Below are 52,360 nucleotides of genomic sequence, written 5' to 3'. Positions count from 1 at the left end.
GTTTGAAGAGGTTGGTTTGTGGTGTCTTCCGGCGGTTGTTGATGCACTTGTGGTGGGTGGCTCAATTAATGTGATGGTGGGTTCGTTTGGTGTTTGCGGCGATGAAAATGCTTGTGATGTTGTTGCTAATTTGTGGTAGTGCGATTGCGAAGGAGAAGGAGGAGCGACAGCGCTGCAATTTCGGTGGTTTCGGAATCGAGGAGGGAGAGGGAAGGGATGGTCGGAAACGGGGAGGGAGAGGGAGGGGTGGTCGGAATCGGGGAGGGAGGGGGAGGGCTGGTCGGAATCGGGGAGGGAGAGGGGAGGGCTGGTCGGAATCGGGGAGGGCTGGTCGGAATCGGGGAGGGAGAGGGAGGGGTGGACGGAATAGGAGAGCGAGAGGGGAGGGCTGGTCGGAAACGGGGAGGGAGAGGGAGGGGGTGGACGGAATCGGGGAGGGGAAGGGAGATGGTGGCCGGAATTGGGTAGGGGAGGAGGGGCTGCCGGAATGGGGTAGGGGAAGGGAGATGGTGGCTGGAATTGGGTAGGGGAGGTGGGGCTGCCGGAATCTGGTTTTAGTTTTTTTTTTTTTTTTAAAAAAAAACAAAAATTCTGTTTTTTTTTTTTAATTTTATTTTTAATTTTTTGACCAATCGTAGAGTGACACGTGTCTAGTAACTTGTAATAACAAGTTATGTGACCGGTTAGGACCATTTAAAGCGGAAGAGGTATAAAGGTGGGATTATTTAAAAATAATCCAAAGGTCGGATTATTATTAGCGGACGGCCCAAAGGTGGGATTATTGCGGGCAATTTTTCCTTAATAATATTGGTGGCTTCAGGCAATCAAGCCTCACTTTTCCCTTCAAAAAAGAAAAACTCTCACTCTCTCTCCTCTCAAAAATGATGAACCCTAAACCCCTAAATTGATTGCTCGAATCTTCTGCTCGAATCATTTGCTCGAATAATTTGCTCGAATCTTCTGCTAGAATCTTCTGCTCGAATCATTTGCTCGAAAAAATTTGTATGCCCTTTGAAGCTAATAGGGCGATTTGGGAGCGATTTCAAAATTGCCCTTTTTGCCTAATAGGGAGAAATTTGAATCTAAGAGGGCGATTTAAATTGCCCTCTTTGATATAATATCTTGTAGTGGAAGCTCAAAAGAACATGGCCTAAGTGTCTTTGCTTTTATTGTCGCAACCGAGAAACATTAGTGAGTGTCTTTGCTTTTATTGTCGCAACCGAGAAACATTAGTAAGTGTCTTTGCTTTTATTGTTTTTTCTTTGATAATTTCAACCATGCATACAAATCTTCTCATACGGGCATATATACGGCCATATATACTTGCTTGTAATTTTGTAGGTGTCTATGAGTTTGTTAACCTTATGTTGAGCAGAGCTTATTGTATTTATTTACAACTCATATCAGCCTCTATATCTAAACATTAGTCCTAAACCTTTTCTTCCAAAAAAAAAAAATAAATAAAATAATAAATAAAATAATAATAATAATAATAATAATAATAATAATAATAATAATAATAATAATAATGGTGGTGGTGGTATCCGTCCTATTGCTGTGGATACGGTTTGGCGGGGTCTCGTTTCGAAGGTGGGTGCTGTTATGGTTGGTCAGTCTTTAGGGAGTTACTTTGATGGCCTTCAATTTGGTGTTGGGGTTTCTTCAGGTGGTGAGGCAATTATTCATGCGGTGAATCGGTTGATTGAGGACCGTGGTTCTGATGTTGGTCTATCTATGTTGTTGGTGTATTTTCAAAATGCCTTCAATCTGGTTGATCATTCGGTCATGTTACGTGAGGTTCGGTACGTCGTCGTTGTCCGGGCATTTCGCGATTGGTAGAATTCTGCTATTCTAATCCAGCCAAGTTGTACTATGGGGACCAAACCTTATGGTCATCTCAAGGGGTGCAGCAGGGTGATCCCCTTGGTCTTTTGCTTTTTTCTTTGGTTTTACAACCCCTGGTGTGTAAAATCAGAGAGACTTTTGATGTATGTCTTCAGGCTTGGTATTTAGATGACGGCACGATTATTGGTGACACTTTGGTGGTGGGGCAAGTTCTGCAATTGATTATGGAGGAAGGATCTCGTTCTGAGTTATGTCTTAATGTGGAAAAAACTGAAGTTTTCTGGCCTATAGAAGACCCTCGAAGCAGGCTGGTGGGTGTCTTTCCACCTAATATTGCTCGACCTTTGCGTGGTGTTAGGTTGCTTGGAGGTCCCGCTAGTTCCGATTCTGGTTTTAGTGGTGAGCTTGTGTTGCAGAGGGTGACCAAGACCATTGCCCTTATGGATAAAGTCGTTATGCTCGATGATCCTCAGTGTGAGCTGTTGTTACTTAGGGCATGTACTGGAGTTTCAAAACTCTACTTTGCATTGCGTACTTGTCCTCCTAGTACTTTTGAGGTGGCTCAGCGCACTTTTGATGCAGCTCTTCGATCTTCCATGGAGCGTATTGTTACTGCTTCGGGGCCTGGGTTTGGTGATTGGCAGTGGCGACTTGCCACCTTACCATTTGCGTTTGGAGGGCTTGGTGTTTATTCTGCAGGTGATGTTCGTCACTATGCTTTTCTTGCTTCTCGGTTACAGTCTGCTGGGTTGCAGACACAACTTCTTCGGCATGCTGGCATTGTTGGTCTTGGACGAGCCTTTGAGGATGCGTTGAGTCTGTTTAATGGAACAGTGGAGTCTGACATTTTGAGTAATCCTAGTGAGGTCGCTGCCCCTAAACTCATGAAGAAATTGGCAGATATATATTTCACAAAGGTTACCGCTTCTGCAGAATCTGCTTATTCTTTAACTCCTCGACAATCAGCATTGGAAATCACAGCAGGGTGATCACACCTCTGCTTGGCTTCGGGCGGTTCCTTTTCAGGGTTGGGTCAGACGATGAACGCCAAGACTTATCGCTGTGTGTTGTCCTATCGGTTGGGTGTTCCATTGTTCCCTATCTCGATGTTGTGCTCTGCTTGTTCGAGGGTTTTTGCTGGAGATATTTTCGGTGATCACGCGGTGTCTTGTGCTGGTATTGTGGGTATTAAACATCGGCATAATGTTGTTCGGGATACCCTTGTTGATGTTTGCTATCGTTCTGGGATTTCAGCGAGAAAAGAGGTTGACATTGGGTTGGCCGGAGAGAACGACGAGGCCCTCAGACCCGCGGATGTGTTACTTTATTCATGGGATCGTGTTCGCGATGTCTGTGTTGATTTGACAGGGTCTTCTCCTTTGAAACAGTCAGGGCTATCTGACTTCATTCCTGGGCGGGTTGTGGCTGATGCAGCTCATCGGAAGCGGGTTAAGTATGAAGCTCGATGTCAGGCGATTGGATATGGTTTCATTCCCTTCTCCTTTTCTTCGCTTGGGGAATTAGAGAAAGAGGTTGTTGCGTTACTGAAGCGGATTCAGAGGTTCTCGACGACGCAAGACATTGGGGCTCGTGCTGCAGCTCATATCTTCACTAGGGTAAGATTTGCAATAGCTAGAGGAGTGGGGGCCCAGATTGTATCTCGACTTCCCACTAATTTATAATAGGTTGTATGACTTTTGTTTTTGAGATAATAATAATAATAATAATAATAATAATAATAATAATAATAATAATAATAATAATAATAATAATAATTGAAATAAATTAAAATAAAAGTGGCAGACTACTTTTTAAAAAAATTGTCCTATATGACTTGTTCGATTCCATGTGCTAAATTGAGATTGGTATGAAGGCTACATTTAAGACCATAAAATTATATTTATCTGTGACAAATATTTTCAAAAAATAAAATACTTGGCCAACTGAAAAATACTTCACTACTCATATTCATGTGGAAAGGCCCGGCCAAAAAGAGGATATCATATGACAAGCTGGCAATAGTGGTGGAAATTAGGAATATCTTTATACTAGATTAAACTAGTATAAATTAAATAATTTTATTATTATTCATATGAAATAATTTTGTTATCATGCATAAAAAATTAATTTTATCATTTGTGTAAAAATAAGTGGTAATTATTTTTTAATAAAAAATGTATAGTAGATTAAAATAATATTTGTTAAAAAAAATTAAAATAATGATGACAATTAATGACATCATCAACAAGAACAGAGTGGAACTTTTTAATGTGAGAATGACACGTAGGATAATTTAAGAGATGATGATGTCAACAATGTTTTGTTTTAGTCTTAGTCAATAAATTTGCCGATCAAGATTATAATTTCATTTAAATTAAATACCCGTCAAAGAATATATATATATATATATATATATATATATATATATATATATATATATATATATATATATATATATATACTTCGTTTAAGTACGGTAAAATATAGCTTCATTATCGTCTTTTGAATTAATAACCTTGTAATGTAATCTTATGACTTTTGAGTTTAAACTACTACAATTTTTTTTTTAAATGGACGGCTGAGATAGTTTTTTAAAATTTATTTTTAATTAGTAATTTGAATCAAAAATAATTTTTTTAATTATTTTATATATATATATATTTTATGCCTAGAATTTCAAAAATATTAAAAAATAATTTACGTGATGTAAGCTATGTAACAACTAATAACATAAGTTTACGTGATGTGTCAATTTGCTATAATATGTAGTGGCAATCTCAGCCTAGTTGAATTGGAAGTATTATGAGTCTATCACCCTGTCTTCTATCTGCATGTCTTTTTTGCTTGTTCCTTTTTTTTGGCTTAGAAATCATAAACCTGCACTTTAGAGCATATCTGTTCTAAATCTTAAAATAAACTGGTCGCTGAGTCATCATTTTTTTTTTCTAGAATTAACACTTTGGCAGGGTATTATGCATTTGTGCTTATGAAATTTGGTTAATTGGTATTAGCAAGCTATTACAATTTTGGAGCTTCAGTAATTTATAGACACGGAAGTTTAGTGTGTTTTGCTTAGAGTACTAGTGTGGATTGATGTATTTTACACCCCCTTTCTTATTTAGTGGAGGAGTTTCATTTGTGGTATAGTTTATCAGAGTTATAAGTCAAGGTAGCTTATATAGAATCAATTATTTATGAAGTTTGTACGTTTAACATAATGGTAATGGGAGACAAATGGATATATTGTGCTCTTGTTTTTCTAGTTGCTGCACATTGGTTGTTTAGTTGAATTAGATGATTATTATGTCTAATAGTGAATTACTTTACAGATGTCAAATTTGAAAAATGATGAGTGCGAAGATGAAGTTGTTGTTGAGATTGAATCTAATGGAGTAGTTGGAGTATGGAATGAAAATATTGAATCTTACCTTATAAGCTTGATAGAGGAGGAGGTAAAAAAAGGAAATAGACCAACAACCACTCTAACCAAGCAAGCTTGGAGGCTTATCAAGCAAAAACTAAAGGAGAAGACAAAAAAGGATTATAGTCAAGAGCAACTTAAGAACAAATATAATCAACTAAGACAAAGATGGAAGGAATTTAGTAAACTATTACAAGAAACTGGAATGGGATACAATGCTATGACTTTTCAACTTTCTGCTGAGGATGTTGTATGGAAAAAGTTGTATGAGGTAATTGTCAATAAGTTTATTTTGATTCTATTCTTTTATGGATCAAGTAGGGACATTTTTAAACTAATAAGATTTTATTTTTGTGATATTTGATGTGAATGTATGGTTGTTTCAGAAACATAAGTCTGCCAAAACTTTTAGAAAGAAGGGATGTAAGCATTATGATAAATTATGCACAATTTATGGGGATACAACCGCTACTGGTGCTAGTTCACATCCTTCTACTAAAAGCCCTTCTGAGAGTGAGGATGAAGATGACACAGATGGAGAAGGGGGTGACTCAAGAAAACAATGTGAAGAGGGTCCTAAAAATAAAAAAATCAAGCCTAATGTCAATCGTAAGAAACTTAGGGAAAGTGTTAATGTAGCAATGGCGGATGCCTTGGTTACAATGAGTGAAAATTCAAAGAAAAAACTTGAACTTATCGAGAGAAAATTTAATGGCAATGATGAAGGTGGGCATCAATCCAAGGAGGATCATGATTTGCTCATGGAATGTGTAGATGCACTAAGTGCTCTTGAGGGAATTGATGGAGCTGCATTTGCAAAGGCAACTAAACTAATACATGATGATCCATTGTGGAGGAAAATGTTTCTTAGACTTCCAAATGATAGGAAGATAGATTTTGTGCTCAACCTTTAAGCATTATCTCATTAGTACAAATTATTTTTCCCTTCAATAATGCATGTTTGAGTGTTTAAACTCAATTTAGATCTTGTCGTAAGTATGATTTTTTTTTTGGAATTTGTATTTGGGTTTGATTTAATAAGAGTAATAATGGTGATCTTATTCTATCTGCTTGCTCATAACATCTATATGTAAAAAATGCAGACAGTTATGGATTTCGACATTGAAGAAATTTTATCGGATTCCGACGAGGAAGATTTTCAACAAATATTGACAATTTATATTAACTTACAAAATAATGGGTTCCTTAAAAAGAAACCTCGTTTGCAAAGAATTTCAAAGTTAACAGGTCATCAATATGTCCTTGAACTGCTTAACGGTCATCCAATGACATGTTATGATATGCTTCGAATGAATCCTTGAGATCTTTATTAGCTTATGTGAAGAATTGAAAAAAAGGGAAAAGTTGAAAGATTCTAAATTTATATCAATTCAAGAACAGGTTGCAATGTTTCTTCTTATTATTTCTCATAATTCGAGGCACAGACTTATAGCGGATAGATTTCAACATTCCTTAGAATCTACTCACCGCCATTTTCGAAAGGTTTTGTATGGCATCGCATCATTATCGAAGCATTGGATTGTTCCTCCGGCATTTGACGAAACACCTCCAGAAATAAAAAATAACCCAAGATACTATCCGATTTTCAAGGTAATTTTTTGTCACTAATTTTTAATTTTTACATATTATCTATTTATTAATTCATTAAGTATGTATTTTGAATTTAACGATTTATTATAGAATTGCATAGGAGCTATTGATAGAACTCATGTATCAGCACGTGTGCCACAAGATGATCAAATTCCCTATCGTGGAAAAGAAAAAAAGCCTACGATGAATGTAATGTGTGCTTGCTCATTTGACATGAAATTTACATTTGTGATGGCTGGGTGGGAAGGTTCGGCAAATGATTTAAGAATTTTTTGGGAAACAATTACAAATGTAGAAGAGACCAAGTTTCCTATGCCTCCTCCTAGAAAGTATTATCTTGTAGACTCAGGCTATACAAATATGCCAGGATTTCTTTCACCGTATCGTGGAGAACGATATCATTTGCGTGATTATAGAGGAGCAACGAGCCCACAAGGTCCTGAGGAAATATTTAATTATACACATTCTTCATTGCGAAATGTTATTGAAAGATGTTTTGGGGTATTAAAAGCTAGATTTCCCATTCTCAGAGATATGCCTTCATATGACTTAAAACGACAAAAATATATAATTTTGTCGTGCTGTGTTATCCACAATTTCATAAAAATGTGCAAGGATGGAGATCCTTTGTTCATACAGTATGCGGATGAAAATGTCGAACTAGAAGATGATGCAATCAACAACAATGGATCTGAGGACCTAGTGACTCCTTCTGTAAGTCAACAAGAACTTCAAAGAATGGCTCAATTTCGCGATTGTTTGGCAACAAGATTGTGGGAAAGACAAAATTCATAATGAAAGTCTTCAACGAGAAATAAATATTACATTGCATTTGACTATTTTATTGTTACTTTTTTTTTCCTAGTTGCTCCTTTAAATTTTGTTACAACCTTATTCAATCAATAAATTTATATATATATATATTTATTTATTTTTTGACGGGAAGATTAAAGATTTCATATATTGTGAAAATAAATAAGCAGCTATCAAAAAAAAAATATTAATAAATAATTATTGGTAGTATAATAGTTGATTAAAGCTATAAATGATTTAGTGTTTTGAAGTTGATTGTAAACTCAAAACTGAAAAATGAAAACAGTTTTTTAAAAAAAAAGAATCAAAAACTGAAATCAGTTTTCAGTTTTGAAAAAACAAAAAACTGAAAACTGAAAACAGTGCCAAACGAACCCTAAATAATTTCAACTGTCCATTTTAAAAAATTGTGGTTGTCAAAAATCATAAGACTGCATTATAATCATCTCGCCACATCGTATAAGAATTTGTTTCACAATTTAGACTATTGAATAGATTACAAGTGTCCATATATATATGATTGCCTTAAAACGGGGTTGAAACGGTGTTTTATGACCCTCTATAATTTTCGTTTTAAAATTCCTTTACAAATTGCATTTATACAAACACAATTATTTGTTATAGGATTATAATCTAGATTTGAATACCCCTTCGTTTATAGAGGATCAACGTTTGAAATTTTTATACTTTTTTTTTTGTAACTCATATTAAACAATTGAGGCTTTAAAATGTATTTCTTAAAATTAAGATTGTAGGACAATTATGACCTCATGTGCAGGAGATAGAAAACTGATTATAATAAACAAATATAATGTGAGTGGGGTCTATTAATCAAAATAATAGAAGTAGTCTCAAGTGTATGGTGGGTCATTTGAGGCTAAAACTGTACATAAATTCGTCCTTAAATGAATATAAAAAACAAAATAGTAAGGATTATAAGCTTAAACCGAAAGATTGAACAACTATTATGGATTGTAGAAGAACAAACAAAACAAAACAACAAAAAAAAAAAGACAAATTACTTGTTTTTAAGAAATACATTTTAAAGTGTTTCAAAAAAAAAAAAAAAAGAAATACATTTTAAAGAGACTTGTGATAAAAAATTCAACAGTAATGAGCTTGTTTTTCTTTTGCCTTTGTTCAAAATTCAAAAAAAAAAAAAAGAAGAAGAAAAAAGACAGACTAATGAGCTTTATTTAGCTCATGAAATGACATTTCTTTGTTTGCTTAGCTCGTGAATCTTGAATTATGATCACTAACCATTAGTCTTAGCAAAAGCATTACCATTATGATGCTTTTAGTTGGTGAAATCTTATCATGATTAGTGATCTACTTTCTCTACTCACTAATTAATCCTTTATGCTTCTTTTAATCTTATTCAATTCTTATATATTTGAGGAAAAAACTATACATTAGATTTTTAATCATCATCAACTTGAACTTTTATTCTAGTTATCAAATTCATAAGAGTTGGACAAAATTACTATCATGATAAGTACAATAAATCAAAGAAAATTAATATATTTATTTTGTTTTTTAATAAAATATTTTTTTTAATAATAAAATAAAGTTATCCATTTTTCTATTATTATGAGTAAAAAATGTTTTAACAATCAAAAATATATATTCTGAAATGGATACATCACATACTTATTAAAATATTATGAGGCTAATTGCTAAACAAAGATGGTTTATTTATGATGAAACATTCCAACACCTTTATTATTATTCCTTTACTATTTTTTCTTTTGATTCCCTCTTTTTTCTCTTATCCTTATAATTACTGTCTCCATTTCTATTTTCTTAATTTAGTTTTCGTTTTCTCTCTTTATATACCCCCACCAAAATGAACCTTGAATAACACAAACAACACTTTGAACTAAACCAATAAAAAAAAGAGAGTTTTTTTCATCCAAGCAAAGGCTAATTTCGTAAGTTCCTATGTACTCTTTTTTTATTCTTTTTTTCTTTTGGCCTTTGACTGCACTACCCCATATAAATTTATGCTACATTTTATATATGCAAGTTTTTTTAAAAATATTATTTTAAAATTTATTTGTATTCATAATTCATTAATTTACCTTAGAACACTCTTAAGACGCCAAATGTTCCACTCTCATGAGCTAGCTTTGGGATTATGCTTTTAATAAGTGATAGAGAATATACACATAATATTATCCTTTATATGATCCTATGTTTAGGATATATTAGTTGTATTTTACTAGATGATATCTTTATGATACCTGTCTATCTTAGAATATTTAGTGCATATTCTTAATCAAGAAGAAAAATCTCTTTTGATTTTATTAGATCAAAAATCCCTTTTGATTTATTACCTTGCAAAATTGATTTATTAGATAAAAAATCCTTTTTGATTTATTTATTTTGATTAATTAGATTAAAAAAAAAAAAAAAAAAAAAACCTTTTGATTTGTCGGATAAAATTCCCTTATTAATAAGAATCCCTTTTGATCTGTTGGATAAATTTCCCTTATTAGATAAAAATCCCTTTTGATTTATTAGATAAAGAAATATCTCCCTTTAATTATTTGTAATATCAATAAATCCACTGAAATTTTAATTTTTTTTAAAAAAAATAGAAATAATTCTATTAGAGAAAAAAAAAATCAAAAGAGATATTCTTCACATTCACAAAAATTATGTGGGGAAACAAACCGTGTGGGACAGTGATCATTAGGCGAAATGAACGCAATTACATACCTACTTTTTTTATTTATTTTATTTTTTAAAAATATCTAATTATCCTTTTAGATGTACTTAATCCATTATTCCATTATAAATAGAACCTTCTCTAAGACTAATTAAATCATCCATTTCACAAACCACATACATTAATCCTAGTTTTTCTAAATTATTATTATCTCTAAATTCTCTCTTTTTTATTTAAGGAAAAACAAGTATGTCTGGAGAACACCACCACCACCACCTCTTCCACCACAAGAAGGATGATGATGAGAACAACACTCCTGTGGAAGCTGTTGTCTTGACTGACTCCACCACCTATTCCGACACCGCTTACAGCAGTGGATACACCGAGACCACTACCACCGCGGTTGTCGGGTCCGACGATAAGGACTATGAGAAGGAAGAGAAGCACCACAAGCACAAGGAGCATATGGGTGAGCTTGGTGCTGTTGCTGCTGGTGCCTTTGCTTTGGTACGTACTTCTTTTATTTTATTTTCTACGTAACGTGGTGTTTTACGTAATTAATTATCCTTTAGTAATTGGATTGTTCCATCATTCAATGGGGTATAATAATAAAGTTATCACGCATTATTAATTATTATTTGATCGAGCACTAGTGAGAAATTTAATCAGACATTTTATAATTATTAAATTAATATACTTGACTATTGTTATTGAACACAGGTTGAAAGGATCAATCACCACTTGTACTTATTTTTTAAAATTGATCTCGGACGCACTAACATAGCCTCTTATATTCTTACATTTATAATTGGTATTAAAATTTGATACCACAATGTGACAATTATTGCACGATTAATCTGTCCAATTAAATAGAAATTCAATTTTGCCTCACAATTTTTTATAAAATATATTATAACTAAAAATAAAGGTTTAGTTTAAAACATATGGAATTTTTCTTATCATTGACTTTTTATAGTGAAAAAATTATTGACTGTAGTATATTTGTGTGACAATTGTAGCATGAGAAGCATAAGGCGAAGAAAGACCCAGAGCATGCTCACAAGCACAAGATTGAGGAGGAAATCGCGGCGGCTGCTGCAGTCGGGGCTGGTGGCTATGCATTCCATGAGCACCATGAGAAGAAGGAAGCCAAGGATGAGCAGAAAGAGCATGAAGGAAAGCACCACCACCACCTGTTTTAAGTCAATTGAGACTTAATTTAATGAACATTTTATTAAATTTGTTCATTATTAACTATTATATGCTCTACTATTTCTTTGTGTTTTAGCTCTATGATGGCTTTGTGATTGAGATGATTAATTCGGTTTTTATATCCGGTTTCCGTTTCTCATGTAATACATATAATCGTTTATAATAAAATTTACTAATAATAATTTTCATAAATTTGATCAATTTGCTTTAATTTTACTCATTTTCTCTTAGGACTTTTTTTATAATCGACTATATTTTATGATAAGTTTTACTAGTACATGTACATCTCTTCCCTCAAAAAAAAATGTACATCTCCTCCTTGTTGTTTGGTTACACTTTTGTCGGGAATAAATTTGGAATAAAAGACAAGTTACATGGATAAACAATACTTATAAATGACTAATTTCATATCAATAATTAATTACTTCTTGGTGACACTATTAACAATCAATGATCCATTGGTCTATTGGCAAAAAACTAAGAGCTTGTATATTTGTATGGCTAGTGTATATTTGTATGGACCGTCCGAGAAAGTACTAATTTAGTGTTGTTAACTTATTATGCATTTGTAAATGCATAACAGATTCATACATAGTATCACTGAAATATTCAATTATATTATTTGATCACTAAATGATACTATTGATCACTCAATGGTACTACTCTAAAATCAAACTATACATTACGTGCAATTACACTCTTACCCCTCGTTATGCAATACTCCGTATAATGGAACTCCCTTTAAACAAGCTCCATAGGTCCCACTAATTAAGTACGAAAGACAATTTCTTATTGGTCAAAAAGGCAAAGCGAAGAAAGCAACAAAATTAAGTTAATTAACTAACGCCATAATAAACTGTGAGGTCGTGATCATTCAGAAGTTCTCTACTGTACTTTATATTGGAGTACAATTATTTAAGAGTTCATAATTATGAGGAACAGATAGATTGACGCTGTGAGATTGTTTACACTTAATTACTCCGTCCGTTGTCTACTAAATAATGTATGGTTTGGACTTTTACACTACTCACACAAATACACGGTCACATATACTCTCATTTTGCACGATCTTTTGTGATAAAATGTAACAAAAAAAAATACAATTATGTACCGCTCAAGTGGTTAGAGCTTTCCTCCCAATTTCAGGTAATCCTAGGATAGATTCTCATCACCCGTCCTAGTGGCTCTCTAAACACCAAAAACATACACTCTCATTTTTACCATCTTTGGTAATTAAGGCCCTGTTCTTTTGAGCTTCTGGACAGGGCATAGCAGGAGTCAGCTGAGCATAGCAGAACAGAGCCGAGAGCATATTTCATTATTATTATTATTATTATTATTATTATTATTATTATTATTATTATTATTATTATTATTATTACTCTAAAACAAAAAGTCATACAACCTACAATAAATTAGTGGGAAGTCGAGATACAATCTGGGCCCTCACTCCTCTAGCTATAGTAAAGCCTACCCTAGTAAAAATATGAGCTACAACAGGTGCTCCAATGCCTTGCGTCATCGAGAACCTCTGAATTCGCTTAAGCAACGCAACAACCACCTTCTCTAATTCACCAAACGAAGAAAAGGAGTAGGGAATGAACCCATATCCAATCGCCTGACAACGAGCCTCATACTTAACCAGCTTCCGATGAGCTGCATCAGTCACAACCCGTCCAGGAATAAAGTCAAATAGCCCTGATTGTGTTAAAGGAAAAGATCCTGTCAAATCTACTACTACTACCACTATTACTATTATTAATAATATTACTATTACTATTATTATTATCACTATTATTATTGTATTATTATTATAATCATTAAATATTATTATTAAATATTAATTATTTATTATTATTATTAAATTTTAATTATGTTTTATTGTTATTATTATTACTATTATTATTATTAAATATTTAATTATTATTATTATAATTATTAAATATTAATTATTATTATTATTAATTATTATTATTATAATAATTCAATATTAATTATTATTTTTAAGTAGAGCAGATTGAAGCAGAGCAGAGCAACTCTAAAGAATGGGGCCTAAATGTAACAAACAAAGAATAATAATTATGTAAAATCTTGTTAAACTCATTTCATTGTATGGAGTTTATACTTTCAAATATGATTTTAACTAAAAAAAATTAAATATTAGTAGTACAAATTGTTTATTGACAAGTAGTATAAAACTCTTAAACAAGAGCAAAGCAAGTTGTTGATAAATATTTCAAAAAAAAAAAAATTAATAAAAATAAAGGTGTCAAAGTAGAACAGAGTACGTATAATCTCAAAAGTTTAAAATTTGATGATGATTACATGATTAGAATCACAAACAATCTCTCACTGAATACTGATCAACCACTTTGTTAAGAACTTGCGAACCTAACCAATTAAGCTTTAATGAAATTAGAATTTTTGAAATTGACGATTCAATTATACTATTTATAAAACACTGTGTCCAATACATGTCATCCCACCATGTATCACCCCCTCCCTAAAAACGACACAAAATTGCTGATGATATATTCTGTCGCTATGAAATTAAACTTGGACTTCACACATTAGTAGTAAAGGATGTTTAATTTGGAACAATATTCGAACCATTCCCAAAAAAAAAAAAAAAAATGTAATAATATTCAATTCTAAACTATGAACTCTCGTCACAAGGCCAAAGAAAATACAATAATAATGCTTGATACATTTATTATTATTATTATTATTATTATTATTATTATTATTATTATTATTATTATTATTATTATAAAAAACAAATAAATTTCTCTATTGGTCAATAAATGTGTACTTGGTTTATTATTATTTTTTGGAATCATATTTCATTTATCTCAAAATCTATTATAAAATCTACTTAGAACAAAAATATTATTGTTAAAGTGCGTAATAGATGAGAACTCATAATAAATATTTTAAAAAATAAATAAATAAATAACGTATATAGTTTAGTGAGTTGAGGTCTTGAGGACAGTAGTTTTTTTTTTTTTTTTTTTTTTTTGAGGACAGTAGTTACTTGTACAATATCAAACCATATTACTGTGAATATCCCATAAATCTTGAATTGGAATCCACTTATTTTTATACAAAAAAATGAATTACAACATCATCATTATCAACCATTTTCATTGGTTAATCTATGGAGTGAAATTTCTTGGCATTTGAATTATAATAATTTTACTATGTGATGGTTATGGTTGAATTGTTGATTTTAATGGAAAAATCGTCAGTATCTATGTGTTTTGATTAATCAATTTTTTTATTCACTTTTTTTAAACTTAAATAAATCTAAGGCTTTATACAAACAAGGGAATTGCAATTCAACAATCTAGTGGTATATTATTTAATATTAAATATTCTACAAAATATCACAACCTTGTGGCTGTAGTTTAGTGGTAAGAATTCCACGTTGTGGCCGTGGAGACCTGGGCTCGAATCCCAGCAGCCACAAATATTTATTTAATTTTTTTTTTTTTTTAAAAGACTTAATAAATGAAGTTCTTAAATATTGATCTCATAAAAGAATTTGATACTTATTTACAGACAAATGGAGTATTAACTTTTGTTGATTTGCTATAATAGGGAAGGATGAGACGAATAAAGTATTAATTAGTGAAAAAAAAAACATACGAGTCTATGGTTTTCCTAAAAGGCTAGGATAAGGCCGCCATGGCTAGGATAAGACTGCCATGCTGCCATCGACACCATGCCTAGGGAGTTTGACGGATGGGCCGGAATACTTTTGGTCTTTAAACCAAAAATTAGGTAAATCGTGGCTGATTCCGAACACATATGGTGCTCCCACCAGCATAGAGCAATGTACTCTTGACTATTTCACATGCACTACACACACCCAACTTCAAGCCAAAATGTGATGCACAAGCCGCGAAAGTACACGTACTTTCACTCCTCACCATAACAATAATCTCAGGAATACTCTACTCTTGTAATTCAGGGTACACCAATTGAGCCACAATACACCCTCTCTTATGAAAGACTTGTGCACCCTTGTCCATAGTCCATAAAAGGACAGATCGTTTAAAACCCCTCCAAAACCCTCTTCCTCTAACACACCCGAGATAATGTTCCACTGGCTTCTAACATACACAAGAACACAAACTACATAACCCAGCACGCATGACTTTTAGTTAGGGCGAGTGTTGTTTAAAATGTAATCAGAACAAAAAAAAAAGTGCTGCGTTGTGCACCAGTATTAAAGATAAAAACTTGTAAAAATACTGAATGCTACTGTAAGTACAAACCTACTAAAAGCTTGTGCTCTATACAACATGCATGTGATATAGCATCAAGAACTAGACTAGGAGATACAAAGTGGATACATGAACCAGAGGTGCAAATCTTGAGGGACAAGACTCAGTAGTCAGGGATGGCTGCAAAACGGTAGCCAGCAGCACCTCTCCATGAATAATATGCAATCCGGGTCTCGTAGAAGCCTGCACCAACAATTTAACACAGTAATATTAAACCAAACAAAGCCACGAGGAAGAAATTTGAAATGAAAAACCCTCAACATTACTAACTATAATTCTGTACAAATGCTGCATAAAATTAAAATAGTACATTTGCAATCACAAGGCTCGACATCCTGTTCTCCTACCCCCACCCCTTTTACTTCCTTGGATGAGGAAGTCATGAAACTTTTGTCATGTCCAAAAGTCTAATTTTTTTTTTTTTAAGACGGCAAATATTTTAGAAATGTGAAATGAATAATTCAAATCTATAAAAGTTCTTGTTGCATGTTCCATCTGTGTACGCTGTGGAGGAATTCAAGGGCCGAGCAGGGGTGAACCAGAACCAGGCCTTTTCTCCCATATTAGTTCAAAAACTCATGCATATACGTCCAACTCTATTTCAGCTTAGCTCCAGGATCACTAATACAATCCCAGAATTCCATTTCCTTAAGAACAAAAAAACACTAGCAAAAAGAATCACGAGATAAGAAAAACACCAGTTGAAACCATTGCTGCTGAATTTTTTTGGGTAATTCTATTCATGCTCAAGTGCTTATATGGGATAAGCAACATGGATTCTTCCTTGACAACCTAACCTAACAGCTAAAAGGCCTTAAAGTAAAATATCAGAAAAATTATGAAAGGGGACAGATCAGAATTAATAAAGATCTAGCCAAGTAGACTGTTACTAACTCGTCCAACAGTCAGCATCTGAATTATGCTTGGGTGACTTTGCAGTTCAATTGCAACAATTACAACATCATTGCCCCAATACTTCTAGTACAGATCCAGCTCTAAGCAGGGTAAGGGCAAGTTTGGATCTACGTAGCCTTACCCTGCTAAAATAAAGAAGCTAGTATGGGCTATGGACACCAGCAAGCAACCTCAAAAGGTCATTTTAAAGAGAAAAGATACTGGCTGGAGATGCAGGCAGCAGTCACCACTTAAAAACATTTGAAAGAGAAGTTGACATCATAGGCTAAAACTAGAAATTATATCATAAATTATCGGTTACTGTTTTGCTACTGCTACAAATTAGAACTTAGAGCATACATCATATTTTGTTGAACTTTCTTTAATTCTGGATTCCTTGGACAAAAAACATAGAACCTCATGTGGAATCCATAAAGAGATTACTTATAAACAGTGTAACCATGAAAACCAAAAAATGAAAGAACAAGAATGCTTCTCTTATTTTAATACATAAAACTTCATAAAATACTGTATTTTAGCAAAAAGAAGTGATAAGACAACAAATACAGGGGGTGAGGGAAAAAACTCTTAATTAATACCTGGAAGAAAGGAAAGAATTCCAAGTGCAAGGAGACCATATGCTTGAGACCGCTCCCCTCCCATATGACCAGTGAAAATGAAAAAAGATAGAAAGAGAAGAAATGAACCAAGGAAGAGAAGGAACAGTGCGAGAATAATTGATTTCCATGGAACTTTGTCAAGACACTTTGGTGTGTAATCAAACCGAGGATCGAATGGTTTTCCCTTTATATGGCCATCATCATTGTAATCGTTTACTCCATCTTCATCAGTGGCAAGGTGAGAGTATTTCACGTTGCGCCTTGATGCCATTAAAGCATGCCAAATATGCAGGAGTTATGAAATATTTAAATATTTGAAATTTGCAGCTAAACTTCCAGCCTCCCAAACTCCACTTGATTTGCAATTTCCTAATGATGAGTATAATGTCAATCTTATTTAGTAAATTTACAAACAAAATAAATTGCAAGTTACTTGATTATCTAGATTCCCCTCCCCTTCAAATAAAAAATAATTTTTTTAAATAAATAAATAAACAAATAAAACCAAAATTAGCTGACAAGCCTTTGGTGCCCCATTTAATACTTTTGCTATCCAGAAATAGTCATCACATTGTCCCAAATCATCAAACTAAAGGAGTTAATAAGATTCTACAAAAAGAGACATGAAATAGCTTTAGAGCTTACACCACAACCCCTTTTCATTCCAAATGGAAGTTCCAAACATGATCCACTATTATTCTAAAAAAATGTGACAACTTTATGTAGACATTTCAAAACAATACAGTACGTGACTATTATTTCCAGACAAAGGTATACTTTCAATTCTTACTAGTTAGTATCAAATAAAAATATTAACAAACCAAATAAATTAATATGAAATCTAAAACAAAGCACTTTTTATACTTTGCATAAGCAAACCTTATAAAATACCACCCTTTTTTAATAATTTCATGTATTAAAAAAATTATCCTCTATCTGCCCCAGGAGCAACTTATAGTTATTTACAAAAAACTGAATCATAACAACATATGTATGAAGTGCTTCAAAAAAAAATGTCACATCCAAAAGATGATTTGTATAGCAAAGAAAAGATTCTACTTTACGAAGCAAAGAAATCTTAATCAATCACCCGATTCCTCTTCAGTAATACATTTACAACTTCAGAATGATGGGGGCTCATTATGTGAAAACCTACTTCACTAAGGCTCCGTTAGTTTTGTCGAAAATAATTTGCTCATTTTCCACTCTTTGGTTTGTTAAGGGTTGAAAACAATTTCTCCAAAGCTAGAAAATGGATTTTCCAAGAGTTAAAAACATGTCTCTTTCAAAAGGAAAGAATTTCACATTCCCCTTTCTACTCCTAACATCCCTTCCCTCTCATCCTATCCATCTTCTTAGCTTAGTTCTTTAGCTGTTCTTTTATATTTTCGTTGAGATGCCCAATTTTTAGTGTGTTAGTCCATCATGACCTAGATGTAGTCTAACAAATTGAATGAAATTTGCTACTTTAAGTTGGTAGAAGCTGTTTTAGAGTACGTGATGGGGAATGTGGTCTGATCTCTAATAGTATTCTAATTAAGACGATTGTTCTTTCTTATGACTTATGAGTAGCTCAAAGCAACAACACCTAGCTAATGCCAATGACAATCTATGCTCTCACTATTTACCACTAATAAGAAAGGATATCAAATTCTTAGGCTCTGTTAGTTTTGACATAATACATATTTCGGGAAAAATGATTTTCCATGGAAATCACTTTTCAAGGGAAACACAAATATAAAGAAAGAGAAAATGGGTGTGCAAGATCTAAGCTAAGTAGCAAACCATCAATGAATATAAGTCCAATGCTCTGATAAGTTACTGACTTCACATTCCCACTCAATTCATAAACTTCCTTCATCCAAAAATAAGTCACTTCCAATAGGGCATTGTTGGAAAAATTGTTGATTTTCCGTAACTACCAAGAGATTGTTAACTTTTATAAACACCCTTATACATAAATGTTTCAATTGGAATGTTGAAGAAGAAAAAAGGCAAGAGGAACACAACTAATCAAATGGTACTTATGATATGGGTTGGTACGGACTGAGAAAGTAAAATTTCCCATGAATCTCCTCATATTCATTCTCTTAAGTATTTTTAAAAAGCCATGGATATGATCATATACATCCACCAAAAGTGTTTAACTTGTATTTCATCAACGGATTTAACAGAAATCAAAATACCCATAATAACATCATATATTCAAACAACTCCTGTAACGGATCTTCGTTTCATACAATTAGTATAGTCGGTGAAATTATCACTCAGCTCGTAACGGTATAAATTATCGGTCTATGATTATTGTCTTAAAGAAGTAACATAGATTTCTACATTGAAAATTTAGAACTAAAATTTGGTGAGAATGAGGGATAGCTCAAGTGGTTAGAGCTTCCTTTCCGATTCCAAAATATCCTAGAATCGATTCTCACCCCGCCCTTGTGGCTCTCTAAACAACAACAACAACAACAAAAGCAACTAAAATCTGGTTCAAAATCACATTTACAAGCTCAATTTAGAAAAACGTAATTATGCTGTCACCTCATCTCTTCATGCTATAACAGATTTTAAGCATACAGTTGAAACAATCCATTGCATAAAAACTTGACATTTCCGCTAGATTTAGAAAGATTTGAACAATCAAATAATTTGTTGAGAAAACTTAAATGTATGCCCCATGTATTACTAAAATCAAGAAATTGATGATGAACACAATTCCAAAACTAATCAAATTAAAACAAAATTGAGAAAGTTAAACCCTATAAAAATTAGGGAAAACTGAACAATCATCAAAATCAGAAAAGTTGAGCAATTCAAAGACAAAATTCGAGTACCTTAGTAAAGAAAATTTGATGAAAATTTTGAAAAAATACCTGACAATAGTAGAAGAATTGAAGAAATAATGTGAATCAAGAAGATTGTAAATGGAGTTTCCTGTCTGCCCGCCAAGACTGATAGTTCGTCATTATTGACTTTATATATATTTGTTTGGAAAAATTGTTTTAATAATTCCACCTTTAGCGGTTAACTAGTTCAAAACCCGTGCTATGCGCGGTTTTACAATAATACTTTACTATTTGTTTATTAGAAACTGTACAAACAAATAATAAAAAAGTACAATAAACATTGTAATATACCATAAAATTAATTTCGATGTCTAATTACATTACAATTAATGTGAGGTGGAAAAATTAGTAAGATTTTAGTATTCGTAATATGAAAGCTACTCTTTTCTTAATAAAAAAAAAGTACAAACTATTCATATTATTTTGGTTGAAAAAAAAAAAAAAAAAAAAAAACTTTTGATGATATCATAAATAGTACCTTTTTTTTTTTAGGCCATAGTACTCGTATTTTATAATTTTACCTAACATTTTATTCAATACCACTATATTTTTTTATTTTATTTAAATTATTATTGTTGGATATCAGTTTTGTTTTTTATTTTTTTCTGTTTTGTTTTTTATTTTTTCGGTTTTTTTTTAGGTTTTATTTTTCAACCAATTAAAACACGACACATGGCATATTAACCTGTAAAAACCGGTTATTAACAGGTTAGGGACCAACTGAAGAAAATCCCCTATAAAGGTGGGATTATTAACAGCAAACCGATTAAAGGTGGGATTATTAGAATCAATTTTTCCTATTTATTTTTTGTTTTTGTTTTTTCAGAACTTTTTTTTTTTTTTTTTTTTTTGCCAAGAGTGTAATTTGTAATTCCTCCGTTTTTTTTTTTTTTAAAGCTGATAGTCTCACACGTTTTGACTTTAGCATTCACACACTCTTAGAGTGTGGCCATTGGATGACTAGGTCATTGGTCATGAGGAGAGAGAGGAGTTTTTATATTAAAAAAATAAAACAAAGAAAAAATTGGATGAAAGAGATTAATGACCTGGTCTTGAAGATGACAAGCTGAAAATTTAGTCATGAAAAATGTAAATGACAAGTGACAGTGTATTATTGGAAGAAGAAAAAGGCAAACTTGCATGTACTAGCAACAAATGGTAAAAGTAGGAGAGAGAGAAAATCATGACCAAAGTTATTTTAGACAACCATTGGGAGTCTTTGGTCATGTGACTTGGTCATGGATGAGTGGAAAGAGAAAGAAATTATATAATAATCCATGACCAAATATTTTGGGTCATCCATTGAGTATACTCGAGGCTTTAGAGCAAGATTACTAAAGAGCATACTTATATCATTATGAGTTAATACCTCTGTTTTACTCCGTTACTTTATCTCCTAATCTCCTATCGACACATCATTATCTCCTTCCTCTTCCTCTTTCTAATTTTAGATTTTTTCAAACATCAAAGAGGATCCTCTCTCCTACTTTATATGCCCCACCGCAGGGCGCAGGTTATAACACAATGACAATAATTAACTAACAATGAAAACAACAAATCCCGGCATTGACAATAATGAAAACGAATTTCATCTACTATCATTAATTAATACAGTACACAGTTAATAGTTAAAAAGCAATGATTGTAAATGGAAAAGGAATGATAGAAATTAACCCTAACATTGACAATAATAAAAATGGATGTCATCTAATATCGTTCATTAAAACAATACATACTAAGTGTCTGTTCACATTTATTGAACTAAGCTGAACTGCACTGAAATGAACTGATTGGAGCTGAACTGAAGTGAAGTGAATAGAGCCGAAATGAATATTTTATAAGAGCTGAACTAGACTGAACAAAACTTAAGCCGAAGTGAACAGGCCCTAAGAGTAATTAAAAAAAATGACGGTAAGTGGAAAAAAATAGTAATAAACCCTAACATTGACAATAATAATTAATAAAAATCACAGTTACTCTTAATAATTCTTTATGGAACCCGCATAGCAAAATTAAGCAAGTGTGTTGGTTTTATTTATTTATTTTTCTTTTTCCCATACTCACCATTTCATTAAAGGGGATGGAAAAAAAAAAAATTAAAAGATACTTTTGACCCACTCAATATTTCTCTCCCAAACCTTTAATATCCTCTTCACAAAGAAGATATATTGCATTCCTCTTGAAAGTAGTATCCTCTCTTATATTTTTACATAAAAAAAAATAGGATACTACTTTTGGAGGAGACAGAGTGAAGGGAGGATGATATATCCTCCCCAATTATACATAATAGTAAATATAATCATATGGGATTTTGTTAGATTCGTTATCATATATATTTTCAAAATAACAGCTTTTTATAATTTTTGCTTATTGGTAATTATATAAATTTATGATTGAATTTGTACATTGACAAACGTAAGTAAAGGATCATGTCAACTCAAAAGAAACGGAAGAAGTATAACCAAACTACATACAATGCAATTACAACGATAGGAATATAGGAATAACTTCATTGGCAAAAAAAATCCACAAATAAACTTGCTCAATTTCCAAAAATAAATAACCTTCAACTTAATTGCAAAGGGAATTATTCAATTGGTTGCAAAACAATAGGTGTTAAATAGAAGTGTCAATTCAAGTCATCGGTCAGGTTTAGATCATGTCACCTCATGTCAGATTTGGGTTGTGCTAAGTTATTATGGCCATGTAGATCAAATTCTAAATCGAGCCATTTTGTGTTAGGTTAGGTATTTTTGGTAGGATTAGTTTTTAACACCTCCGTTACGGTAAATTTAGAACCGCCCAAAATATTAAGGTTGATGACACTTTTTGTAGCTGAGTAATGTTTCAGGCATTTATTGCCGTCACAAATTGCTTGAGAGGACATTAGTTTATAGTTAATAACTGAATATGAATCCTAGCCATCTATATTTTTGCAGTAACTTCAGCAAGTATTACAAAATGGCTTAACTCAAGGAGAAAAGAAAAGAATAATACAAATTTTACATGAAGAAATAAAATGGAGTACATTACAGTATCGCGCTGTGGCGAATAAATTTGGTACAACACCTAGTTAGCAAAATCTTAAAATTACAGCCTTGATGTGAGTTGATGCAAACTTGATAGCAAAAAAGGCAAGTTAGTGAAAAATTTTGGCTCTAAATAACAAGTCAGCAAGTTAGTGGAAAAGTTTTCTTGGAAATTTAACAAGGATGTAATAAGAGATGGACACACAACACCCAGCATGGAAGGTGCACCAACATTACATACAGATAAGTTGCGCTATTCCATAGCCAAAGTGACTCAGCCCAGGTCCAAAAATCACCGATGTCGATTCCACTGAATCCTTCAGACACGCCTTTTATCACAAAGAAAGTAAACGGTGGAAACAAGGACAACCCTAAGACTATATTGCAAGCTATTCTGGAGAAAGCTTTCAGGCTCAGGTTTTGCATGTCTAGTTTTAAGGGCTGAGCCATCAAACAGAATGGCACCAGCAATAATGCCCCGATTTCTGCAGCTGCAAAGTTCACTACAGACATGAGAGACAAACCAATGAAAGATGCTGAGATCATCACAGATTTTAAGACAGCCCATTCTTGTTTATGCAGGTCTGATGGCTTGAAGCTGGAGTAAGGTGAGCCAAAGACCTTGTATATAATTTGAAGGCTAGCTAATGACAGCAAAATCCAGGAAATACTGCATGTAGTTGATGTCCTGTTGGGTATTTGACAAACTACATTGGGAAGTAATGCTACAACAGCTGCCCATATATGTATAACAAACACAGATTTCGCTGCATGAAGCCACCTCCATGAAGTGCCAGATTTATTCATCGCATCGGATGAGCTACTGCTTGCAGAAGATTTTACCATGTCAGACTTAGGATGACATGTGACAGCATCGGAATATAGAGAAGCAGCAACAACTGGTAAGGGTGCAATAAGGAGTGCAAAAGCGATCATGTAAACTCCTACTGAAACAAACTTGCTGGGCCCAGTTAGAAGGTACAGAAAAAATGACTGGTGAAACTTTTCAAGTAGGTTGTTTACTGATCTAATTGTGCCTTCAATCAACCTGCACTAAGAAAGAAGACAATAAGACATTGAGCAACAGATTTTTTTCATATCATTCTTAAATTTCAACTGGACAGTCGCTGCAAAAGGCTTGAAATTTAGTTTTGCAAGTAATTTTAAATTTTTGCTTTCTAATTACAACAGGTTCTAGATTTAACTCAAATTTATAAACAAAATATTCAAATAAATGCATTACGCCTAAACTTGTTTTTGAAGACTTCCTGTATTAGACTTTTGAAAAACAATTCCCCACACTGTTCCATGCTATTTTGTGTTAGTGTGCGGTGTGCCCAACATTGTTATTTATCAAGTGACATCAGGCTCAGAACCATCAACATCTCTCTCTAGGACCTTTTGTGACTAGGATGCCTAAAATATCTACTTGTTCTTGGTTGAATTCATTACCATTTAGGTCCACAAGGTTGAGCTGATTGGCTCAAAATAAAGGGAAGGCGCAATAGTGATCAAAAGAAGCCACACAACTATGGAAAGGAGATCGACATTCTGACAACAAGAAGAAGAAGAAGATAGCCTGACTGGAGATTTACGGGACAAAGAAGCTTAACTTCAATGACAAACCGGAGGGTCTAAAAGAAGTGGCCAGAACCTGCCACAGGGCTCTATGTACCATTCTGTTCTAAGACACCATCTCAGGAATATAAACCTCACCACGATTAAATGCTAGGAGTGTATGAGGATGAAATCAAATACTCAGATTTGCTGATGCATTATATTATGATATAATTCTGGAATTTTGTTTGGATTGAGAACGTAAGACAGAACGGCTCCTTGACTTCAAGGACTTGGATTAACAAAAAGGATACAATTACGCAGCATTAAAGTTCGAATATATTGCAGTCTTGAGGCAAACAAAAAAAAAAAGCCCATAAGCAACTTGTTCCACACGCAAAAAGGCAAAATCTTTACAGTCAAATTGATTAATTGCGGCAAGGAGATACAAATGTGGCCGAATATGCAGATTTTGATTAATTCAAAATATCTACTGAATTGCAAGAAGTAAAACAATAGATGTGTTGAATTTTGACAGGATAAAACATTTTGAAAGCTAAAAATTCTGGAAGCCGTGCTTGCTAGTCATTTGCTAAAATTTGATTACTTCAGGTGATAAAGTTAAAAACTAACATAAAGGGCATGAAAGCAAAGCCAAAAGCCTTTTTTTTTTTTTTTTTTTTACCAAAACAGTCAAGAGGTGGTTTTAATTTTTCTAACAAAACTAAGACATAAACCTTTAAGTTGTAAATTTCAAGAATATGAAAAAATAAAGGAAAAATTGAAAAGAATACTCCCACCTTTGGCACATCTTCTCAAAATAATCCTACCTTTACGTATTCTAGAAATAATCCCACCTTATACCCTCATCTTCTCAAAACAAGCCTTTTTACCTTCAACCTGTTTTACAGGTTAGATTTTATTTTATTTTATTATTTTTTCCTTTAATCCCTCTTCTCCCTCCTCACCCCATTCCTCCATGTCCACCACCATTACCACCCACCACCGAACTGACCCCCACCCCAAAACCCCACCTGAATCGAGGAGGAGGGAAGGGGAAGGGGCTGCCATGTCCAATCCCCACCCAACCACCCTAATTCCCCTCTTAACCCCCAAATTGATAAAAAGAGTGTTAGGAGTGTTTCTCGGAGTTCGGGCGGCCCAACAACATAAACAACAACAGCTACAGCAGCGTCGCTCCATTATGGCCACCATTTCCGCCGCTTAAGAACAGGGATAGTCAACCGATACTACAATATAGTATAAGCTCGAAGATCAAACGCTGTTCAGCTTTGGATGAGAAAGAAAATAAAGGGTAGTTTATAAATTGCCCAAAAATGGCGGATTTATGCAAGAAAATTACAATAGTTTTCATGATGAAGATGATGAGATTGGTTTTTTTCTCTCTCTCTTAAATTTCTGCAATTCATAATTTGTCATAATTTTTAAATTGTCTTTTTCTGTGGAGAGATGGTGGGAATGCAAGGAGGAAGGACATGAGAAAGGGAGGGCGGCTGGCGGCTATCGGCGGTGTTTCTCGGCATCAGAGGAAGTGGAAGGGGGGACAAGAAGGGGGAATCGGGGAAGAAGAGTTGGAAGGGAGAACGGAGAAGGAGGGCAGCTTGGTATGGCTGGTCGGTGGGCAGCTGAGTCCAGTGAGGGAGGGGGCTCCGGCGAGGAAGGGGGCTCCGGCAGGCTAATTAAGGAAGAAGAAGCTAAGGATTTATTTTTATTTTTTTTTATTTCTTTGTTAATAAAAAAAATAACAAAAACCAATTAGAAGATGACACGTGGCAAAAAAACCTTCTAATCAGGTTACCAATTTCACTAGCAGGTAAAAGGCTTATTTTGAGAAGATAGGGGTATAAGGTGGGATTATTTCTGGAATACGCAAAGGTGGGATTATTTTGAGAAGATGTGCCAGAGGTGGGATTATTCTTTTCAATTTTTCCAAAATAAATGGTCCCAACAAAGTAAGTTAGCTTCAAGATTACCAAAAGCACTTCCCCAAACAAAAAGGATTTTACTGTAGAGATGATGAGACTGCCAGATTGGTGATATTATGAAGGAAAAAAAGAGTGAAAATGAGGTGGAAGGAGATCTTAGAGAAATTTGAAGCTTTATTTTGTGAAGGAGATGCAAAACATCGGTTCAAGGAGATCTAAAGTCTTTAATTGAAAATCATATTCAGGGTGTTAAATTGGCGGGAAAACTTAATAGTCTCTTAATAGATAGTGAGAACTTCACATACTATTTTATCATTACCATGACACATCCTAAGCTAAAATAGTTAGATAGTGAGAATAAGGTGGAAGTCAAGAGGCAATCTTAAATTATTTTGGTGTGCAGACAAAGACACAGTTTTGTGTGATGTGACAACAATGGATGCTTGTAACCTTTTTTATTGGCCAGTTGTGGATATTTGATAGGGATGTCATGGTTGCAGAAAGGCAAGCACTTACTCCTTAAAACATCAAGGCAAGAAAGTTTCGAAGTATCCTATGAAGCCTACAGATCAACAACAATTGAGGCAAAAGGGGAAGAAAATACGCTTTTCTTTGCGTTGCAGTAGTTACTTGTGGGAGATACATTTGGGTAAACTTGAACATTTTTACAGCACAAAAACAAGAATGCAATTCCTTCTTCTTAGTAGCTAAGAAATGTCAGAATTAATAAAGATAAGAAAAAAATATAATGCATGAAGCTGAACTATCTCTTAAAAGCCACAAACAGGACATATTTGGTATGACAGGTGAATTAGGGGCTGTTTTTTAGTGCAAAGTAATAAAGCAGATCTAAGCATTCATGGGCAAATATTTTTCCAATAGTAGAATGATGTGGTTGCATTTACATCTCTCAAGACTCAAGACTGTTCTATGGCTAATATCTGTTGATGATTAACAGTGAGGACAATTAGGTATTTCTGAATTTGGATGGAAGCTTTAAATCGGGTTTTGGCATGGAGATTCAATAATTGGGCTTCCAAGTATATTCATGTGTTTAATGAGGCTGACACTGACATTCCGGGTCTCACATGATCATACAGAAGGTCTAGTAAGCATTTTAAGCTAGGTCGCCACAGAAAGTTTTTGGTATTATAACTGCAGACTTTGCCAAGTTATATTTAAGAGTTAGAAAACAAAATCGGATCAATTAGATTTTAGACATTCTTTATATTTTTTACTTAAGATGGTTTCCTATCTCTGTTAGGCATCTAATACCATAAATTCCCATGTAAGTCTAGCTTACTATTTCTCAATGAGTATGACTAGTAACTTAGTAAGAGCTCAGATTATCATTGCATGTATGATTGACTCTATTCCTTTACATTTTACCCTTTATTTTATAGAGTGAAGTTATGGAGCCCTTGCATTAGTGAGTGAAGTGAGTGTAAGCTTTATCTCTAGAAGATTTTAATTAGGTGAGTAGAAACATTCTGCTCCCCAATCAGAATATCAGGATAATAAAATCTTGATATTATGATTGATTTACACCTTGGATATATTATTATTGTCTGAGACAGTATTACCAAATTTTTTTGATGTCCCCAAGCATGTTGCATATCAGTCTAGCTTAAAAGTAGTAATATTGCTGGCCAAAGCAAGGGGTGAATTTTATATGAAGGCAGGGACACAAAACAATTTTTAATTCTAAACTTCACTCGATGGCACACAACAGAAGGAATCGGAGAGGGAGGGTAGAAGAGAGAAGTAAGCACAAAAGCTCAGCAGGCAGCTACAACAAGGAACAAGCTAGTCATGTCCAATTTCAAATGAAGACCAACAGTTGGAAAAACCACTTAGCACTTGTCTTGGTTGCTCAATCAGGTATCAGATGTTTATTGACGAAATATTGGAATTCAGCTTCATCAAAGTGATTTATTCTCAAAAACCCAAAGCAGCTGGCAGTGTTACTTGAGCTAATATATTCAAAAGGATGTAACAGACATGGACTTTTTTAGGTTTCATTCATTTCACATGCTAACCACCAAATATAGACCTAAATGTCGTCAGCTTAAAAAATTATTCTATGCTTTAGGAATATAATGTCAATGTTGGCAAAAGCATAACTATTCTGTGCGAGGATTAAGGAGGCTTGAAACACTTGAACATCTATAGCAGTAGACACCAAGCTTGAACAGTTAACGGATTGTATGTCAGTCATGCCTTTAAACTATTTAAAATACAATTTGAAGCATATCGCAAATCACAAACCACGAGTGTCAAGGATATTTGGATCCTCAGTTTTATGAACTTGCTAACCCTGTGAAGCTGCAGTACGGCTTAATTTACATAAATTGCATTGAATTTGCACAACTATTCAATACAGAACACTACAACAAGAATTACAACTTTTACCAGGCATTCAGCATTTTGTTTCCAGCAAAGCAATAGAAGATTTTTCAAAAAGCCTATCTTAATTAGTTGTCAACCAGAACACTCCACTAAAATAACATTCAACTGGGTTAAAAAAAGAATAAAATTAGGGCAAAGTGTTAAAGAAACACATTACCGGCCACTCCGTAATAGAAAGTCACTTCGCTTTCCCTTGTTATATGGTGAGGCTTTGGGAGAAATCGCCAATGTGACAGCATCAATTTGATAATCACGGAAAGCACCATGGGAACCAGTTGGAACACCTAGCGCCTTATTATAAGAATGATAACAACAAGGAAAGATGAGAAGACCAACAAGTAACATAATATAAATGACAAATTATCAGTCTGCTGGACACACAAAAACCCACGGCCAGACAGATTAGGAAGAAAGGGAGAAACAAAACAAGAAATTAAAAGAAAGCGGGGAGTCACCTGAGCATACAATGAACTAGTAAGGGTAGCAGCACCTTCAACGTACTCGTTAACAGGAATACCAAAGCCCCATTGGGGATTTAAGCTTCTAGCCAGGTTTCCTAGAAACTCAATTGTTCCACCAATCATCTTCAGACATTTCGACTCCAATAAGGACCAATGTTTCCCCACCATTACATACAGACCCTGACGATGTACTGCCAAATAATTCACAACATTTATAAGATCAAGATTTGGCATTTGGCCATTGGATGCCTCAGCATAGATACTAAGACTATCCTGAGCATCTTCAATTCCATTAACTTTGATCACCAGAGCAGCGGCCATGGTACCAGCACGTCTAAAGCCCTCATGCGATTCTGCACCAACAACCTGATTATTCACATTTTCCCAATCAGGATTGCTTGCAGAGCACATATTAGTGTGTGATTTTTCTGAGCGGTAAAATGTTGGGGCATAATATTCCCTCAACCAGGCAGAAACTGATTCATGTTCACCATACCGAGAATCAGCAGCAAGCCAAATGATGTCCTTTGCCAGCCAGGTAACTTGTGTGAGCAAAGAAAAAACAGAGTATGCTACACCTAATGATAAAGCTTCACCAGTATCAGGCTTCACAGCATTATAAGGAGTCACCAGGATAATAGCTTCCTTTCCGTCGCCATGAGGAGCCCTAACTATACCAACAGTACTAACAGCTGGACTGACACAGGTAGTGTTATCTTGATCCAGAACACTGTCATGACTAGCAAAGAAATGAAGAGGATGAAATTTATTTGTCCGAGGATAGAACTGGAACTGACTAACTTCTGCACCCAAGTCTCCCACACGCTTCTTTAGTAGCCTTGGGATTTCACTGAAATGAAAGATTCAGTTAAAAATTAAAACCATAGTTGGCCAACAAATGGCACGAAGAAAGTGAGAAGACTGAGCTTTAAAATCTCAGTTTATCTTTCTACCCAAAATAAGCCTTAGGCCAAAGGCCTCACAGCAGACATAATGAAATGCCTTAAAACCTGAAGCAAGAATGACATCAGAAAAGCTCAGCCAAAGGCATTAAGTCATCCATTGCAACTCAGTTTACAGAGCTAAGGCTTGGACAGCTGAAGTAAACAGTAAAACTAGACACTTCCAGGTAATACTCAAATCAATTTCAAGCATCTAAAACTTTACAGGTGTTCAGAATGTAGGAAGTCATAATAGATGAGATGAATATGAAGTGAAATATAGAGAACACATACATGCCTGCAGTATCACCTTCCAAGCTCAATCTCATTATATCTGTTACAAGCTTGTCAGCATCTAGTACTTCCTGAGAAGAGAGCATGGGGTTGGCAGAACCTATGAAACACCAATAGGTCACAAACTATGTAATTAATGAAAAAATTTATTCCGATCAAACCATTCATCTAAGAACATTAAGTCATTTACAAAACAAGTTAAAACCATATAACACCTCTTTAAGAATCTTTACAAGGGCGAATATGCTCACATGTACAACATTAGCACTCGTTGATTAACGAGATAAGTATAAAAAGCAACATTACTGCACTAGTAATCTCTCTCGAATTTTGCCTAAAGTAAAATCATCCACTACCCCAAATGTAAGAATACTCATTCAATGAAACAGGTCAATGCATGCCTTCCAGCAATCATTGCCCGGGGCAAAAACCCCATTTCTAGCAATATATTGAGATCCAAAGGGTGTACATAAAGTCCAAAAATTCAGATTTTGTGTACTATTGAGCAATTTGATGAGAGTTTGTGTACTATTGAGCAATTTGATGAGATTTTGTGTACTATTGAACAATTTGAATAGAAAACATCTAATTAAAATGACCATTGAACAGCAATTTACAGTCAATCAAAACTAATCGAAACAAGATCATTCACATAAACAAAAGCCCAATTGAAACAATTTGAGAATTGAGCAAAAAAAACTAACCTGGCATGAGTGCATTTTCTGATATGTAAGTATTTTTGGCAAGAACAGGCAAGAGTAAAAGTGCAATAATTCCAGCAATACAGCAAATCAAACTGAAAATGCAACAAATTGAGATAAATTAAACTGGGGTTTTGTAAAAATTAAAAATTGAGATAAATTAAACTGGGGTTTTGTAAAAATTAAAAATTGAGCATTTCCCAGATTCAAAATGATCAAGAATACCTGACAAGAACACGATGAGACATGAGAAGAAGCACAATGCGCACAAGCGGGCGAGGCTTCTTCTTTGGAGACCCAGATTCTTGCTTAACCTCCATTTCTTCCTAATCAAATTGCTCTCTTTCTTCTTCTCTCTTTAGAAAGCTGTTAATCATGGATGATCAGAGATTAGAAGAACAACAGTAACAAGGGATTGTTGTGAAATGTGAATTTGTGATGATTTTACTTCATTGATGAAGTTTAAGTTTCATCCCCAGCCCTTTCGATTAGCGCAGTCTAACAGAGAATGTACTGAAAGCTTGTAAAAATTTGACTCAATTTAGGGCTTGTTCACATTTATTGAACTGAGCTTAAATGAATTGATTGAAGAAATTGTATGAAATTAGGAAGTGAACTGAACTGATTAGAGCAGAATTGAAATGAAGTGAACAGGCCCTTAATTCAAATACGATCCGAACAAAATTGACTTATCCTATGTGAGGTTTCAATTAATAAGCAATGTAAACTTGTAATTTGAAATTAAGTGACTCAACTCACTAAATATAAAAAAGTTGCTTCACACTAGTAAGTTAAAATTTGACCATAGCTCGAACAGGCTCCAAACTCGACAGAGGTAGGTGTTAAATCTGGTTTGATAGATGTTAGTTCCTGTAGACACCCATTTGTGTCTCCCCAAAACCAAACCCAGTGATGAGTACCTTTCATGTCGAATCATAATCGAATGAAGTTAAAGTGTGGAAAGTCTAGCGTTGCGGATAGTTTTAATTCTTTTCTCTTCTCTCTGTTTTTGAAAAATTATTTTAAGAAAATAGTCAATCCAGTTTGGTTGGTCCATGATATGGGTCCAATAATAGTGTAGTTGGATGGGGTTTGAAAAGACCTTTCCAACGATATATTATAAGCCCAATTCCGATGAATAATGAGGAAATTATGACCAAAATACTAAACTGGGCCCGATTTGGTTTTTATATGCGGTCCAATGATCTAGAGGAGGACCTATTATTAATTATCATTCCTAAAGCTATTAGGATTGATTTTAGTCTTTTAGAATACTCTAGAAGGTTCTTTTAAATCCTAATGGAGTTAGGATTGATAATTATGTTTTAAAGATTTTGAAATTGAATAAAACTACTCCTTTTAAGAATCCTTGTTTTGTACGAAGTGGAATATATTCAGATTTTATTTTCGGGCCTCATAATATTTATCCAAATTTTATATGGTTGGATAGATCTTGAAATTATCTTTCCAATGATATATTATAATATTAAATCCGAGTTATAACGAAAAAGATATGAATGAGACATGAAACTTTATCCAAAACTGACACCCTTCCACTATTTTGGCCATATCTTTTTATCTACAAAATATTTTAATCTGATTCTAATTGGGTTGGAAAGTAGACTTTAATAGCTTTCCAACGACATATTATATGTCTTATTTGGACTTTCGGATCAAAAGATATGAAAAAAACAAAAATGCGTGAATTTCTGAAATCAGCGCCTGGAACCAGGCCTGGCGCCAGCCATTGGCGCCTGGTGCTAGCCATTGGCGCCTAGCGCCAATAAGCTGGTGCTGGCGCCAGCTCTGTTTTAGATGCGCCAATCTCGTTTTGCGTGCGCCAAGTGCTCTGTTTTGATATTTTATCTTTTTGGCTGATTTTCTCTATAAATATTGTATTAAAAACTCTGTTTTTATTCACCAATTCTCACGAATTCTCATCTACAATCAGTTTTCATTCATCAGCTATTCTCTCTAATCATTCACCAACTCTCATCAAGATTTTCTTGATTATTCTCTCTCTCTCTTTTTCTAAACTAACATTTTCTCAAATACAAAATTCCGCATTCACAAGATCTAGAAACACCTAGCCATATTCGAAGTTGCTTTCGCCCTAGACGTGAAAGGTTTAATTTCTGAGGGTTTGGTCCCAAATCTCTCTTTCAATCATTTAATTTAATTTGTTTTGATTATTATTTTCCTTGAAGTTACTAACGTGTGTATTTTGTTATTAGAAAGAGGTACGAGGCATCAAAGTAAGTACTTTAATTGATTTATTGATGTTATGATGTAGAAATCATGTTTATATTGTTATTATGATATTCCTAGTATCATGTCTAGGGTAATTTTAATATTAAATATGATTGTTACGATGCTTCCTATGTTCTTCCTAATATTTATGATTGTTAGTATCATGTTAGGGCTAAAGATTTGATTTTTATTGCTTAGTGACATGCTAGGGTTTGTTATTAATCTTGTTAGTATCATGCCTAGGATCTTGCTATTTTTATTATGCTTCAATATTAACATGATTATGATTATAATTGTTATAATTTATGATGATTATATTATTATTATTATTTCGATGATGATTATTTTATTTATGATTATTATTGTTATGATTATAATTATTATTCATGATTATTATTATGTTGTTTGATGCTTGATGCTTATTTATTTTTATTGCTTGATCACACCTTTTATGCATGTTTAAAGGAAATTTGGTACTTGTAATCACGATTAATAAGATATTTAATAATCTTGTTAGGGTTAATATGATTATAAATTCAAGTGATCGCCAATAATAGATTTGTTTGTACATTAATATTCAACCAACATAGATAAACAAGTTTAGGGTTAATCCTATTGATTGCATGTTAATCAGAAAGCGCACATGAATATGATCAGAATAGAGTAGAGGCCTATTATTAGGGCAGGTTCAATCTCTTTTAGGTTGGATTTGTACCTTCATCCCCGAACCCTTATTTGGTTCATGACCTTATGGAGTTGACGATCTCCTGGATCGTTAAGGGGTGTAACCTTCACCCTGTGAACGGTTTACAAGTTCCTAAAAAAACTTATTGGCAACTCTTTTGCTCTATTTTCTTCCCTTTTGGACGCCACCGTACTTTAGTGTATGATCACAATGGGGTTCAAGCTAGTGGGATTTAAAGCTTGAAATTTATTCCCTACAGTTCCAAAACACACTTCATGCTCGAAACCTTAGAGTATTCGATATGTAAATGGCTTGATCGACTAGTTTGTCAAACAATAGCTTGATTGACTAGTTTGACATACACTTAGGCACTCTGTATATTTCATCTTTATTCTCTCATAATTCTCAATCCCCATAATATTTATGTATATTCTCACCAATTTGACAATTGTTCTTTCGCATCCACAAGCAATTTGTTCTCGTAAGAGCAGATCTAATAGTTCTGACATGAAGACTAGAATGCATGTCATTTATTTTTGTTCGACTTTGTCAAAGCTCGGTTTTAATGAACTCAACTCAAGATTTTAAATAAGTAAACTTGATGAAATTCAACTAAAAATTCTCATGAGTAATATTTGACCTTTTTTTTTTTTAGGACAGTAAGATCTGACCTAATACAATACTTAAATATAAGGACATAATTTATGGTTTATATACATAATACATCAACATATTCTTATGAAAATCACACACTATCATCAAAGTACCTTGTATATGAATATAGCTTAAAATGCTCTTTACTCAAGCTCGAGTTTGAAAATACACACTATCACTTTCTTATTAGTCACTAACCAACCAACCTGTTTCTCATAATGCATTACTCATTTACTCCCTTTGTCCCCAATTGTTTGTCCCAAACCAAAAAATCACTTTATTAAGGCTTGGGTAAAAAATGGTGCACAGTGGTTGACACAAATATCAATGAGGAGAGAGATAGAGAGTGCAAGTGAAAAACATGCCAAAAGTAGTATGGGGTAATATTTTAAGAACACCTAAAAAGGCAAGTGGAACAAATAATTAGGGACAGAGGGAATATTTTATAGTTTTGAAGAGAAAACATTAAGCTAATGAACTTTTTTTTTTTTTTTTTTTTTTTTTTTTTACAATCACAACTTTGTAAGTTGTAAGACTTGTAACCACCTTAATCCACTTGCTACTACCCATAAGGCATAAGCATTAGAAGTGTTAAGGCATTAAGGTTTGTGCTAACAATTACTAACTACTGGCATTGAGTGGGTGTTAATTTGTTGGATATATGAATTTATTACTCACTAAGAGCCCAAGTCATTGGAAATAAAATATGCATCCCATTTAGAAAGTGGAGAAGCCCATAATAAGTCAAAGAAAATCAAAGAAAGCAAAACATCAAAGAAATTTCATTCGGAGAAGTTGAAAGCAAGAAAGGAATAATCAACATTCAACACACATCAAAGTATCAAACCACTTGTTTACTACTTCCATCATTTTCTTAAGCCATGTAAGCTTACAAGCCCGGATATACAATAATTTTCTTAAGAATAAGAACAAAAAATGGGAAAAGTTTATAAATTATTAGAAGGTTGCTAAAATCTATAATAATCTTTTACAACTTACAAGGTGTTCTTAAGAAGATACTTCGTTCCGCAAAAATTTTTCCATTATTCATATACTAATAAAAATAAATAAAGTAATGTGATGAATTGGTAAGTAATGTGAATCACAAAAAGTGGTTCAAGTTGGGGTCAAGTTATGGTATTTTCTTGACAAAAAATGAATGATTGAATAAAATAAAAGTGAGAAGAACTTCATAGAATGAATCTAGTTAAAAAGTAAGAAATTTATAAAATAGATGGAGTATATGTGTCATGCGACACCATTTTCATACACTTAACACGTGTCACACCATCTACTCAATTTAGACTAATTTTTTTTAGCACGGACTCCAAAAGTTTTCATAAACAATAATTGTGACCTTAAGTGTAAAATTTGTGACTATATCTCTTATATTATCAAATTTATTTTATATTTGGTCATCTATTATAATGTAGAGTAGGAGACAAATATAATGACATAGCACAATCAATAAATTATAAAATGACAAATATAATTATTTTTATCTAATATTTTATCATTAACATTAATTTCTCATTGTATACATGTGAAAATTTGTAATAGGTAGTTAAAATAACTAATTTTTGATATCATCACAACCGTCACATGTATATACATATATACTACCTCTGTTTCCTATTATGTGTAACAAAGGAGTATTATTTGTGAGATATGATATAATATTATTTTGTTGCACATAATAAAAAACGGAGGTAGTATAAATTTAGGCAGGTCTTTTACCTGTATTGAATCACACCCTATTGAAAGACAAAAAATGGGGCAATTTATTGTTCAATAAGGATGCCCTTAAAATCTGAATGTGATGACCTAATGTGAAAACATAATCTGCTTGACAATGGATGAATGGAAGATGTAGCTCCTCAAATTAAACTAGCCAAATGACCAATTAACTCTCCACTTCTCAAATGTTTAATAGCTCATATACACACAACATTTTATGTACAAACTAGCCTCACAAGTTAATTCTCATACCATGTTGAAATCGGCCTTATAACTTATTGAATATGTGTAATTAACTTCTCATTGTCACCTTGATTTCCAATGCAATTCCACCAGAAATTTTATTCATTATCGGAAAAGATTTACCAACTCATTTTTCCATCATTTATAAAAGTTGACATAGAAACATTATTCACCAATACAATAATTCTTTTAAGTAAAGTTCATAACCAATTAATTTACATATGTTAATGTAATTAACTAGAGGTAAGTGAATTTTATGGGGAGAAAAAAAAATCATGTAGTTGCATGAGTTGAAGCTTATCGAATTTGACACCACTCTTCAAAAAAGTAAAAATATAAATTAAATACGTAGTAAATAATTGACAAAGGGGATAGTTTGATGGGTAAATTGTAAATAGAAAGATATTCATATTTGTTAAATAGAGGAATCAAACTATGATGAAAAATCATCTAATTACCCAATAAATATACCTTGCTTATAAACTATATATATTGGATCATTAACAAGCCTATAAATGGCCAATGAGAATCTCAAACCCCCGTTATATGTTGTTGGGCCCAATTATGATTAATTATTGGGTTCTCAAATTACCTAAATAACCTAAATTTAATTATATTTGCATGATCTATCAAACTTCTTAATTCAGCAAACAATGTGAAAAAAATTAGGCCATAATAATCCCATAATAACCCTCAAACCAAACGCCATAATAAGCCCATAATAATTATTAGTTGAAGTTGTTTGAAGAATTAGGCATTTGCTTAATTAAATACACGTATAACAAGCAAATTATGAGATGGTGCGTTTTTTCACAACCTTTTTGTTTCTGCTTATCATTTGGCTAAAGCTACGTAAGTACCCTTGCTTGTTAAGTTAACGTTACTTTTCATAATAAAGTAATAAAATAACCTAACTTTACTTTTTTAAATGTTTTTTTTTTGCCCTAGTTACTCCCTTGGTTTTAAATTAACGAGGCGTTTGGTTCGGAAAATGAAAATGAAAATGAAGTGGAAAGGAATCATTTAGCTATTACCTTTTCATTTGTTTGATTTAACTATGAAAAAGGTATTTGTTAAGAGAAAGGGTAAGAGTAGGGATGTCAATGGGGCGGGGCGGATGTTGGCCTTCCCATCCCCATCCTCACCTAATATTTTCATCCCCATCCCCATCCCCATCTCCGCGGCGGATCCAATTTTCATCCCCATCCCCGCCCCACCGGGTACAGCTCCAAAACCATCCCCGGCCCACCCCCACTTGGATATTCATCCCCACCTAATGCCCACCAAACACCCGCCTAATCCCCACCCAAGATCCACCTAATATCCGTATCTCAAATACAAATCTTACATAATTAATACGAATTATAAAATAAAACATTCTATACACATTTTTGTGTTATAATATAAGTGTCGTACAAAGTATTATAATTAATATTGTATTTCATGTAATTATTTTATAAATAGAATAAAATTAAATTATGTAATTTTGCTTTAAAAGATATATAGATGTGGGTAAGAGGTGGGGATGGGGCGGGTACGAAGTGGGGGCGGGTGGGGCGGGGCGGGGATGAGGCAGGTACAACTTAAAATCCACCCTCGCCCCATCACCCATGGCGGGTATGGTTTTAATCCCCATCCCCGCCCCACCACCAGCCAAACCGAGTCCCATCCCTGCCTCATTGGGGCGGGGATGGGGCGGGTCTCCTACTTGACCCGCCCAACTGACATCCCTAGGTAAGAGAATTTATTAGCCCAATTTTTTGAGAGGTAGCAAATGAGGGGTAATCATTACCCTTAGGAAATAGTAATTGCTACCATGTCTTCAAACCATACACACGGTAACGATAATGGTTTAATCTAATCCGTTTCCAATCCAAAAAAATACACTAACCAACGCCCCCTAAGTGTTACACTTTGTTTTATTTCGTGTCAAAATTTAACTGTTATTACGAAGTCTAAAAATTAAGAATCTCACACAATCAAATCATCTCTGGTAAAGTAATTTTATTTTATTTTGATATATTCCATTATACCTCTTTTTCTATTACTCCGTAAACTATAATGAGTATTAGATAAACCACAAGTCCACACCAATAACTTATCACATAAAACTATCTACTAAAGGCTCTAAGGCTAATGTGTCGATTAAATTAAGTTGAATGAAGCACTAACGCAAAAATTATACCAACTTTAACAATGATTAATGTATATTCTTATGTGAAAAAAAAAGGTAATTACATAATTATATGCCACGTGTAAGACACGAGGAGGTTACTCAATCATGAATTATGACTTTTATGATTAACAAATCATAGTGGCACAAAACAAAAGAGGTGAAGTATCCAATGAGGCCGGCCAACTAATTGGCAAAAAGGCAAGAAATTTACCATTCCCTAGGCCAACTTATAAAAAAAACTTTGGTATTAATTAGTACAATAAAAAAAATCCATTAGTACGAATTAAATAAGTTGTTTAATGTCTAAGTATTCCCACTTTATTATTGATACAATTTTAATACTACTATTACTGGTTATTAGAGTATGTTTAGGGTTGTATAGAAATGCTATATTCCTTGATTAGCTATCTATAAGTTGGACCATGTTCATGTGTCTCAAACTTCAATGAAGTAAGTCAATAAATTTGTTATCCAATATTACCATATACATGCATGTTGGAGTAACACTAAGCATAGGTTCATGCAAATTAATCTGTTGTTTTGCTATAATGGTTTTAAATTGTTTTCCCAATGGTGCATATAGTAAGTTTCTAATTTTTTTTTACTGTAGGCACGAAACGGATACCATACGTTTATGTTTTATTTGATGGTTATATAGTCGAGTCTTAAGTTTGTACTTCTAAGTGATTAATAATTCAACTTGTTTGTGTAGGTGATACTCCATAAATAATAAAACTTGTTAGCGGAGATGATTAAATATTCGACCAGTCTGCGGATAATAATCTCTTCATTGAATTTTTCTACAATTATCTTTATACTCCATACTTCATATGTTTCTTTTTGTTGTTTTTATTTGGAATTTTTGAAGGTATTAATGCAAATCAAATCTAATAATTTATTGACAAACCAAACCTTAAAAATGTGGAAAAATCTTGTTTGATTCATTTTGATGCGTAGATTTCAAATATTAACTTTTTGAATGTTAAGTTATTCATATCTAAAGATGACATCGGTTTAAATACGTGTATTGAAAACTATATATACAAAAAGTGAAACAAAAACACGAAAAGAAACAGATGGAATTTTAGGAATAATAATAGATATTTCAAAGTTTAAGTTCATATTATTAGCTAGATTGATTTAGTCATTGTCAAATACTCCCTCTATTCCTAAATAATTGACACGTTTGACTTATTTTCACTATTCACATACGGAGTATTAACTTTGACCATTGTCTATTAGTGACGTATGTAAATATAATTTTATCAAGAAGTCTATTATTGTAAATAGATATTAATATAAAGTTTTACTCCTTCCATCCCTTAATTAGATTCCTACTTCTCTCTATTATGTGCGGAATAAATGCTAGAAGTAGGAATCTAATTAAGGGACGGAGGAAATATTAACTTTATATATATATATATATATATATATATATATATATATATATATATATATATATATATATATATATATTTACTAACAATTAATAATATATTGCATGCTACATCTATTTAAGGTCAAACTTGTGCATTGATATATATGCCAAGTTTAACCGTGCCACTTATTTAAAAACGAGTGGATATAAGAATACTCTGTACGTATATTGTAGTATATCATCAAAGGTTATAATCCCTCCGTTTTTAAATACTTGCTCCATTTCTCCATGCGCGGAGTTTCAGGAGAAATTGGAAAAAATAATAATATATGGAGGTAGTGGGGTAAGTGGAAGAATAAAAAAATTATAAAAAGCAAAAGTAGTGGAGAGGATTGGAGGAGAGAAAATATGTGGTGGTCACTACATATTGGTGGGTTCACTAAGTGAGAGATTTTAGTTAAATATTGTAAAAACTTTCCAAATAAGGAAATAGAGTAAGTATTTAAAAACGACTGAAAAAGGAAAGTGGAGCAAGTATTTAAAACGGAGAGAGTATTATTCTATTGTAAAATTTTAAAAATAAAATACAAATTGTTTGGGCCAAGTCCATTGTACTAAGCCCAATGACCTAAAATTACTTCCCCCTCCATGATCCAGCCTATCATTAATCATTGCAAAGTATAGATTTACCTTTAATCTAACCAATTAATTACAACTTCTGCCACCTGAAAGTACAACTATAAATAGCTCTCCAATCATTAATGATGATAACTTTTTCCTAATTCTCTCTCCTTCTTTCTCTAGTTTCTCTCTCTAAGTACTTTCTCTCTCTAGAAAGTACATTCGCTGACTTAAGCATTGGAGGGGCTTTCCCGGGTCACACCCCCTGAGGCAGCTAATCTTCTCTCTTTTGCAGGCCGAGCTCTCGGACTTCAAGGTAGAGCCCCCGGACATACCCTTGCTAGGCGGAGCCGAAGGACATCTGGACATTCATTGGACTTAGTCTCTAAGACATCTTGATATTATATATTACCCTGATACCCCGAGGAGAATTCTGTTTCCATAAACACAGATTTGAAGTGGAATTCATTTTATCAATATATTAATTGCATCAATTTGCAGAAACACCAATGAATTTCTAAGTCCTACACTTTAAAGACACCTTTATATTAACAAATGATGGTAAAAAATTCTCTTTTACAACTGTCATCGTCTTTTGTTACTTCACCATTAAAAACTTCAAATTCTTCGATTTACACCAATTATAAGTTGCCTCATAAATTGAATACTCGGTATTATGTCTACAAATTACAAAGTGCAGTAACTTTTATTTTTGGGGTACTTTTTTTACTGTCACCAATTGGAACACATACATAGCTCCTTTACTTTAGGTAACCTGCCTTGAACACAATGACAATTAAATGGTTATTCTTTACTTATTCAATTCATGTTTGATCTCGTAAACATTAAGGTTTGAACCACGAAATTGACCAATACAATGTATGGTGCAAATTTGAGCAAAGAGCCAAAGATTTTCACCCTTTCACATTTAATTACAAGAAACCCATGAATTTATGGCCTCTTTTGAAAAGACTAAAAAGAAAAAAAAATATACGAGTACAAAGTATGTAACTATTGTAAAGCTAATCATCTTGGACCGACCTAATTTTGCATTTTTTTTTTATTTTTTTTTTTGACAAGAGGAAACTAAACTAAACCTAATTTTGCATTAAGGAGTAAATGTAATTGGAAAAAAAAATATATAGGTTATTAACTATTGATTATTAAAGCTAACAAGCTTGGAACGACCTAATAAATTTTGCATTAGGGATGAGTAACTTGGATAGTATTATTTGACACAGTTTTAGAGTTGATTTGGCCTGATTATAATAACCTGTTAATATATGTGACATTATCAATCACATATATAGATAATTTATCGAATAAAAATATGATGTGACAAGCAGTTTTCACTATTAATGAATTTAATGATCATCAAAGCATCTACCAATCGTACATCTGATATGTACTAGAACCCTACATCTCATCTCCATGACCTCAAATCTAAATAAATGATATACCAAAATTTGAAGTTATTAGAACGAAGAAGGCAAGAAGCTACTAGCCTAATTTAACATCGAAGATGCCAAATTACATCATAGAAGAAAAGAATGATAAAAGCCTTACATTATTGATTATTTACTCGTTCAGCCATTTAACAAGACACTACTATGGTCTATGAATATACATGTCATCACTCTTGTGACCCCAAAAATTAAAAAAAAGACTGCTCATCAATCATTTTCCAAAGAACACCACCTCCACTAAAACGTTGAATCCGGCAACCACATGCAACAATCTCTTGTCGCATATAAACATAAACTAATGCAATTTATTTAAGGAAGCATCAATTAATAGTGCATTATTTTCTCAAACTTTTAGAACACAGTACAACTTGATGAAGAATTTTTTTTTCTTTATTGGAAAAAAAAAATAAAGAGAAAAAAAACCCCTAACATTCTAGTAACCATGTAAAAGTATATTAAGGTGAATGTTACTACCTTAATTTTAGAGCCGTACCCTAATGCTAGCTAGATATGTCACATATACGTAATAAATTATACTCCATACTATGCATGTATGACTGAGACCCTATTTCTTTCACTTTACAAAATAATTTTAGTTAAGTTTAGGGTTTGTTTGACATTGTTTTTTTTATTTTAGGGTTCGTTTGGATTGCTGTGGTAATCTGTTATTTGGTTTTTTGGTTTTCAAACTCATATGATATAATTCATGTAATGAAACAAAAATTAGTCAAATTAAACTTATTAAAATCATGATAAATTTAAAAACTGACAACAGAAAATTGGAAACACTTTTTTCTTGTTTTCTGTTTTTAGTTTTTTGTTTTAAAAAAAAACAGAAAACTAAAAATAGAAAACAATGTGAAACAAGCCCTTAGTTTTTTAAAAACAAAAAACCAAAAACAGTCAAGAAGAAAAAGTGTTTTTACTTTTCTGTTGTCAGGTTCAAAACTATCACGAGTTTAATAAATTTGACAAAATTTTTAATCATTACATGACATATATATGATTTTGATCGAAAAACAACAAAACAAAAAATAGAAAACTGCAGTAAAATAATTTCAGTTTAACAAAAATAAGATGAAGAGAACATAGTCTTAATTAACTATTTTAAAAAATTAAAATGTATATGTCCTTATTTATACTTAAACAATTCCTTCATTCCCCATTTGGGATTAGCTTGAATCGTCCACTCTTGTTAAATTCTAACTTGAAGAATAGTTAGGTAGATAAAACATTCTATTTTCCCACACTAACGAAATATATACACCTTCTTTTATTTATTTGGCGTAGATATGTTACTTCTACAAGTTAAAAACCCTTTTTATGCAAAAATTTAATCCTAACTAATTTTTTTTACTTGTTTAATAAAGAATTGGTAGACCATATTTGATGAGTGATTTGTCTGTACAACATTATACAACGTGATACCACTGATTTACGTTGAGTAAAGACAGCTACTGTCCCACTATTATTCTCCAAGTAGTAAATTACTAAAAATGCATGTTTCGAGTCTCAATTATGTCTTTAGCATATTTTAAAAAGAAAAAGTTAAATTTGAACAATTTCTAGTACAAAGAGCGAATGTGTTTTATATTATTTCTTTGTTTTATTTATATAATAATTAGTTGGCGTATTTTATCTTAGACACTAGGAGTATTTACATATGTTACTTTGAATTCCTTTATTTATAATTACTATACTTATGAAAAAAAGTCTTAATGTTTATTTTCCAAGTTTTTATTATTGATAATTGAAGAGATTAATATTCAAAATAGATCATGTAATTGGCAAATTAGCATAATGACATGTGTCATTTTAGAATGAAATGGGACAAGTACATTTTATTTGAAGTATATTTGACTAATGAAGCTAATAAGGAAGTATTTAATTTTAATTAAAATCGACTAAACAAATCGGTTTTTACTTCCTTTACCCCTTAATGTTTACTCCATACTTCTTTTGAGAATCTGAGTTTAAGAACTTTGGCTACATGTGCCCGTTAATCTATATACTAGTATATGAGAAGACGAGTAACTATTTTGATGAATTTTGTTAAATTTATATGTTGTAGTGTAGCATGTAGTTTCTTAATTCTAATTTAACTTTTTATATATTTAATTTACTAACTTGCAGTTCAAGTTATAAAGCTCAAATGTGCAATTTAACAACTGTGGAAAAGTAAATGAGGCTACAGGTTAAGATGAAGAGAAAATCTAAAGTCTTAAATGAACAATGAGGCTTAACGGAAAAATTGTCTACAATAATCCAACATTTGCCTCATCCGCTCAAAATAATTCCACCTTTCGATTATTTTTTAATAATTCGGCCTTTAATGTCAGTCCGCTAGAAATGGTCCCAAGTGTCACATAACTTGTTATACTGTATCAAGTTATCTAACCGGTTGGGACCATTTTCAGTAGATTGATATCAAATGTTGGATTATTAAGAAATAATCAAAAGATGGGATTATTTTGGACGGATGAGGCAAAGGTGGGATTATCGTGATTCGTGAGCAATTTTTCATAAACAATTATGAAGGAATGAATTGAAGTACGATTAAGATAAGATTAATACAAATCACAATACCCATGACTTACTGGATGACTACTGATAATAAGAACTAATCCACTCTAAATATTTAAATTATCCTAGACTTAAACTCTAATTGAAATATATATGATTAGCAACCAAATTTTAATGGATAAAGAAATTGATTGGTTCGACTTAGGGCCTATTCACATACGTTTATTTTCAGTTCAGCTCCTAATTTCCTTCTCTTATAAAATATTAATTTCAATTCAGTTCAGTTCAATTCAGCTCAGCTCAGTTCAGTTCAGCTCCTAATTTTCTTCTCTTATAAAATATTCAGTTCAGCTCAATTCAGTTCAGTTCAGTTGAGTTTCAGTTTATGAGAACAGACCCTTAACCCAATCTTGTTTTTTTTTTTTTTTTTTAAAAAAAAAAAAAAAAAAAAAAAAAAAAACTAATACATGTACATATACCACCATACTCTATACACTTACTTGCAATATACGGAGTAGCTAGTGATATACTCGAATTAAATTGTCGGCATGAGCAAAGAGTAGATAATAAGTGGCAACATATATTAAATTTAAAAAAAAAGAGTGAAAAGAAAACACAGGCTAGTAGCGACGTGCTAACTGTAGATTTATAAAACAACAACGAAGAACCAAGAAAGGCATCTATCTAATGGTCTCATCAATCGACCCACTTGCTCTTATTTTATTGTTCGCATGTGATTTTGATGCATCCACCTCCACTGCCTTCGCCTTTGCTTACCATTTTTTAGCTGTCATTTTTTGCTATTTATCCTCCATTTGCATATTTTTTTTGGTCAACATTTTTTTATGCTACGGAGTATCATTTTGTGTGTGGCTAAAGGAGAAATTTGAATTTCACCATGCCCGCCTTTTAGATTAATCTTGATCTTCCTATTTTGGCTTTTTTTTTTAATCTCTCGCAAAGATTTTAAATAGGATGTACAAAAAGGATACATGTATGTAATTACTAGATGAAGCCCGTGCGATGCACGGTTTGTCAGTATTTTTTTTTAAAAAAAATATTTTTCATATTTATGTGATTAAAATTGTTATTATATTTTAGTTTTAGAATATTAGATAAAATTCCTAATATCAAAAGATAATATTTTGTATTTAATTAATTTAAACTTTTGTGCGATACACGGTTTGTTAGTATTTTTTTTAAAAAAATATTTTTCATATTTATGTGATTTTTGTTACTACGTATTATATTAGCTTTAAAATATTAGATAAAATTTCTAATCTCAAAAGATAATATTTTGTATTTAATTAATTTAAACTTTAAAATTTCATTCGTCAATTTTGCTAACGTGACATTTGAATTATTTAATTGTAAAATAAATTAATAATCTCTTATTTAATTGGCTACAACTTAATTCATAATCCTACATGGCGCGCTAAGAAAAATAAATCCTACGTGGCTCTCTAAAAACTCGGGAAAAACTCCCCTTTATATATATATATATTAGATTTGTTAAGTTGTAACTTTAAGTTCCTTAACTTTTCATATTTACCTATTTAAAATTTTGCATATATATAAATGATTCTAGTTATTTATGTGCATTTTTTTTTAAAAAAAATAGTATTTCAAAAATAATCATGAGACGAACTTAAACAGACCCCCTATGAATATAGTTCTCCGTACATCTAATTATCAAATTATGGTGATACGAAGTCTGTAAATATTAATAAAGTAAAGGAGGTAACGTTTCAACTAAGATGTAATTTATTTTTTTAAAAAAGGCAATGTTGAATTTTGAACAATAACTTGTATCATAAAAACTAAAATTGAGTAAAAGTAATTACATTCTATCTTCTCATGATCTCCATAGGATTTGTGATTGTTAATTTGTTAGTTTGTTACTACATACGAGTACATACTTAAAATAATATTAAAATAAAGAAAAAATACAAGTTAATCTGCCAGATAAACGAATTTTTGTTAATCAGATAGCATTTTTGTAAATATATTGAAAAAGCAGGGTCATTTATTTAGTACTTTTGGTGAGCTGTCCAATTACTGTTTGCTTTTACTGTTTTGTGAGGAAATTACACATGTACCCCTCAACTAGTACATGAAAAGACGCATATACCCTTCCACTGGTACTTGAAAAGACAATTATACCCCTAGATAAACAAATGGAGAATTAACTGAATATAACTCTAAAATAAATTACGAGTTATTTTAAGTCCACCTTATACAAGATTTCGCTGAATTTAGTAACAACAAGCTACACATAACACATCCCATCTATGTTGCTATCACTCTCCAAAAAGTAGGTACCAATGATATATATGCACCACATAGCCAAAAGGAGGGGTTGGTACTTTGCCTCCGTCGGTGCTCTATAGTCTCCAAAAAATAAACTCAACATGTCTATTTCAATTATTAATTCTCACAATGATTTTTCTACTCAAAAATACTCTTTATTAAATTGTATTTTAGTTACTATAAAATAGTTGAAAACCTCACTTCTTTAGTGTCTACCGACGATAATTAGTTAATCAATCTATTAATGCATGCATCATTATTAATTATTGAATAAAGAAAGCAGTCAAATCTTTAAAGATATCATAATAGAAAGAACTTAAGTCCCCATTATTTTTATTATTGTATGTTAGTGGGGAATCATATAAGTTATGCAAATCGATCTTATGGGTTAGAAATTAGAATATATAATGTTGGTAGGTTTTTAACAAAATTATCTAGGAATAATTATTAAGTAGTCATTTTGGGATATTCTTCTTGGGTGGCAAAATAATAAATGTTGGTTCGATGTTAAACTTTGTGCCTCTAACTTCTTGTTGTCATAAGTTAATAAATATGTACATTTATTTCATCTCATTATGGTTTGGATGGCTTTGTAATATATAAAGGACAATGACTATGGATCATTTATTCACTCTATTCTAAATTTGAATTGATATTTACATTTTGCATAGGCTAAGGACGGAAAAAGGTAGAGCGAAAAGAGTAAAAAGATGGATAGTGACTATGGTGCGTGCAACCGTCTTACATGCCTCATTGCCTCAAATAAATTTAACATCGTAGAGAAATATTGTGAATATGAAAATTTTATTGCTACTTTTTTTAATCTACAATCTACTAAAGATAAGCTAAGGTGATGTAATTTAAAATAAATAAATTGAAGACTATATCTCTTAATCAACAAATTTATTTAAACATTATAAATAGTGAGAACAATTGATCATATATCGTTTCAAACTATTTTTATTGGCTTTAATGAATTACGGAGTAAAATAATGCAGAATTAATTAATGCAAAATACAAGGCTAACTATAAAACTTAAACTTAGTCTTCAAGTCGATTATCTAACTATTGGTTAAACGCTGCCACATAATGCATATAACATGTATGTACATGATTCATGTAGAATTTAGAGTGACTATTTTTAAGTTAGATTTGGCCTTCTATCCTAAAAATAAAGTACTAATTAACTAGTCAAGGAGCGATAATTTAAGGGAAAATTTGTGATTGAATGAGATGATGAGAGTATGAGAACCATAATAATTTGAATTGAGGGGGTGATTAAGGGAGGAAGGGGATTGGGAAGTACATGTTTTGAAATGCATACATGGACCTTCAATTTTTAAAGGTTGAATCAATTATTTGGAAAATTATGCTCAAACTTACAAATTTGGGGAAAATAACATTATTCACATCAGGAACAATTAATTAAACATCTTAAAAATAAATTAACCTTCAATTCAAACAAAATTGAATGAACATATCTAATATATAATTGCAGAGTCGTTTTCACGAGAATCCTCCAAAACCCCAATACTCAACTCTCATGCATTTAGGTTTTTTTTTTTTTCTTCTTTTTTTGTTTTTTTCTTAAGAAAAAAATAACTACCTATCACACAACTTTATTTTAATTTTTTTTTTATCATTTAAAAAAAAAACCACCCATCCAATATTTCCTTTTTGTTTTTCTTTTTGTTTTTATTCAAGAAACTACTACTAACATTACACTTTTTTTTTTTCTTTTTTTTGGGTACGTAGTATAATATATGACATGCATTAGCACGAGTATACAATTCTTTCATCAACAATTCACTATAGCACTCAAAATCCCCAACATTTCACTTTGTTTTACGAGTATTTTTTAGTACATAGTATAATATATGTAATGCATTAGCACGAGTATACAGTTCCTTTATCAATAATTCACTATAGTACTCTAAATTCGATCCCCAACCCTTCAATTATATGCATTTTATTAGGGACTACCCTCTAAACAATTTTCACTTCTCTAATCATTAAAAAAAAAAAAGTCAACACGTTTTTGCGCAACTAGCCATAACTATTTGCAACAAATTAAAGTATATAACTCATAGAGCAAGACACTAAACCATATGACACTAACCGAGTAACCCCCTATAACACTAAACGAGTAACCCCCTATAACACTAAACAAGTAACCTCTATAACTTTAACAAAGTATACCCCATAATTAGCTAGCTACATTGCGTGGCCATTGACATAAAAGAGTAAGACCCTGTTTTTTGAGCTTTTAAGCAAAGCAGGGAATATCATATGTAGAGCAGGTGTCAGCACGACAGAACAAGTGTGCACATTATTAATTCGATTATTAATACTCATTAGCGCAAAGCTAAGCAGGGTTCAACAGAGCCGACCAGTCCAAAACCGACAATTGCAACCCAAGTATAAGTTACAACATCAAGATCAATTTTCCATATTTTAAATATATTCTTTCTTATATATCCCGTGCATTTTGCACGGATACACTCTAGTAACTCAAATTAAATGGACTATTGGTTGATTGGTTCAAATTTAAAAAGATTAACATGAATTATTAATACTCCATAACTATTGCACTTGTAGCTCAAACTTTAAACCTTGATGTAGCCCATACACAATTTTAAGATGTTCATCAATTTTTTTTTTTCAAAATACAGTATACAACATGATTACCTATCAGTGGGTCAAAAACGCAAATCATAAAAAAATTAATGTATAGTAATGTATGTATGTATGAACTTATATTACCAATTCAGTCAATTATTATAACCCTTTATGTTTCCACCTTTATTTTTAAAAAATAATTTATATCAAACAAAAGTACGTCAATAAGTCCAAATTAGTCTAGAATATTTTCAAATAAGTCGGAAGAGGTGCCTCGGCGTAGTAGCCCACGAAGCGCCGGAACAGACTCCACCCGTGACTCTCCTCGGTCACGCCAGCTGGCTCCGACGGGGAAGTCATGGACCACTCCCCGACGCCGGCGAGGAGCCAAGCCTGGGAAGTACTCGACTCATTTAGTCATGCTCACCTCGTAGCTCACAAGAGTAAATTTTTATATTACCTTCGTTACATATTATTTGCAACGATTAGACATTTTTCCTCTCTATTTTATATCAAATCGTTGCAAATAATATGTAACGGAGGTAGTAATTAGTTTTGATACATTTATTTAATTTTAGTTTATGTAAACAAGTAACGATTTGCTCTAACAAACTATAAATAAGTGAATGTCAAGTACTCGTAACAAAAAGCACACTCTAGACTAGACATCGTTTATTGAATGCTTCATATGTATAATTTTTTCTTTAACTTTTAGGGTTTGATAAATAATCTATAATAATGATTCGATCTAATATTAAATTAGTCCCGTCTAAAAGTGTGTTCCGTGATATCGACACACTTCAAATTTTTTTTTTTTATAAAGTCCAAATATAGTTGTATGTGTTTGCCATAACATGCATGACAAAATCGTGTTTGAATTTACCAATAAATTTAACATTAATTGCATGCTCCTTTGGCTTTACCATATGTTAGGGGGTGAGACAGTGAGTACTTGCTTTCGTATGTGCGATGATGATTGTTAGATTTGTGGGATTTCCAAAACCCACTAACGACCAACAAATGCCTATAATATGTCCAATATAGATAAACCACAATATTTCTTAGTCACAAAAAAACAGGTATTTCTTCATAAGTCAAGAACCAAATAAATTGTGGAGGCTGCCAGCTTGCGTATACTTGTACTTTGGCCCATACGGCTATACTCGTATTCAGGGTTTCCCTTTTGTTACTCCTTCATTCATAATATTCCGTATTTTGTACCTTTTTTTTTTTTTTTTTTTTTTTTGTGTGTGTAAAGGTTATGTACATAAATTAATAAAAGTAATAACAATAACAGGAATGGGGATCTTTGTGTGTTTTTGAGCCCCAGTTAATGTATGCCAACATTCGCGTGCTCTTTGCCTTTCCGATCTTTTCCCAACATCAACAAAAATGGGGTTCCAAAGCAAACACAGAAAAATTTGGGTATCTCCTACAGGCTAGAGCATGTTCGAAGGCAACTTGGATGTTCAAGCCGACTTTTTCTTGTGAGGAAGTTGTACTTATGTTTTATTTAGACTCTATGTAATGTTGGAGCTAGTAAAGCTCTTTTAAGTAGCATATTGTGAACTTATTCCATCGTCTGTACATGTAATCCTTAACTTTGATCATAAGATTTTGAGGTTTTAGTGTTTTGATAACTTTAGTGGACCAATTCAATATATTAGTAAGACACAGCTTGAAGGCTTGGATGCTTAGAAATAAATATTGTTACAAGTACTTATGACCTCTTTAGGAAAATGTACGAGTAACTACTGGCAAAATACAAACATAAAAAAAGTACCATGACTTTGAAAGCTTAAAATGAAAGACAAAATGGGCAGAAGAATTATGAAAGACGTTCGTACATACTATTGGCTATTTGGCTTTATATAATACATTAATACATACACTATTTTCATTGGAGTTTAAGGGGTTTTTTTATATAATGATGTTGCATGTAGGTTTATTTATAGTATGGTTTAATTTTTAATTTTTATGCATGGTTGTGTCTTGTGAGCACTTGACACTAGTGTTCCTCTTAATCAACTTAATGATTATGTGTTTAGTGATTATGACTTGAAAAATGATGATGACTTGAAAAGTTCAACTAACGCCCATAAATAATCGATCAAACAGTAATAATATATAACTTAGCA

The 52,360-nt window shown here is 32.6% G+C and overlaps 3 protein-coding genes and 1 non-coding gene across 5 annotated transcripts; 2 read left to right on the top strand and 2 right to left on the bottom strand.

Moving 5' to 3' along the window:
- Window positions 1–10,505: 10,505 nt before the first annotated feature.
- Window positions 10,506–11,765, top strand: LOC110704259 (abscisic stress-ripening protein 2-like). Its single transcript, XM_021882056.1, has 2 exons — window positions 10,506–10,868; window positions 11,381–11,765. The coding sequence occupies exons 1-2, from the start codon at window positions 10,611–10,613 to the stop codon at window positions 11,561–11,563; spliced, it is 441 nt and encodes a 146-aa protein (XP_021737748.1). The 5' UTR covers window positions 10,506–10,610; the 3' UTR covers window positions 11,564–11,765.
- A 3,204-nt stretch (window positions 11,766–14,969) lies between these two features.
- Window positions 14,970–15,041, top strand: TRNAH-GUG. The gene has a single exon. It is a non-coding gene; the product is annotated as a tRNA-His (tRNA).
- A 670-nt stretch (window positions 15,042–15,711) lies between these two features.
- On the bottom strand, window positions 15,712–20,373 carry LOC110704258 (transmembrane protein 230-like). Of its 2 annotated transcripts, none has more exons than XM_021882054.1 (3): window positions 20,250–20,373; window positions 17,356–17,745; window positions 15,712–16,045 (listed from the first exon to the last, which is right to left on the bottom strand). In XM_021882054.1, exons 2-3 carry the CDS (start codon window positions 17,645–17,647, stop codon window positions 15,966–15,968), a joined length of 372 nt encoding a protein of 123 aa, XP_021737746.1. In that variant the 5' UTR covers window positions 17,648–17,745; window positions 20,250–20,373; the 3' UTR covers window positions 15,712–15,965. The 2 variants fall into 2 exon arrangements, with proteins under 2 accessions (XP_021737746.1, XP_021737747.1); XM_021882055.1 differs by having other exon boundaries at window positions 17,356–17,729; window positions 20,250–20,354.
- Window positions 20,374–23,193: 2,820 nt separating this feature from the next.
- Window positions 23,194–32,075, bottom strand: LOC110704257 (glycosylphosphatidylinositol anchor attachment 1 protein-like). Its single transcript, XM_021882053.1, has 6 exons — window positions 31,786–32,075; window positions 31,564–31,655; window positions 30,860–30,959; window positions 29,619–30,474; window positions 29,321–29,454; window positions 23,194–24,299 (listed from the first exon to the last, which is right to left on the bottom strand). Exons 1-6 carry the CDS (start codon window positions 31,878–31,880, stop codon window positions 23,426–23,428), a joined length of 2,151 nt encoding a protein of 716 aa, XP_021737745.1. The 5' UTR covers window positions 31,881–32,075; the 3' UTR covers window positions 23,194–23,425.
- Between the last annotated feature and the right edge of the window lie 20,285 nt (window positions 32,076–52,360).

Source organism: Chenopodium quinoa, unplaced genomic scaffold (genome assembly GCF_001683475.1).
Source record: "Chenopodium quinoa cultivar QQ74 unplaced genomic scaffold, ASM168347v1, whole genome shotgun sequence".
NCBI lineage: Eukaryota > Viridiplantae > Streptophyta > Magnoliopsida > Caryophyllales > Amaranthaceae > Chenopodium > Chenopodium quinoa.
Note: the sequence above shows the minus strand (reverse complement) of the source record. Positions and strands in the feature narration are given on the sequence as shown.

Bases quoted from the DNA above. Each gene is read 5' to 3' on its own strand.
- LOC110704258 (XM_021882054.1), bottom strand. From the start codon at position 17,647: ATGGCATCAAGGCGCAACGTGAAATACTCTCACCTTGCCACTGATGAA. The intron at 16,046-17,355 runs GTATTAATTAAG...TTGTTGGTGCAG, and splicing joins AATTCTTTCCTTTCTTCCAG to GCTTCTACGAGACCCGGATT.
- LOC110704259 (XM_021882056.1), top strand. From the start codon at position 10,611: ATGTCTGGAGAACACCACCACCACCACCTCTTCCACCACAAGAAGGAT. The intron at 10,869-11,380 runs GTACGTACTTCT...TGACAATTGTAG, and splicing joins CTGCTGGTGCCTTTGCTTTG to CATGAGAAGCATAAGGCGAA.
- LOC110704257 (XM_021882053.1), bottom strand. From the start codon at position 31,880: ATGGAGGTTAAGCAAGAATCTGGGTCTCCAAAGAAGAAGCCTCGCCCG. The intron at 31,656-31,785 runs GTATTCTTGATC...TTGCATTTTCAG, and splicing joins TCTCATCGTGTTCTTGTCAG to TTTGATTTGCTGTATTGCTG. The intron at 30,960-31,563 runs GTTAGTTTTTTT...GGTGTTTCATAG, and splicing joins AGAAAATGCACTCATGCCAG to GTTCTGCCAACCCCATGCTC.